Genomic DNA, 69,888 nt, shown 5'->3' on the forward strand with positions numbered 1-69,888 from the left:
GGAACTGGAGAGGAAAGGGAAGTTTCAGACAGCAGGGAGGCCACAGAATCGCTCAGAGAGGACTGGGGAATTTGTAAGTAGACACCATCTGGGGAAGAATAGATGGTACAGCCAAGTTTACATAACAGATCCCGACCCAAAAGGTTTACCGGAGTGGAATCGGAGAGAAGGAAGGCATGATCCGCGGAAAGGGGACCGACCTGGACCGGTAGAGGTTTTGAAAGGGGATAAGGGGTTGGGATTCCCGTAATACCCACAGCGGACATAGTTTTTCCGGAGCGGGGAACCGCAGGCAGATCAGTAGTACGAACTGCAGAGAGCGAAGCTCCCGTATCAACAAGGAAAGGGAGAGAAAGATCATTAATAGTCAAAAGACACTCACCCGTGGGAGTGAGAGGTAGTAAAGGAGCTAAAATTTCCTGAGGTTCCCCTTGTTCCCGTCATTACTGTGGGACAAAGTAAGGCTGGGGATTGTCGGGCTGTGCCGACAGGGGGTCTAATTGGTTATTTACAGAGCTCTCAGGCTGGCACGGACACTCGTTCTTCCAATGTCCGGGCTGCTTACAGTAATTACAAACATCCCCCAAACCCGAAAATCCAGTTCCTCGGCCCCTCCCGCGACCACGGCCCCGTCCCCGGTACTGTTTGCCCTGCCCTGAATAATGCTGTATTTGCAGGGCCATTAACTGTTGGGAGGACTGTTCCTCCTTTCCTTTTAGAGTGCGTTTTTATCCGGTTGCTGTATACCAGAATGTTGCAGAAAAACATCAGTCAGCCGGGTGCGATAGTTGCCCGGGTTTTCTCCCTGTCGCTGTTTACAGCAATGTATGGCTGTCCAGTTGGTTTTTGGAGTCCACACTCGAGGAATGGCCTCATGTAAGTTTTTAGCTCGGTCTTTACACTTTTTCCGGGATTCAGCGTCAGGACCGGTGTCTGGCAAATTAGAGTGGCGCTCACTGGCGGGCCAATTTGCTGCTGTGAGCCATTTTTCATGCTCGCTAGGGGTTACAAGTAGCTTGCACAGCTGCAGGAGGTCTGTCTCAGAGGGTTCATAGGTGTCGCACACTAACAAAAATTCCTCTGCGAATTTGGTAGGATTTTCCAGGGGCTTCAGAAAGCCTTTTACAATTGAAAGGAGCTCTGTGCGAGTCCAGGGTTTATAGCTCCAAGTGGGACCCCCTTCTTGGCCCCCAGTATGCAGGATTCGGAGGGGAGCCTGGACAGTTTTAGAGCCAGAGCGCAAGCGTTGGGCCCAATCAGTATCCAGGCTATCTTCGTATGTATGGGGGAAAGAGGAGGAGTCAGGCAGACTGGAGGGTTTCGGGGGAACGGGGGTTTTTTCTTTATGGGCCTGAGCGGTACCGGAGGAATGGGTCTGGGCGGTATCGGACGATCCGGGCTGGCCTGAACTGGAGACCCCTGGGAGTTGTTCCTGAACTGGGGAGGTTGGTGACCGTCTATTGATCGGACGCAAGGCTGCCAAACCAATTAATGTGTCTTCCTCATCGGCTGCCACGGACATCCTACAAAAACGGTCAGGAATCACACAGCCCCAGCGAAGACGGTTGCCATCTCAGTGGAACCTCCAAATTGTCAAAGTTAGAATCAGGTTGTCAAACCACTCTGTTTATTAGCGCAGCGCTCTGCCAATGCACCCAGATAATGTGAGCACCATGCAAAACTCAAACTATCTTATTTATACAGATAAAAGGGCGCGAACTTAACAAGATAACAAAGGAAGCAGAATTGATAAGTTTACCTGGGGCTAGACACACATATCTTATTTCCTTACTAACTCTTACCGATCTCCTGTTAATGCCCCACCATTAGCTTAAGTGGACTCATTGGTCTATACCTTAATGTTTCTCTTCCTGACACCTGTATTTCAACATTCCTCATTCCTGCTAAAAGGAACATACAGCATTTCTTCAATCCATTCTATTTTTACAATATAATTCTTTCTACTTTCACAGCTCCCACAGATAACTCCCTGAAGGATGTCGTAGTGACGCCTTTGCTGGCTAAGACAATCCTTGAGGATAAGCAGGGGGGTAAGTGACAGCCCAGAGCCCACTGCATGGACAGGTGTGCTGTGGGGAGCAGGGCAGGGAGTTAGTAGGGGGCGCTGTGCTGTGGAGAGCGGAGCGGGGGGTCAGAAGGGTTGCGGGGAGCGGTGGGTCAGCAGAGGGCGCTGTGCTGCAGGGAGCGGGCTGGGACCCAGAAGGGGCGCTCTGTGTGTGGGTGTCCCTGCTGGTTGGGATCAGCCCGGTGCTGTGGGGGGGTGTGTGTGTGTGGGATACAGACTAGCTGCCATGTGGGTCATTGTCGCTCACACATGCACACGGAGGCTTTTATCCTTCATCAGCAATCGTCATCCCGACGCCCGAAGTGGGGCAGGACTCTGGAGTCATGACCACATCTGACCCCAACTTGGATTTGAGAGGTGAATATCAGTGCCTGGCAGCCATCCCTGTGTGGCGTTATGTGCAGCTGTTCCCCAGCTGCTCCGCCCCAGAGGTGGCTGCATCTTAATGCCAGAAAAGCCATCCCTGTGTGGCGTTATGTGCAGCTGTTCCCCAGCTGCTCCGCCCCAGAGGTGGCTGCATCTTAATGCCAGAAAAGCCATCCCTGTGTGGCGTTATGTGCAGCTGTTCCCCGACTGTCCCACCCCAGAGGTGGCTGATCCGTTGTTTCTAATCTCAGTTCTTTCTTTGCATGACATGGCCAGATGGAGACCAAGATGCAGAGTGGGAAAACACATCTAGTGCAGGTAGTAGGCATCATGTGGAAGATGGGATGACCAAGGGTGGGAGCTCCCCACTCCAGGCCAAGCCAGATCCCCTCCACATAGCCCCAGTCATAGAATCATAGAAGATCAGTGTTGGAAGAGGCCTCAGGAGGTCACCTAGTCCAACCCCCTGCTAAAAGCAGGACCAACACCCAGTAAATCATCCCAGCCAGGGCTTTGTCCACCCCCCCAATCATACAGCAGGTAACTGCTCTGCCCCACAATGTGCCCCCCAGTCCCTCCAGTGGCAACACCCCAGTTAGGTGTGACTTGGCTGGGAAAAGCTCCCTACATAAGAGCTCAGCCTGAAAAGAGTGACAAGGACATTAAAAATGGAAGAAGGACCAGCTGGGAGAGCAGGGGGCTGCGGGTCAGGAGTGAGGGGCACCGGCCGAGCTGTTGTGGGGAACTCCAGGGCTGGGATAACCAGGGCTGCAGGTCAGGAGTGAGGGGCACCGGCCGAGCTGTTGTGGGGAACCCCAGGGCTGGGATAACCAGGGCTGCAGGTCAGGAGTGAGGGGCACCGGCCGAGCTGTTGTGGGGAACCCCAGGGCTGGGATAACCAGGGCTGCAGGTCAGGAGTGAGGGGCACCGGCCGAGCTGTTGTGGGGAACCCCAGGGCTGGGATAACCAGGGCTGCGGGACGAGAGTGAGGGGCACCGGCCGAGCTGTTGAGGGGAACCCCAGGGCTGGGATAACCAGGGCTGCGGGACGAGAGTGAGGGGCACCGGCCGAGCTGTTGAGGGGAACCCCAGGGCTGGGATAACCAGGGCTGCGGGACGAGAGTGAGGGGCACCGGCCGAGCTGTTGAGGGGAACCCCAGGGCTGGGATAACCAGGGCTGCGGGTCAGGAGTGAGGGGCACCGGCCGAGCTGTTGTGGGGAACTCCAGGGCTGGGATAACCAGGGCTGCGGGTCAGGAGTGAGGGGCACCGGCCGAGCTGTTGTGGGGAACCCCAGGGCTGGGATAACCAGGGCTGCAGGTCAGGAGTGAGGGGCACCGGCCGAGCTGTTGTGGGGAACCCCAGGGCTGGGATAACCAGGGCTGCGGGACGAGAGTGAGGGGCACCGGCCGAGCTGTTGAGGGGAACCCCAGGGCTGGGATAACCAGGGCTGCGGGACGAGAGTGAGGGGCACCGGCCGAGCTGTTGAGGGGAACCCCAGGGCTGGGATAGCCAGGGCTGCAGGTCAGGAGTGAGGGGCACCGGCAGAGCTGTTGTGGGGAACCCCAGGGCTGGGATAACCAGGGCTGCAGGTCAGGAGTGAGGGGCACCGGCCGAGCTGTTGAGGGGAACCCCAGGGCTGGGATAACCAGGGCTGCAGGTCAGGAGTGAGGGGCACCGGCCGAGCTGTTGAGGGGAACCCCAGGGCTGGGATAACCAGGGCTGCAGGTCAGGAGTGAGGGGCACCGGCAGAGCTGTTGTGGGGAACTCCAGGGCTGGGATAACCAGGGCTGCAGGTTGGGAGTGAGGGGCACCGGCCGAGCTGTTGTGGGGAACCCCAGGGCTGGGATAACCAGGGCTGCAGGTCAGGAGTGAGGGGCACCGGCAGAGCTGGCGGGGGGGGGGGGGCAGAAGGGTCCAAGATCTGAGTCCCACCCTCCTTTGATCTCCCTGCAGCCACCACAGGGTCTGGAGGGTCCAGTTCCAGCAGCACGAGCACAACCGCTTCAGGTAGGAGAAACAACCAGCCCCCGCTCCCCCCCACGTTCCACCCCAGAGGCAGCCGCATCTCGGTGCTAGGCAAGGGCTCCCTGGATAACCAGCCCCAGAAGTGGCTGCATCTCATGGTCGTGCAAGGGCTCCCTGGATAACCAGCCCCCCACGTCCCACCCCTGTTACCAGATTTGCCTGTTACTTTGGGGTACGCTCATTTATAAGGATTACTCTTCTGGGGGGGAGGGTTCGGTAATTTTATCAATGTACTGCTTGTGTCACTTGTGTGTTCTCATACGGAGCTCTACTTCCCCCTTCTGCAAGTCCCCTCCCAGTGGAGCTCTCCTGCAGGACCTCGGTTCCCCAGGGCTGGGTTCCTCGAGCCCCAGAATCACACACTCACACTCACACACTAACAGAGCAAGTCTGAGCGGACCGGGTCAATCAGCACTTTCAAACGGATCTCCTATATGTCCCTGGACTCAGCAGGCTGGGTCGAGCAGCACCTCCAAGCTGCCAGGTTCAGCACGTCCCTATCCCCACTGTCACATTACAATCGTTCTGGGAGTAACCCACTTGATGAGCAAACCCCACAGGATTTTTGGGCGCTGCAGGGATCTATAGCTTAGGTCAGAGGGGCGTTGCTGCAGAGCGAATGGGGAAGCCAAAAACACGAGAGAGAGAGAGAGGGAGGGAAGCAACCAGCTTAACCATAAAAGTTATTTATTGCCAGGTGGTAACAATACAAGGGGAGCCAAACAAAGAAAACAGTGACATTATTGAATCTAGCTTAAATTTGATGACAAAAGTCCGGTTTAGAAAACTATAAGTGATCACACAAGTCAGGGTCAGAAGGCTACACCTAGAGAGAGAGCTGGGTTCTCGCCGTGAAGCTTGAACCGGTCGGGGGTCCCAGGTGGTGGTGGTAGGGGAGGGTCCGGAGTGCTGGAGACAGGCAGAGCCCCCAGCACGATCAGTCAGGAGAAGATGAAGTCCCAATGGAACTGATGCAGATGTTGGATCCAGGCATCAGAACACTGACTGGAGCGTGGGTAGGAGTTTTTGTAGGGAAAGAGCAATGGTTCAAGGGAGAACACTAGATTTGTTTGTGGGTAAACTGATGGCTCAAGGGAGAATACCAAAGTTGTTTCGTTCAGGCTAGACAATAGGAACTGCTCATTCCTGGCTATGGGAGGTGTTTTTTCGAGGGAGCTCACAATGCAACTAGGCAGCTGCAGTATTTTGGATACCAATCAAGGATTGATTACTAGAATTGCTCTGATAACTGCTGAGCTGGGTGTGGGCAGGCGGGTTCATTGACATCTGGAGCAGAGATCCCCCAGCATGCAGTGCTTCCCTGCTTTTCTGGTCCCAGAGTTCAGTGCGGTTCTTGCCTTGGAATCTCTGTTCTCCATTCTGTATGCTAATGGGGATGCCTCCCTGTCCCATCTTTGATGCAAATGAGGCTAGGGGAGTTTCCTTAATCCGTCACCCTTGTCCCAGGGGTTTAGGTGTGTCTCCCCCCGCCCTTCACTGCTCTCTGCAAGTCTTTCTTCTGATCAGCTTTGGTTCAAGCAGAGGCTGGGGGGGGGGGGTGTCCTTCGTGAATCAAACAGACTGGATACTGCACCCTGGTTCCCCAAGAACATAGAGCTGACAGGTAACAGCCCAGAGGCGGCCGCATCTCAGTACCAAGCGAGGGGTCACTGGATAACCAGGCCCCCCACATCCCACCCCAGAGGCAGCCTCATCTCAGGACCGGGAGAGGGCTCCCTGGATAACCAGCCCCCCCATGTCCCACCCCAGAAGCAGCCGCATCTCAGTGCCAAGCAAGGAGTCCCTGGATAACCAGCCCCTCACATCCCACCCCAGAGGTGGCTGCATCTCGGGGCCGGGAGAGGGCTCCCTGGATAACCAGCTGCCCTGTGCCCCATCCCAGAGGCGGGGGGGGGGGAGAGCAGATCTTAGCTGGGGTCCCTGGATCCTTTTCACCCCAGAACTTGTTCTTTCTAGGCTCCACGAGGCCTGTTACCCACAGAGAGCCCGGGAGCTCGGCCAGATCAGGTGAGTGCCCTGGGGCCGGATCGGAGCCGGAGCCCCCCAGAGGGGAAAGGTCCCTGACTCATTCCTCCCGTCCCCTCCCCCCGAGCTGGGCATTTGGGGTAATTCTCTCTCTGCCCCCACAGGAGCCGGCCAAAGCCAACAGGAAATCTTCATTTACGGTGGGTAGCAGTTGTTCCTGCCTCGAGCAGCAGGGGGTGCTGCTGCTCACCTCACTCGACTCACAGTCACCCCCTTCCCTCCTCCCTTCCAGATTACCACTCCCTGCGCAAGTGGGGCCTGATAGCCGCCGCCATCCTCTTCGTCCTGGGCATCCTCATCCTCACCTGTGAGTAGGGCCTGGAGCCAGGACTCCTGGGTTCTCTCCCCGGCTCTGGGATGGGAGTGGGGTCTGATGGATAGAGCAGGGCTGGGAGCCAGGATGCCTGGGTTCTCTCCCCGGCTCTGGGAGGGGAGTGGGGTCTGATGGGTAGAGCGGGGCTGGGAGCCAGGATTCACACTCGTTTTCTCTCCATCCCCAGGTGGTAAATACGGGAAGCTCCCCGGATGTGGGGGCCGGAAGCGGAGGAGGTGAGAGCCACCCCCGTCCCCTCTTGGGCCCCGCAGGGTCCCTCCAGCCCAGCCCCCCTCACCCTCTCTCCCTTTTCCTTGCAGCGCCTATGATATCTCACGGCTCTGAGGCACCCCCTGCTGGGGGATCCGTTTGGGGACCGGACACTGCTTGGAGGGGCCGGCTCGGAGCCCCACAGCGATGCTGCATACCTGGGGGCTGGGGCAGAACCAGCAGCACAGACCTGAGGGCTGCCAAGTGCCCCCCGCTCCCCCCTCTGTGATCCGCCTGTCAGCAGCAGCCCGGCTCTGATCACCCCGGCCTGGCCCCTCTAGCCCCCGGCCGACTCCCCAGCCTGTCCCCCGGGCCTGGATCCTCCATCCCTCTCCTTTCCCCCTCCCAGCCTTGTCCCCCCATCCCTGTCCCCTCCCCCTTCCTGGCCTGGATTCCCCATCCTTGTCCCCTCTTCAGGCCTTATCCCCCCCAAATCCGAGTCCCCAGCCTGCGCCTGGCCTGTCTTCCCCATCCCTGTCCACCCTCCCCGTCTCTGAGCGCCGGTCGCCCCTGTGTTGTATTTTGATGACATTAAACGACCCCCCCTGGGGAAGCAAAGTATCTGTGAGCCTCTCACACAACATGGAGGTGGGGGGGGGGTAGGAGTCAGGACTCCTGGGTTCTATTCCCAGCTCTGGGAGGGAAGTGGGGTCTAGTGGTGTGAAGGCTCCTTCCCCACTCTGAACTTTAGGGTACAGATGTGGGGGCCTGCATGAAAACTTCTAAGCTTAACTACCAGCTTAGATCTGGTCCGCTGCCACCACTCCCAATGGGCTAACTCCCTTCCCTGGGTAGCCTTGAGAGACTCTTCCACCAACTCCCTGGTGAACACAGATCCAACCCCTTGGATCTTAAAACAAGGAGAAATTAACCATCCCCCCTCCTTTCTCCCACCAACTCCTGGTGGATCCAGATCCAATCCCCTTGGATCTAAAAACAAGGAAAAATCAATCAGGTTATTAAAAAAGGCTTTTAATTAAAGAAAAAGGTCAAAATCATCTCTGTAAAATCAGGATGAAAATAACTTTACAGGGTAATCAAACTTAAAGAGCCCAGAGGACCTCCCTCTAGCCTTAGGTTCAAAGTTACAGCAAACAGAGGTAAACACCCTAGTAAAAGATACATTTACAAGTTGAGAAAACAAAGATAAACCTAACACGCCTTGCCTGGCTGTTTACTTACAAGTTTGAAATATGAGAGACTTGTTCAGAAAGATTTGGAGAGCCTGGATTGATGTCTGGTCCCTCTTAGTCCCAAGAGCGAACTCTCACCAAAACAAAGAGCACAAACAAAAGCCTTTCCCCCCCCCAAGATTTGAAAGTATCTTGTCCCCTTATTGGTCCTTTGGGTCAGGTGTCAGCCAGGTTACCTGAGCTTCTTAACCCTTTACAGGTAAAAGGATTTTGGAGTCTCTGGCCAGGAGGGATTTTATAGTATTGTACACTGGAGGGCTGTTACCCTTCCCTTTATAGTTATGACAAGTGGGTTAGAGCAGGGGGGCTGGGGGCCGGGACTCCTGGGTTCCATCTGTGGCTCTGGGAGGGGAGCACTGCAGCAGGGCTCTATTAGCACTTCATTGAGCTCAGGCCGGTTCCCCAGCCTGGTTCAAGGGGCTCAGAGAGTTGGCAGCCATGGGCTTTAGTGAATGAAAACAACCAAGTGCAGGGGGAAAGCCTGGGTGGGGCCAGCTCTGTGCTGGTTGCTCAGGGCCTGAACTGTGGTCAGATAATGAGCCACAGGAGGCTGCAGCTCAGCACGGGGTGAGCTGTCCCCATGCGGCGTTATGTGTGGCTGTTCCCCAGCTGCTCCACTCCAGAGGTGGGGGCTGTTGTTCAGGGTCAGGGACTGGAAAGTAGAGGGTTAATATCATGGGGATTTCACTCCCACCCTCACTCCTGCAACAGAAGTGGACTCATCTGCACAAATTATCTCAGACCCATATTCCTGGGATTGTGTATACAGAGCACTGAGATGCAGTTGCTTCTGGGGTGGGGCATAACGCTGCACAGCGATGGCTTACCCAGACCTGCGATGCAGCCGCCTCTGGGGTGGGGCAGCCAGGGAACAGCTGCACATAACAGCAGACGAGGACAGCTCACCTGGCACTGAGATGCAGCTGCCTCAGGGTGGGGCAGCTGGGGAACAGCCGCACATAACGGCACACAAGGATGGTTCACCTGGCACTGGGATGCAGCTGCCTCAGGGTGGGGCAGCTGGGGAACAGCCGCACATAACGGCACATGAGGACGGCTCGCCTGGGACTGGGATGCAGCCGCCTCTGGAGTGGGGCAGCCGAGGAACAGCTGCACGTAACGGCACACGAGGACGGCTCGCCTGGCACTGGGATGCAGCTGCCTCGGGAGCGTGATCCCACAAATGCAACTGTTGTTTGTCAGCCCTGAAGACACTTAGTGGCCGCCAAAAGAACAGCCGGGACTACCCCCGAACAGGTTACCCAGGGAACCGTGTCACTGGAGGGTTTTAAGACCAGGCTGGACACACCCTGTCAGGGCCGCTCGGGGGGTCCCTCGGCTCTGACTTGGCGCTGGGCACCGGCCCTGAGGCCCCCTTGAGGTCCCCTCCAGCCCCTCGTCTAGGAAACCTCCACACAGAACATGGCTCAAAGGGCAGAGCCTCCCCGGGAGCTCGGGGGCCTGGCCTGCCATCAAACCACGTTGCCAGCAAGCTTGAGGCAGCGGCCGGACAGTTCCTCTCAGTAGCTCACCTGTGGCACCAGCTCGTCCCCAGCTGGCCTAGAGGTACCAGGGTCAAATCCACCTCTGCCCCATCCTAGTGCCAGAGGCCACCGGCTCCCCCCCGCATGGGCCTCTCCCGCTTCCTCTCCCTCCCCTGGCTGGGCGCCAGGCCCAGCCACTTCCTGCCCAGGCAGACAGTCCAAGCTGCGAGGCCCGCAGGAGCGTCCGGGTGTGCTAGGAGCCCAGGGCAAGTACAGCTGATCATAGCTGGGACGCAGGGCATGGGGGGGGGGACACGCTCTCTGAGGTGCATCAGCCACACGGGCTGGGGGGCTGCGAGCTTGGGGCTGGGGCAGACGGAGGCTGGGAGGGTCACCATGTCTGATGCCCTCCTGCCACAGACCTGGGAGAGATCCGCTAGCAAGGGGGGGGGGGGGCAGAGATGGGAGGGGAAAGGTTTCCCGTGAAAAACTGGCTCTGTGCATATCCCTCCCCCTCGCTCTAACCATAAACCCCCACTCCCCTCCCAGAGCCAGGGAGAGAACCCAGGAGTCCTGGCTCCCAGCATCCTTCTCCTCTAACCACTAGACCCCACTCCCCTCCCAGAGCCAGGGAGAGAACCCAGGAGTCCTGGCTCCCAGCATCCTTCTCCTCTAACCACTAGACCCCACTCCCCTCCCAGAGCTAGGGAGAGAACCCAGGAGTCCTGGCTCCCAGCATCCTTCTCCTCTAACCACTAGACCCCACTCCCCTCTCAGAGCCAGGGAGAGAACCCAGGAGTCCTGGCTCCCAGCAGCCTTCTCCTCTAACCACTAGACCCCACTCCCCTCCCAGAGCCAGGGAGAGAACCCAGGAGTCCTGAATCACAGCTGTTCTCATCCTAAATGTGAGACTCTTTGTTCTTTTCCTCTCTCTTTTCCTCTCCCTTAGTTGCTGTGACGGCTCCTGTCCGCACTGCGCAGGCCGGGAATAGGCACCCTCTGCCCTGATGGAGGCAGGGCCCTCCGGAGTCGTCCTGCTGACGCAGATCATACCCCAGCCCCACTCGTCAGACTCCTCTGCCCCACCGCGGCCCCTACGGAAGTTCTACCAGGGGGAGCCGCTGGCTCTGGGCGTGAGTCCAGTGCGGCCGGGGGCTGGCCTGCGAAGGGGACCCAGGGGGACACAATGAGCCTTTCCAGCTCCCTCTGCTGTCTGGGCCATTAACAGGAGGCAGCTGCTGCCCTTGCTGGGTGTAGTCGCCTGATTAGCTTGGATGGAAGATGCTCAGGCTTTTAGGTGCAGGGGGTCCTGTCCTTGGCCACAGGCTGTCATGTGTGGCCTTGGTATAGTGCTGTGGCACTGAGGATCCCAAAGTGCCTTAGAAATGTGGTTGGGGATGATTGTCTCTGTAATACAGAGAGGGAAACTGAGGCACAGAGCTAGGCAGGTGCCTGAGTGGAGACTTACAGCGAGTCAGGGTCAGGATGCATAAGACCTGACCCTCTGATCACCCTCCTCCCCTATGAGTTGGAAATAGAAGCCAGGACTCCTAGCCCCTCTGTTGTAACCCACTAGACCCCCACTCCCCTCCCAGAGCTGGGGCTAGAACCCAGAAGTCCTAATTCCCAGCTGTTTTCATTAGGAATGTTCCACTTGGGAGCACGATGCAATTACGTTATTTTAATCCATTACTTCCATACTAAGGTGATGGGAAATATAGATGAAAACAAAGGTAGCTGTAAGTTGATTAGTTAGGTAGAGAGATTTACTAAATGCTTAATTCAGTAGTTTAATTGTATAAGTACTAAATAACTGTAAAAAGAACTTCATAACCCTGTAGTAATGACTGAGTAACCATCTAGTGGGGAATGAATAACAATGTAGTAAGAACAGAGCATCTATGCAATAAGGATTGAGTACTAATATAGTAAGAACTACGTAACAATTTAGTAAAGACTGAGTGACCATCTAGCAGGGAATGAATAACTATGTAATAAGGATGGAGTAGTCATCTAGTATGGAATGAATAACCCTGTAGTAAGTACAGAGCATCCATGCAATAAAGAGTGAGTAAGGATATAGTAAGAACGGAGTAACAATGTATTAAAGACTGAATAGCCATCTAGTAGGAAATGAATAACCATGTAATAAGGATCAGGGGGTAGCCGTGTTAGTCTGTATCCACAAAAACAGCAAGGAGTCCGGTGGCACCTTAAAGACTAACAGATTTATTTAGTCATATATAACACTTCTTGAGGTTTTTTACCCATGAAAGCTTATGCCCAAATAAATCTGTTAGTCTTTAAGGTGCCACCGGACTCCTTGATGTAATAAGGACTGAGGGTATGTCTTCACGACCTGCTGGATTGGGGGGTGGGGAGGGGGAGCAGCGATCAATCCAGTGGGGATTGATTTATCGCGTCTAGTGTAGACGCGATAAATCGACCCCCGAGTGCTCTCCTGTCGACTCCTGTACTCCTGCACCGCAAGAGGCGCAGTCAGAGTCAATGGGGGAGTGGCAGCAGTCAACTCACCGTGGTGAAGACACCGAGGTAAGTCGATCTAAGTACGTCGACTTCAGCTATGTTATTCACGTAGCTGAAGTTGTGTAACTTAGATCGATCCCCCCCCCCCCCCCCCAGTGTAGACCAGGGCTAAGTAACCATCTAGTAGGGAATGAATAACCATGTAGTAAGCACAGAACATCTATGCAATAAGGACTGAGTAAGGATGTAGTAAGAATTGAGTAACAATGTAGGAAGGACTGAGTATTCATCTGGTAGGGAGTGATTAACCTTGTAGTAAGTACAGAGCATTCATGTAGAAAGGACTAAGTAACACTGTAGTAAGGATTGAGAAGCCATCTAGTAAAGAATGATTAACCATGTAATAAGGACTGAGTAACCAAGTAGTAAGGACTGAATAGCCACATAGTAGGGACTGAGGCCCAGCTTTACAAAGGTATTTAGGTGGCCAAAGTTGCAGAGAGGCGCAAGTGGGACTTACCAAGTCTTACACAGGTTAGGTGCCTGCAGCTCATGGAAGGTCAATGGGAGTTAGGCACCTAGCTCTGGCACTTTTGTCAAGCCCAAGAGGTCACCAGCAGGCCAGTGGCAGAGTTGGGAATAGAACACAAGTCTATGAGGATCCATCTAGAGGCTTTATCCTCTCGTGAATGACTAGCCATTTAGAAAATACAGAGACTCCGTGTAGTAGGGACTGTGTCACTGTGTGGTAGGGATGGAGTAACCATGTAGTAGGAACGGAGTAACTGTGTAGTAGGGACAGAGTAACTGTGTAGTAAGTTCCCCAGAATGCAGCTCCTGGCCAGTAACATGTTATGCTCCACGGTGTCTCTGCAGATCACACAGATACTCATGGGCATTGTGCAGGTAGCTTTCGGCATCATCCTGATTCTGGCGAATGGCTACCAGATAATGGCGATACACGTGGGGACCCCCTTTTGGACGGGGATCCTGGTAAGTCCTAGTGGTGGGGGCTTCGGGGGTGTGTGTGTGAAAACAAGGAGGACATCGTCTCCGAATCCTCACTGTAGGGCGGTTTAGCCAGCCATCCCCGTGCCCTGAACCCGGCTTCCTGGAGCATGGCCAATGGACTTTGGAAGCCCAGCTGGCACTGCCAAGGGTGGCGGAGTGGTGACTGGGGCACTGGCCGTGGGGCTAGGAGACCTGGGGGTTGCCCCCTAACCTGCCGCTGGCCTGCTGGGCAAGCTCGCATGTCCCCTCTCTGAGTCCTCGGGGTGGCCACTGGCTGTGTGTCTGTGCAAAGCCCCGACCTATCACAGGGGCTTCTTTGGCCCCTATCCCTGCAGCACCTCCCCCATCTTCAACTGAGTCCCTGTGGGACATACAGAGCCTCTGGCATGGGGGGAAAGGGAAGAATGGGGGGATCCAGAACCCCCTGGCATGGAAGTGGGGGGCACATAAGGCCCTTGGCATGGTGGGGAGGGAGCCTCTGGGATGTGTAATGAGCTTGAGAAATGTGTGACCTCTCCTCCCCCGCCCCCGGTGTATTGACCCTCACCCTGCCTGTGAGGGAGTGCCATTATCCCTAATGCATGGAGGGGAAACTGAGGCACCAAGCGAGTAGGGGGCACTGGGATGGTCTCACCTGTTGGGCGAAGAGTGGGCAGCAGCCTTGACCCATCTCTGCTTCCCCCCCAGTACATCCTTTCGGGGTTCATTTGTGTGGCGGCTGCCAAGAACCCCAAGATCTCACTGGTAAGGAACGAGGCTTTTGTTCCCTGTTTTTTGAGCCAGATGTAATATATTGGGGTTTCCCCCCCAGGGAGAGTTAAATGAAACATGAAAAATGTGGGGGGGAATTCACTGCAAATTCCAAAGGAAAATTTTGACTTTTTTCCCAACACTGAAAATTCCCATCCAAAAACCGCCCAAACGGCTGAAAATTTAAACATTTTACCCCAAAAGAGTCATGAAAGGAAGAATTTCCAGGGGGAAACAGCCACCAAAAAATTCTCCCCGCACAGTTTTTTCAGACAAAAACAGCAGCGCACCCCAAACAGCTGAAAACGGCCAATTGGCTGCCCAATTTTGCCCAAAAAAGAGCAAATTTGTAGCTGGAAGCTGGTAAAAGGTGCAGGGAAAATGAAAAATATCTACTCAGAATTGCCCCAAAGCCCAAAACGTCGCCACTGAAAACGGCAGCGAATGGCTGAAAATCACCCGTTTCAGGCTGAAGATTGTAACAAGGAACCGGAGAAGAGCTCTGGAGCTCTTGCCTCTTTCCCCAGCAGACGCTGGGACCCCACCCGCCTTGTCTCGCTAGACACTAAAATCTCCACCGACCTGCTGTACCATGGAGGCTGGGCACAGGCTGAGGGCGTCTGGAGGGGTGCAGGATTCAAGGGCAGGAGAGTGCCTGGGGGGATGCAGGGGTGGGAGGTGTGGGGTGTGTGGATGACATAGCTGGGCGTCCTGGCCCCGCGTCTCTGACGCCTCCTCTCCCAGGTGAAGGCCATGCTGGCTATGAATACCCTCAGCGCCGTAGTGGCCGGAGCGGGCATCATCTTCTATTCGCTCTCGCTTACCTTCCGCTTCCCGCAACAAACCTGCTACTGGATCGAGGAGTCCAAGTCCTGCGCGCCGACCTCCCGAGTGCCCGCGGTGAGTCCAGACGCCCCCCGGGCCTGCCCAGCTCTGCCCCGCGAAGCTGGGGGCACTGGTGCTATCTGTAACCCTGCTCATCAGGGCTGTGGCCCAGGAGTTGGGCCTGATGCCCTGAACGCCATTAGGGGACGCCATGCTGCAGAGAGGGAGCAGGGGCTCAATGGAGGGCGCAGCGCTGCAGGGAGTAGGGTGAGAGGTCAATAGCGGGCGCCATGCTGAAGGGAGCGGGGCAGGGGGCTCAGCAGGGGGCGCCGTGCTGTGGGGAGTGGGAGGATCAGCAGGGGGCGCTGTGCTGCGGGGAGCGGGAGGCTCAGCAGGCGGCGCTGTGTGTATTGTCAGTCAGTCCCTTGTGGATCTCCCCTGGCCAGGATACCATGTTCGGGGTAACCATGATTCTCCTGGTCTTCACCATCCTGGAGTTCTGCGTCTCCATCTCCAGTGCCGCCTTCGGGTGCAAAACCCTCTGCCGGGACAGCTACAGCGACACGGTGACAGCCTCTGTGTGAGGGGACGGGGGTCTAGGGTTTAGAGGTGGGTGGGGGACTGGGAGCCAGGACTCCTGGGTTCTATCCCAGGCTCAGAGAAGGGAGTGGAGTCTAGAGGTTAAAGCCAGGGGTGAGGACTCCTGGGTTCTATCCCTGAGTATGTGAAAAATTTGTCCAACCCATCTCTTTCTAGATCAGTTGACAGATGTGGGACCCCCCCACCCCCCGAGCCCCCGTACTTCCCTAGGGAGGGAGCTGGGGAGTTATTCCATGAACAATTTGTGGGGGGAAGGAGGGAGGAGTACGGGCTACAGGGGAATGTGGGGGGCAGGGGAGTGGCTGGCCCTAGGGCTGCCCCTCATGCTCTCCTCCTGTCTCTCCCTCCAGTCCATGGTGATTTATCAGAACATGGGGCCCCCAGCTGCCCTCACCAACGACCCCCCCAAAGCCCCACCCCCTTACCAGGACACCCAGACCCCCTGAGCCGTGCCCCACGCCAGCCACCGGCCGACCCCAACCATTGTGAGCTGCTGCCGGCCCTTCAGTGGCCCCCAGAGGGCAGCGAAGCATCTGGGCCAGCACCGTGGATGGTGACAACCGGGACTCGCTCCTGATGGTGCCATCTACACTAATGGTGTGACACCTTCCTGCTGCGGATTTAAAGGGACAGTGCGAGATTACAGCGTGGCAAATTACAGCTTCTTTCTTTCTTTCTTCTCCCCTGCCGACAGGATCTGATTCCTCTCTGCTGCGCATTCACCCCTGATCTCCCCACACCCAATAAACGTGTTTCATACGAACGACCAGCCCCAGTTTCTGCCTCTCTTATTCATCAGGATCCCCTGACTTGGCAAAGGGACAGGGGCAGCCCAGGCATGGTCCTGGTATTGTAGGCGCTGCCAAAATGCTGGACCTGGGGTGGGCACCTGAGAACAGGCATGGCACAGACCCGCGGCGCTGAGATAAAGGTAGTGCGCTACGTGCTCTAAAATGCACATGGGAACTTGGGTTGCCTTGAGAGCTGGCGTTCCTCTTGGGGCTACAGGGGATTTTGAGCGAGGGGTTCCCGAGAGGCACCCCTCCCCCAAGAAAACAGCTTTTCTTAAGGTTAACAGATTCTCCCCATTCTCTTTGCACACAGACGGGGTCAAACCAGGGGTTGGTTCCTGCCCTGAGCAGGCTCAGTCGCTCACCATTTATCCTGGCTAGTACGTGGCACCAACCTGCCCCTCAAGGGAGCAACGCTGAGCCCGGGGTTCACCTGAGAGCCTGCCCCTGGAGACGGGGGTGTGGCTACCGGGCACGTGCCAAGGGAATGATGCGGAGCCGGCGGAGCCAGCACGCCCAGTTGGGCTGCCAGCCGGGCCGAGCTCCCCGATCTGGTGGAGGTTAAAGGAGCATGTTATGGGCATGAAACCTGAGCCAGCCCCAGGCACTCAAATACAGGCATGGACTGAAATCGGGGGGTGGGGGAGTAAACCTGTTGCTAAACTGTACCTGTGTTAAAGGCAGGCAGGGGGGATTTGGGCACAGCGACAACGTGGGAAGGGCTCAAATGAACTCAGACGTGCAAAGGCCGGTGGAGAAGGGAGTGAACATTAGGTGGTGGAAGGGGGGGGGAGCGGAGATTAGAGTGGAGGTGGTTATGGGGAGGGGGCTGGGTGGTAGGGGACAGGAGTTAGGGGGATCCGAGGATGGGGTGGGGATTATGGTGACACTCCTCTGTGCTGGTTCTGAAAAAGTGTGTGAGTGGGGGGTCTCTAGTGGTTAGAGCAAGGGAGCCAGGACTCCTGGGTTCTCTTCCAGCTCTGGGAGTGGAGTGGGGTTGAATGGTTAGAGCAGGAGGGAAGGAGATAGAAGTTAATTGCAGGGAAAATCTTCCCCTCCCCCACAGTCCGGCTGTCCCTGCAGGGGACTGTTGAGAACAAGCTGTTCTCTCCCTGGGGCGGGAAGTGCCTGGCCTGGAGCCCGGCCTGGGGAGGAAGAGGAACTAAGGAGAGTGGGGAATGGGGGGAGCCGAGGAACTAGCCCTCGGGTGGCGCAGACCGGGATCCGGGCCCTGAAGGGTTAATATTGAGCAATGGTTTAGCAATGACTCCCTCTGCCAGTAACTGTGACCCTGGAGCTGTGCTGAGCCCCCCCCCGCAGCACAATGCCCCACTCCCCGCAGCATGGTGCCCCCTGCTGAGCCCCCTGCCCCACTCCCCACAGCGCGATGTCCCCCGCCCCACTCCCCGCAGCCCGGCGCCCCCCGCCCCACTCCCTGCAGCACGATGTCCCCTGCCCCACTCCCCGCAGCATGGTGCCCCCTGCTGAGCCCCCTGCCCCACTCCCCACAGCGCGATGTCCCCCGCCCCACTCCCCGCAGCCCGGCGCCCCCCGCCCCACTCCCTGCAGCACGGTGCCCCCTGCTGAGCCCCCCGCCCCACTCCCCGCAGCACGATGTCCCCTGCCCCACTCCCTGCAGCACGGTGCCCCCTGCTGAGCCCCCCACCCCACTCCCCACAGTGCGATGTCCCCCGCCCCACTCCCCGCAGCCCGGCGCCCCCCGCCCCACTCCCTGCAGCACGGTGCCCCCTGCTGAGCCCCCCGCCCCACTCCCCGCAGCACGATGTCCCCTGCCCCACTCCCTGCAGCACGGTACCCCCTGCCCCACTCCCTGCAGCACGGTACCCCCTGCCCCACTCCCCGCAGAACGGTGCCCCCTGCTGAGCCCCCTGCCCCACTCCCCGCAGCACGGTGCCCCCTGCTGAGCCCCCTGCCCCACTCCCCGCAGCACAGTGTCCCCCCGCCCCACTCCCCGCAGCACGATGTCCCCTGCCCCACTCCCCGCAGCACAATGTCCCCTGCCCCACTCCCTGCAGCACGGTGCCCCCCTGCCCCACTCCCCGCAGCACAGTGCCCCCCTGCCCCACTCCCCGCAGCACGGTGCCCCCTAGCTCTGCCCTCCTTCATCGTCACAGTTACTGGCAGAGGGAGTCATTGCTAAATCATTGCTCAATATTAACACTTCAGGGGCCAGACCCCGGTCTGTGTCTGTCACACCTTAGGGCCAGTTCCTCGGCTCCCCACATCCCCCACCCTTCTTACTTCCTCTTCCTCCCCAGCCAGGCTCCTGGCCCACATGCTTCCTGCCCCAGGCTGAGAACAGCTCGTGCTGCGCAGGCCCCTCCAGAGCAGCGGGGGCTCCGGGAGCCAGGGTCCATCTCTGTGGGGACGGGTCGGGGGAGCCGGGCATCGGGCGATGCAGCCTCGTTCACCTCCGAGGACAGGACAAGAAGCAATGGGCTTAAATTGCAGCAAGGGAGGTTTAGGTTGGACATTAGGGAAAATTTCCTAACTCTCAGGGTGGTTAAGCCCTGGATCCAATTGCCTAGGGAGGCTGTGGAAAACCCAGCATTGGAGGTTTTAAAGAGCAAATTAGACAAAGCCCCGTCAGGCATGGTTGGGCTGTTACAGTCCTGCTGTGAGTGCAGGGGACTGGACCAGATGGCGCATCGAGGTCCCTTCCAGTCCTACACTTTTAGAATCGCTGAACAAAGCAACAAACCCTCAGGAGAGTCTAATCAGCTCCTCCCTTGACCATTGCAGAGAGAGGATCGGATCGGATCGGAGAGCTGGGCTACACTACAGAGTTAGGTCGACGTCGCCTTAACTCTGTTCATGTCTACACTCCAGCAGGGCTCCGCCGATGTGAGTCGCCAGCTCCGCCGACCCAATAACGCCGCCTCTGTGAGAGGCGTAGCGCTTAGGTGGGTGTAGCTAGGGTGACGCAGTGGCTGTGTAGATACTGTTACTTACATCGCCTGCATGGGGCTCACAGCCAGAGCCTGGCCAGGCTGAGGGATGGGGGCTAGGAGACCTGGGGGTTGCCCCCAGAGCTGCCGCTGGCCTGCTGGGCAAGCTCACACGTCCACTCTGTGAGACCTCGGGTGTCTGTGCAGGGCCCCGACCTATGGCAGGGGCTTCTCTGGCCCCCATCCCCGCAGCACCTGGGTCCCTTCCCATTGTCAGTAGGTCTGGTGAAGTGAGGCCTGACACGCCGCTCAGTGGCTTGTCTTTGTCCGCCCATCTGTGTGGGTGTTACAGGATCGTGTTTGAACGCTGCATCTGATCAGCGCCAAACTGTCAGGGAACGGACCAGGCAGAACCCTGTCCATTTGGGGGGCACTAGAAAAACAGAAGGGAAAAATGGTGAGGGACACTAGAGCCACTGGCATGGGGAAAGAATGGGGGTACCCAGTACATGGGGGCACACAGAGGCCCTGCCATGGGGCAGATTCCCTTGCTAACCTGTTCCAGTGCTCAGCTCCCCTTCGAGTTAGAAAGTTGGACCTAAAATCCACCCTCAGTCTCACCTGCTGGGAATTAACCATCACTTCTCATCCTTCGCTGGACAAGGAGAATAGCTGAGCCCCGGGCGCATTAGAACAGCCCTGGCCCATTTAAGGGCTGTCATCAGGGCCCCGCTGTGTCGCCTTTTTGCTTTGCGTTCAGCGCATTCCCACGGGGAATTTGGGGGTTGAGAAATCTGCACATTCCAACAGCAAAACATCCCTCTAGAAAACCTCCCATCAGCTCTGCATAGAAGCTCAAGGCTCAGCCTGCACCACAGCTCGGTGCCTCCAGCCCTCCGCTGCTCACCCTTCTTTTGGGCAGGGGGAAGGAGATGATTAGTCTGGAGAAGTCCTGCTGGTGAGCAGCGGATTGCCTGCAGCCTGCTGACAGGAACCATTGTGCACCAGGCAAAGAGGCGCAGGGGAACTGGGACACTGTCCAGCCCCCGATCTGCCTTATTCTTACTTCGGCTCCAATCAAGGCGGAGATCGTTTCTGGAGCTTCCCAGGAGGGGCCCCTTGTTTACGGGACGGGGTCCAAGCTCAGCTCTTTCCTGCCGGAGTGAGAGCCAGCTGCAGAGCCGGATGGAGGGTGAGCCGGAGGCAGGATGGGATTGGGGAAGGGGATTTGCCCTGGCTGGGTCTCTCCGGGGGGCGTGGCGGGGTGCTGGGGTGGGGGCTGTCGGTTAGTGGAGGGGTCAAGTATCAGAGGGGTAGCCGTGTTAGTCTGAATCTGTAAAAAGCAACAGAGGGTCCTGTGGCACCTTTAAGTGTCTTTCTGTTAGTCCACAGGACCCTCTGGAGGGGTCAAGGATTCTGTCCCCATGTTGCTGGGACGGGGCAGACGGAGCTGGGAGTTCAGGGGCACGAGGGACCTGGGTACAGCACACACGCTGATACACACTCACGCTCACACACGCACTCACCTACCCCATAAACAGACACACACGTTGCCCCTTCTGACCTCAGCGGCTAGTCAAAGTAGGGGGCTCGGGGGATGCTCCAGCTGGAGGCAGAAATCGGGGCTAGCCAGGGATTGGCTTTGACAGAGTTTTGTTTATTTGCAAGCAGCGTACGAAGTCCCGTGTCTCTGCACCCAAATCAAACAGTCGCTCAGCTTGTAGCCCCCGCACACCCCCCCCCCCCCAGGCTCCACAGCCAGCCCCAGCCCTGGAAGGTCTCTCTCTAGCTTTTTCCAGGGTCACATTGTGCAGACAGGGACCCGCTTCGCTTTTCTAGCCTCTTTGCCTTTGCCTCTCTCTGGTCTTGGCTTGCTCTGCACTTCAACATTAGGCTGACCTAGCTCCAGCACTCCGGGCTGTGGAAAATTCCAGGCCGTGAGCTCTGGAGTTTGGTTGACCTCACCCCCGGTGTGGACCCCAGGCCCATGTTCGGATTCTCCCGTCGACCTAGCTACCACATCTCACAGAGGTGGATTCAATACAGCGATGGAACCCCACCCCCACCCCCACACCGACGTTGGAAGGGTCTGCACAGTGATGAGCTGCCAGACTGTTAACAACCGGTTCCCTACCGGGTCTTCGGCGGCACTTTGGCGGCGGGTCCTTCAGTGCCGCCGAAGACCCGGAGCGAGTGTACGACCCGCCGCCGAAGTGCTGCCACCAACCCGGTAGGGAACCGATTATTAAGTGCCGCCCGGTGAGTACAAGCCCAAGACCCCCCACCCTAACTGCCCCCCAGGGCACCACCCCCTACCCAACTCGCCCTGCTCCCTGTCCCCTGACTGTCCCGACCCCAGGGGTGAAAGTAGAAATAGGGACTTACCGGTATGGGGCTGGGTTGGGGCCAGCTCTGGCCCCTGGAAGGGGCAGGGCCTCAGGCGGATGGGGCAGGGATGGGGGGTCAGAGCCAGCCCCGGCCTGCCCTGTACTGGTAAGTGCCCCCACCGGGGTAGCAGCGGCAGCCGGGGGCTCCGGCAGCAATTTAAAGGGCCCAGGGCTCGGCCGCCGCTACCGCCTCGGGCCCTTTAAACCGCTGCCGGAGTCCCCGGCTGCCGCTGCTACCCCAGGGCTCCAGCAGCGGGGCTCTGGCAGCAATTTAAAGAGCCTGGGGCTCCAGCCGCTGCTGGGAGCCCCAGGCCCTTTAAATTGCCGCCTGGGGAAGCCAGGCCGCCCCAACCCCCTCCTGTTCCCCGTCCCCTGACCGCCCCCCCCTCAGAACCTCCGCCCCCTCCAACCGCTCCTTGCCCCTTATCCAACCCCTCCTCCCAGCCTCGGCCCGACCCCCTTACCATGCCCAGCCCTTTAACAGCCGGTTCTAAACCGTGCAGCTGTAGCGTAGACACCGCTTGTGTGGGAGCTCAGTGTCTGGGTATTCTCGCACACAGCCCTGCCCAAAACAATACTCAGCCCAAAAACTCTGTGTGTGTGTGTGTGTGTGTGTGTGTGATGCGCACTTTTTGTCTATACTGGGGATTATGTTTACAGCTATGTTAATGGGAGGGTGAGTTCACACCTGTCAACCTGACCAGGGTTTTAATCCAAATTATAGAGGTTTAACCCAGCTCATACCACACACACACACACACACACATACACACTCAGAGACTCACAACAACAATGGACACAAACACACAGTCACCCTTCCAGCACTGGAATGGGTTACCTAGGGAGGTGGTAGAATCTCCTTCCTTAGAGGTTTTTAAGGCCCGGCTTGACAAAGCCCTGGCTGGGATGATTTAGTTGGTGTTGGTCCTGCTTTGAGCAGGGGGTTGGACTAGATGACCTCCTGAGGTCCCTTCCAATCCTGATATTCTATGATTCTATGATTCCCGCCACACTCACATATACACGCACGTTCACACAAATACACTCAGAGAGAGACAGACATACACAACAGAAACACACATTCACACTGTCTCTCTCACACACAACCTCTCTCACACACACCCACTGAAGCACACTTACAGACACATCAAGCTGGCAACCACAGAGATGCAACATGGACACATGGACAGTCCCACACACACAGTCAGACACACAGAGAGTCACGTGCACATATGGACAGTCCCACCCACAGACAGACACACACAACCACACACATCTTAGTCCATTGTGGAAGCTCAATGGCTCAGAATCTGGGCTCCTTACCGGGGCTCTGGCTCTGGGTATAACCACAGTGTTTTGGGGGATACCTCCCCACACATCCTGTATCACCCCTGGCCTGTGCATCTCTCCTGACTCCCAGGTCCTCTCCCCTTTCTAGACCAGCTCCCCTTCCTGCCATAGCCATCTCCGCTGGGGCCCCCTACTGAGCCCCCTGCAGCACGGCCTACTGGGGGTCTATCTCCTGCCCACTCCGGCTCCAGGTGGGGCTGCTAGTCAGGGCATCTCTCTGGCTCTGTTTTAGCTCCTCTCCGCTCAGTTCTTGAGACCCCTCCGCGGGGGCTTTGCTCTTTACTAGGCAAGAAAAATGGCACAACACTCCATGCTCAGCCAGAACCAAGCTCAGCCCTGCCTCTCACACCCTCTCTATACCCAGCCCAGCGGGTTCTTCACCACCATGGAGGTTTCCAGTGGAACCCAACCTGGGCCATGGGGGAAGTTGGGAGACATACTGGACTCCACAGCGTCCCTTGCTGCTCACTGAAGTGATGCCGATGTGGAAGGGTAGAGCTAGGGTGATGATAACATGACCTGGGCGGAAGTGGAGTGGGTGGGAAATCATCCACCTGAGTTATAAATGGATCATCACCCCATTTCTAATCATCACCTGGCAGAAAAAGAAGACCTTGAATTTTCCCCACACTTTGATTAGATTGAGACTCTTCCCAGACTGCGCCTCACTGAATCCTCCTTCACTGAGAAGCTGTACGGCTCTAGAATTCTGCTGTGATGCTGGTGTGAGCGGTGGGAAACCGGTGTGAGCAGTGGGATACTGGTGTTAGCCAGGGGATATTGGTGTTAGCAGTGGGATATTGGTAATCAAGGTGAGATATTGGTGTGAGAGATGGGAAAATGGTGTGAATGATGGGAAACTGGCATCAGTCATGGGATATTGGTGTTAGCAGTGGGATATTGGTATTTGAGGGGAGATACTGCTGTGAGAGGTGGGAAATTATTGTGAAAGGTGGGATACTGGGGTCAGTCATGGGATATTGGTGTCAGTGGTGGGATACCGAGGTTAGCTGTGGGATACTGGTTTGAGAGCTGTGAAACAGATCTGATATGTGGGACACTGGGGTCAGTGGTGTGAAAGGAGGGACACTGGTGTTAATACAGGTGCCAGTGGTAGGATACTGGTGTTAATACAGGTGTCAGTGGTGGGATACTGGTGGCAGAGAAGTGGGATACTGGTATGAATGGTGAGAAACTGGTGATAGCAGTGGGATCTTGGTGTCAGTGGTGGGATACTGGGGTGAGCAGTGGGAAACTGCTTTTAGAAATGGGATATCAGTGTCAGCCAATTGAACAACTATCCCATCGCTTCACTGCCACGTAGGGGGAAGGGGCAGGTTCATGGGGCACAGACCGTGGAAGCCATGTTTGGCTCAGTAGCGCCCCCTGCTGCAGGTGAAAGTGATGGCGATATTAAAGGGGTGAATTAAGGTGATATTAACATGGGGGTGATTGGGCACCGCAAGGAAAACCCTGACCTGTATCTCCCCCAGATAGGGCAAGAGGTGATGGAGATGAGCTGGGGGCGGGGGTTATCTGTTATCCTGGGGGAGGGGGGTGTCTTTTACCTCCCCAGTGCCCTGCCGGCACAAAGAAAGCCCAGCTGTTATCTCAGCAGGATTCTGCTATGGCCACCACCGTGACAGCCGGCTCAGCCGGCCCCATCACCATCATCAACAGGTTCATCACCCAGCCCCACACGGCCAGTGCTGCCATCCCGGCCAAACCGCAGCCCCTGGAGAAGTTCCACAAGGGGGAGCCGCTGGCCCTCGGGGTGAGTATCCTGCGGACTAAAAGGGATAACTGCTTTCGGGAGGCTTCCCCACCCACCTGGGACAATCAGCCAATGAGAGCTTGTTCTGATGATGTCATGGTTTGAAGGTGGTGTCCCATTGGCCAGATACTGGGGGATGGAATTCCAGAGGACGATTCCCTCCAGTGCTTAGGATACACTGGGTGGGTGTTTACGTGACCCAGCCCTGTCTTCTTGCTGCCCCCATGTTTGCCCGGACGTGAGCGTCGTGCCAGGGAGGAGCCTGGCCCAGTTACCCCAGAAACGCCAGCATGGTTCTTGCAGAGAAGGCAGCCAGCTGGGGCCACCGTAATCCCCTGACAGTGGGCGCCTATTCCTCCTGTACCTGCCAGACCATGGGTCGCTGTCCCTGATCTCAGGCAGTGCTGGTGCGTCCCCCTGACCGTTGCTTTCCAAGCCCAGATCCCCCATGCCAAGCACCTGCATTCAGCCTGTCTGTATTTCAGCATGTCTGACTTCCCTGGTGGGAGCCATGGGCTGGTTCACAGGGACTGTGGCTTCTGCTGGGATTATAATTCCCAAAATTTTGTGATGATAAACCCCATAGAAACATTAAATTTGCCTCCCTCATGTCCCGGATCAGACCCACGGGCCCATCTAGCCTGGTAACCCGTCCACTCCCTGCTGACCCGGATCAGACCCATGGGCACTTCTAGCCCAGTATCCTTCCCAACTCTCCCTGCTGTGTCAGATCTGACCCATGGGCCTACTTACCCCTTCCCTACCATAAACTCATAGTGTGGCCCTTGGGCAACTCCCTCAATCTTGCTCCGTGTCTCAGTTTCCCTACCTGTACAATAGCGATAACAGCACATTTCTGCCTCCCAGGGGAGTGGGGATGGGGAGGATCAATGCATTAAAGACTGAGACTATGAGAGGCTATGACGATGGCAGGGCTGTCCCTAGGGGGGTGCGGGGCCCGGGACATCGGTTCCAAATTTCTAATCTGCCGGGGGGTGCTGCCCCCTGGCCCCACCCAGGCCCCGCTCCCACTCCACCCCTTCCCCCCAAGGCCCTAACCCGCCTCTGCTCCTTCCCAGCCCAGTTCTGCCCCCTCCCACAAGCACGCTGCGCCCTCCGTCCTCTCCCCTCCCTCCCAGCACCTCCTGATGCCGCAAAAAATATCTGATACATGGTAGGCGATAGGCGCAGGTTGGCAGGGCCCACCGGTGGGCAGGAGGCGCTAGGGGAAGGGAGAGGTTCTCGTAAGGGGGGCTCCTCCTCGCCCCCCCCGCCAGCTTGCCGCTCGCCTCCCCATTTGCCTCCTCACCCCGCTTGCCCACCCGCCTCCCGCCTCACCTCCCCGCCTGCGCGGGGCCCCGATTTGCCGTACCCAAGGGATGGCTCTGGATGATGGGCACCAGATAAATACCCAAGACAGAGGGACCTGTTAAGAGCACCAAGGGGAAAGCGACCCCTAGCGAGCTCGGGGTGCAGTGATGAAATTCTTGGCTTTGCTTCCTGGTAGATCACCCAGATCCTAGTTGGAGCCGTGCAGTTTGCTGTCGGGGTGGTGATGGCTATGGTCAGCTCCTATTTGTGGATATGGGTGTTGAGTGTGCACGTCCCGATATGGAGTGGGTTGCTGGTAAGTCTCCACCCCACCCTGCCCTCTGCCATCGGGTCACATGTAGGAGCAGGGAAGGATTGGAGCATGCTCAGTGCAGACAGACCCTTTGGAGAATCTAGCTGCCAAATTCTAACACATCTCCACGGAGCATGTGCAAATGGAAATTTTTCAAATGCTTATAATTTGGCCAAATTTGAGTGGACTTTTTATGGAACAGCAAAAGGCACATCCTTGTCCCTAGGGTGACCTCCCCCGCCACATTTCCAGGCCCTGCTCCAAAGCATGCAGGCACTAGAGCTGCTCAATGAAATGGTTGTAAGAATTATTTTTACCATGGGCAAAACAACATACTTTCCCCAGCCTCATTCTCAGCAATGGCTGAACAATTTGGACTGAAATTTATCCCCCAAATTGAGCCTGCAGCAGGCTGAGAATGGGAAATTTCAACCCTAATAGTTAATGCTTGGCAAAGTTATCAGCACCTGAAAGTAGGGTCTTATAATGGGATGTGTTGGGCAACCTTACCTCTAGGTGGCGCTAGCAGCAGACCCTACAATAGAATACGTGGGGCTCTAATCCCACCAGGCAGTTTGCCAGAACTATACAGACGTGCAGGGTCAGGCTGTGGGTGGATCAGCACAGACGTTGGTTCCCATGTGGCCACCGGCCTTTACCCTATCTCCTGCTGGACTACCTCTCCCAAGCTCACCCTTGTCTAGTATATCCCAGCATGCATAGCACCTATCCACCCCGCTGTGCTCCGTGAGCGTTAGACACAGGCACAGCCCTGCTTCTAACCCTTTCTCTCTTCCCCTCACAGTACATCATCTCGGGGGCCCTCTCAGTGGCGGCTGCAAAGAATCCCAAGATACAACTGGTACGAATTGATGCCTCAGTTTCCTTCCTTCCTATCTATCCCTGTACACCCCCTCTATCTATCTATCCCACACCCCCCTCTATCTATCTATCTTATACCCACAATCACTCGTTCTTTCCAAAGTGGTTGAATTATTTGAACCGTACCTCAATCCAGTTTTGCGATTTAGCCCCTAAATGTTCCGTCTGAGTGAGGGTTTGGCCATTAGGCTGTACTGCTACAGCAATGGAAGTGAACATCATGATCACAATAATGGGATGTCATCGTGTGGGCTCTCCCCACAGCCAGAGTGGGGCTGGGCTCTGTGCCATGTTGTCCGCGTGTGTCCAGCTGGGCTCTCAGCGCACGCCTCTCTCCACCCCCGTCTCCCATCCAGGTGAAAGGCAGCCTGGGAATGAACATCATCAGCTCGGTGCTGGCCGGATGTGCCATGATCCTGTACCTGGTCAACTTGATGGAATCCAGGCATCGGTACGGGTGTAACTGGTACCCGGAGGAATGCATGGCTCATGTGAGTACTTGGTACCGCAGCACAAGGGCAGGGCTGTCAGCGCATCCACCCCTGCTCCCACAGGGACCCACCTGCCTCCCATGGCCACCCCAGGGACTGCCTTACCCAGCTGGCAGGGGCCTTTCCCCTCCGAGGGTGCTGGCTCTGATCCAGCCCCAGGGCAGGGGGTGGGGAATGGGACATGGGGCCTTTGCCCTTTAGGGAATTCAACAGTTTCCCGTTGGCAGAAGGTAACCATGGCCTGCATCATGGTTCTGTTCCTGTTCACCTTCCTGGAATTCGTTGTCTCCATCTCCACTGCGGCCTTTGGGTGCAAAGCCGTCTGCCGGAACAGCTACAGCGAAGTGGTAATGATGCGTCACCATGGGGCCTGTATTAATGACAGGGACGGTGGAGGGGTCTAGTGGCTTACAGGAGGAGTGGTGGGAGCCAGGACACCTGGGTTCAATTTCCATCTTGGGATGGGAGTGGGAATCATAGAAGAGAATCTCAGGGTTGGAAGGGACCTCAGGAGGTCATCTAGTCCAACCCCCTGCTCAAAGCAGGACAAATCCCCAGACAGTTTTTTGTTTTGTTTTTTACCCCAGTTCCCTAAATGGCCCCCTCAAGGATTGAACTCACAACCCTGGGTTTAGCAGGCCAATACTCAAACCACTGAGCTATCCTTCCCCCCTCCCCATCTAGTGGGCTAAAGTAAGTGTGTGGGGGTGGGGGGAGAGATTGGGAGCTAGGACTCCAGGGTTCTATACTGGGAGCACATCACTGGGGTGTTGCTGGGCTGAGAGGCACGCTTGAGTCCTGTCCTGATAGGTTTACCTTTTCCTGCAGTCTGTGGTCATTTACCAGAACATGGTGCCTCCAGGTGATCCAACTACTGCCACCAACCCCCACACTGACGCTGTTGCCTGCACTCCTCCCCCTTACACGGACATCGCCACCCCATGAGCTGCTCCCTAGGGCAGTCACTGCCTGGATCACCAACTCCCTACATACCGTGGAGACCAAAGCAGCAGAATGGGAACTGGTCATAGCTCCTCACTCCCGACACTGAGCCTGCTGACCCCCATGCACTGATCACACTGCCCATGGCGAAAGAGATGCCTGACCCACAGCATCACATAATCGATCTGCCGGTCTCCTGGCCCTTTCCGTTCCACCCCTGTGGATGGGATTTCAGCCCCAGGTCCCACACTCTATAACATGTCCAGGCTGTCTCCAATAAAACCTTTTTCTCTAATCATCCAGCCCTGATTTCCTTCGCTCCTGCATTCAGTGGGATCCCCTGATCCTAAGCCCCAGTCCCAAGTTGTTGGGGGGATTATCTGGACTGTCCCTGATGCCCCCCACTAACAGGGCCAGTGTGCGCTGGGGCCCAGGATGAGGTGCCTGGAGCGTGATGGGGAGCACGGCAGGAGGTTGGGTGGCAGGGGTGACTGTGAGAGCAGCTTTGGTGGGGGCTGTCGGAGAGAGACAGAACATGCAACAGAAAGAGAAAGAAATGACCAGAGCTGGGGATAGAACCCTGGAATCCTGGCTCCCAGCCTCCCTGCTCTAACCCGCTATGGTTCTTCCCCATTCCCCTCCCAGCTCCCCCCACCCTTCAGTGACCTGGGACCTCCCCCGCAAGAGAACTCGGCAGGATGATTCCCAGAGCACCTACAGATTGTGGGACCCCAGTCCCTGAGCCCACCCTCCCCCCAGCTCGCTTGGCCTCATCCGGCTCTGGGGTAGGAGACAGCTGAGCTGGGAGCCCAGCCAGGAGCCACAGGGCCCATTCTCTGAAGCCTCGGAACTTTTCACCCCAATGACCATCACTGATCTTTGACCGTATCCCCAGCCTGGCGCCTCTGGGCCTGCGTCTGTGCTCCAAAATCTGGGAGCCTGCCCTGCCTTCATTTAGCATCAAGCTTTTAGGTTTGGTCTCATTCTCCACAAGGGACTCAATGCTTTGGAATGGGGCGGGGCCTCGGGTGGAGAGGGGGTGGACTACCCGCGGGGAAAAATAAGAGCCAGTGTCTATGGCTCTGGGCTGAGGTGGACATGCACCAGTATGCGATGCATTGAGGCAGCCCATGGAGGGACCTCATGTCCGGTGTCCCAAAGTTGTGTACAAAAAACCACCAGGCAGACTTACCCTGTGTTAAACAACCCTGTACTGGGACGAAAAATGGGATGGGCAGGGGTGGGGTTACAATTGCTAGGAGGGATATGAAGCCGTAGTTAATAGTAAGAGCTGTGAGGTGCTCATTGGTCACTGGAAATTCTCCTGGTTTCCAGCCTAGTGCACCTTCCCCAAAGCTAGAGAGGGTTTTCTGTGGGAGGGCCTGTCTGTTTTGCACTCAGCGGTCTGGGATCTGTGCAGAAAAAAGTCTGAGAGCTGGTTAAGTATTGGGTTTGGGTGCTGGTTCTGTGCACTAAACCCACCTCCTGACTGGGGCTCTCCAGTGCGAAAAGACTGAAGTGGACCATGCCTATGGATTTTTCCCTAGCTCTGTGCAAAGAAGTGTGATCAGGAAGCTGATTATTTTTTAAAAATTGTCATTTTGGGAGGGCTGTATGTCGAAAAACCTGTTAAAAACGGACTCCGAATTTGCATCACAAACCTTGCCAAGGCCTTTGAACCAACATGTTAAATTTCAAGGTAATCTGACTAAGCATCTGGTCTTCAGAGAGGATTGAAAACCTCTGTCTCTCTGCAAAAAAGTACGATAAGCACGTTGAAATTTTTTAAAAGGGTCATTTTGGGGGGTTGTATCTCAGGAACCCCTTTATAAAATGACTCTAGATCTGTAACAAAAACTTCCCCCCAGCCCCTGAATTGGTGTGCCAATTTTCAAGGTGCTCAGACAATGCTCATGGATTTTAGAACAGTTTGGATATCCCCGTCTCTGCTAAAATGTGTCAGAAAGCTGAAATATTAAAAATGGGCTGTTTAGAGGGGCTGTATCTCAGGAACTCCTTCATCTAATGACTCTAAATTTGCATCACAAACTCTGCCATGGACCCTGAACCAGCATATCAAATTTCAAGATAATCTGACTAAGCATGTAGGTTTCAAGAAGGATTAAAAGTCTCTGTCTCGGTGCAAAAAAAGCATGATAAGCAAGTTGAAATATTAAATATGTGTTCTTTTGGGAGGGCTGTGTCTCAGGAACCCCTTTATTAAATTGCCTCAAATTTGCACTGCAAAGTATATCCCAGGCTCTGAATTGGTGTGCCAATTTTCTAGGTGCTTGGACCATGCATATGGATTTTAGAACAGTTTGGATGTCCCCATCCCTGCTAAAATGCCTAAGAAAGTTGACATAAAATAAAGGGTCCTTTTGAGGGGCTGAATCCTGAGCATCCCTTTATCAGAGGACCCCCAATTTGCTCCACAGACTGTGCCCCAGGCTGCCAACCCACACGGCAGCTTTCGAGCTTATCGGCCTGCATGTGGAATTTTTTTGAGCGGTTTTGGCACAAGCCCCGTGAGAAGGAAACGCCCACTTCTGAGCAGCTCGAGCACTCTGCTGCTGCATGGGATCCTCCATCTCCTTCCAGGGTCCTGGTCCAGACTGAGCAGCGGGCCGGGTCAGAGCCCAGGGTGGTTACGGGGAGGAGCCGGGGGGTATTGGCGGGGTTGGAGGAGATGGTTTGTGTGTGTTGCTAGCTATGAACTGTGTGGGTGTGTATGTGAATTGCGTGTGTGGGTTTGTGTGAACTGGGTGTTGATATGAGACGTGTGTGTGTGAACGTGAATTGTCGGGGGGGGTTGTGTGAACTGTGTGTTGATGTGAATTGTGTGTGTTTGGTAGGGTTGCAAACATGGCAATTCTAAAATCAGGGACTGTTTCTTAGCCCCCCTGCCCTCCTCCTTCCGATATTATCATTAATAATAACCAGCAGGACTCACCTACATTCGCCAGGGGTATTTCTTGCTGCTGGGGACATTGGCAGAGACTCTGTCAGTGGGGAGGCTGCAGCCCGGGAGGTCTGACCCCCCTGCCAGGCACAGGCCCTTCCTGCCCCTGGGCCTGGAGCACAGCCCTGTCTGATTTCCCCATGCAGCGCTGAAGGGCCGGGCTGGGCGGGAAGTGCAAAGATGCCCTGGTGAGTACTGGCCCCTGCTGGACAGGGCCCCCACTGACTCCAACCCCCGAGCATGGCTCCGTCCGCTTTCCCCGTGCAGTTGCTGATGGGCAGGGCCAGTGTACGGGGCCGTGTGCCCTGGGGCTGCACTGAAGGCCAGGGTGGTAGCTAGGGTGACCAGACAGCAAGCGTGAAAAATCGGGACGGGGGTAGGGGGTAAGAAAAAGACCCCAAAATCAGGACTGTCCCTAAAATTGGGACATCTGGTTACCCTAGTGGGAGGGGAATGGAGAGATGCTCCCGTGAGTACTGGCCCTGCTGTTGAAATATGGGATAAAAGGCATCCTGCACTGACTGCGTCTGGGACAGGCAATTTTCTATTTAAATAAGATACGTCCTTTGTCATACGGGACTATTGGCAGCCCTAGTTTGTATGAACTGTGCCTATGTTTATAGGAATTTTGTGTTTATATGAATTGTGTGTGTGTGTGTGTGTGTTTATACGAACTGTGTGTAAGTGTGACCTGTATGTTTATGTAAGCAGAGTCAGGATGAGCTCTAACCTGACATCTGGTGGTGAATTGTGGCGAGTTGTGAAAAAGAACTTCAGGGCTGATCTTGTTTGCATAGGCACACCCATGCTGCCCAGCATGAGCCCACAGCCGCCCAAATGGTCACTTTGGCTGCTGTGGGATCCCCGGTTTCTCTGTTATTGAGGCGGGGAGAATAAAGGGTTGTTACCCTGATTATGTGAATCAAGGACAATGAAACTGTTTTATGACAGAGGAACTCACCATCGACTAAGTAGCACTTGCTAGACAAGGGACATGGGTTTCAAAACCCAGTGAATTGAGAGAGGTGGGGGATAGGCATTTGTATTGGATCATATGTGCCCCCTTGAGGGGCTGAGATACCCATTACACTTTTTCCCTTCTGTAAATGGGGGAGTTTGTGGGGGAAACTAAGAGAGGTAGGCAGAGGACTAGACAGGCTAGTGAAGGGAGTGGGTGGTGTTCTGCCAGTGTTCTGGTGCCTGTTGGGGTTTGTTTTGCTGTGGGTGGTGGTGGTTTGGTTTGGTTTGTGTTTCCTGGGCTAACAGGTTTTAGGTGGGAAGGCTGTGACTGATACAGAGGCAGCAGTGGAAGACACAGTGAGGATGACTGGATGTGGAAGCTGCGGCATGTACACGATCCTGGAGGGGTTACCTGAAAAGGGTTTTGTCTGCATGAAGTGCCGCCTGATAGAACTGATGGAAGAAAAGATCCGAAGATTGGAGATGCAGGTGGAAACTCTGGTTGAGTTTAGAAGGGGGTTTGAGCAGATGATGGAGCAAAGACATGAGGAGGCTGAAGGGAAAAGCTCAGACTTGCAGATGGAAGCAGGACCAAAGATTTCTGAGGGGAGACTGCTCGGTGAGGAAAGTGGACAGTGGAAGCATGTGACTAAGAGAACCAGGCAGAGGAAAAGACGGGCTAGTGAAGGAGAAATAGAGCTCAAGAACAGGTTTGCGGAGTTGGAAAATGAAGAAGGGGCACAGCAGGTGGTCGCTGAAGGTGAGAGGGCAAGGAAGAAGAGAAGAGCAGCTGGTCCTATAGGAAGAGAGGAAGAGTCAATGGAGATAACACCAAATATGAGCCCCAGGAGGATACGGGATGGGTTGCGGAGGATTGCAAGGGAGAATAGGAATCGAGAGGACTTGCAGCCAGAGGGAACAGGGGATAGACCAGAGACTCGCACCGTCACCAGGAAAAGGCAGGTCTACGTGATTGGGGACTCCTTACTGAGAAGAATAGACAGACCTGTAACTAGAGCTGATCCAGAGAACAGAAGGCTGTGCTGTCTGCTGAGTGCTAAGATACGGGATGTGGACTTGAGGCTGAAGAGGATCCTAACGGGAGCGGGAAAGAATCTGGTAACAAAATGGAGGAACTAGAGCTACTGGTGCAGGAAGTGAAACCAGATATTATAGGGATAACAGAAACATGGTGGAATAGAAGTCATGACTGGAGTACAGGTATTGAAGGCTATGTGCTGTTTAGGAAAGACAGAAATAAAGGCAAAGGTGGCGGAGTAGCATTGTATATCAATGATGAGGTAGACTGTAAAGAAATAAGTGATGGAATGGATAAGACAGAGTCTGTCTGGGCAAAAATCACATTGGGAAAGAAAGCTACTAGAGCCTCCCCTGGGATAGTGCTTGGGGTGTGCTACAGACTGCCAGGATCTGATCTGGATATGGATAGAGACCTCTTTAATGTTTTTAATGAAGTAAACACTAATGGGAATTGTGTGATCATGGGAGACTTTAACTTCCCAGATATAGACAGGAGGACAAGTGCTAATAATAATAATAGGGCTCAGATTTTCCTGGATGCGATAGCTGATGGATTCCTTCACCAAGTAGTTGAAGAACCAACAAGAGGGGATGCCATTTTAGATTTGGTTTTGGTGAGTAGTGAGGACCTCATAGAAGAAATGGTTGTAGGGGACAACCTTGGTTCGAGTGATTATGAGCTAATTCAGTTCAAACTAGATGGAAGGATAAACAAAAATAGATGTGGGATTTTGATTTCAAAAGGGCTAACTTTAAAGAATTAAGGAAATTAGTTAGGAAAGTGGATTGGACTGAAGAACTTGTGTATCTAAAGGTGGAGGAGGCCTGGAATTACTTCAAGTCAAAGTTGCAGAAACTATCAGAAATCTGCATCCCAAGAAAGGGGAAAAAATTCATAGGCAGGAGTTGTAGACCAAGCTGGTTGAGCAAGCATCTCAGAGAGGTGATTAAGGAAAAGCAGAAAGCCTACAAGGAGTGGAAGATGGGAGGGATTAGCAAGGAAAGTTGAGGTCAGAACATGTAGGGATAAAGTGAGAAAGGCCAAAAGCCATGTAGAGTTGGACCTTGCAAAGGGAATTAAAACCAGTAGTAAAAGGTTCTATAGCCGTATAAATAAGAAGAAAACAAAGAAAGAAGAAGTGGGACCGCTAAACACTGAGGATGGAGTGGAGGTTAAGGATAATCTAGGCATGGCCCAATATCTAAACAAATACCTTGCCTCAGTCTTTAATGAAGCTAATGAGGCTAAGCTTAGGGATAATGGTAGGATGACAAATGGGAATGAGGATATGGAGGTAGATATTACCACATCCGAGGTAGAAGCCAAACTCGAACAGCTTAATGGGACTAAATCAGGGGGCCCAGATAATCTTCATCCAAAAATATTAAAGGAACTGGCACATGGAATTGCAAGCCCATTAGCAAGAATTTTTAATAAATCAGTTGTACCGTATGACTGGAGAACTGCTAACATAGTTCTATTTTTAAGAAAGGAAAAAAAATTGATCCGAGTAACTATAGGCCTGTTAGTTTGATATCTGTAGTATGCAAGGTCTTGTAAAAAATTTTGAAGGAGAAAGTAGTTAGGACATTGAGGTCAATGGTAATTGGGTCAAAATACAACATGGTTTTACAAAAGGTAAATCATGCCAAACCAACCTGATCTCCTTCTTTGAGAAGGTAACAGATCTTTTAGACAAAGGAAACGCAGTGGATCTAATTTATCTCGATTTCATTAAGGCATTTGATACGGTTCCACATGGGGAATTATTAGCTAAATTGGAAAAGATGGGGATCAATATGAAAATTGAAAGGTGGATAAGGAACTGGTTAAAGGGGAGACTACAACGGGTCATAGTGAAAGGTGAACTGTCAGGCTGGAAGGAGGTTACTAGTGGAGTTCCTCAGGGATCGGTTTTGGGACCAAACTTGTTTAATCTTTTTATTACTGACCTTGGCACAAAAAGTGGGAATGTGCTAATAAAGTTTGCGGATGACACAAAGCTGGGAGGTATTGCTAATACAGAGAAGGACCGGGATATCATACAGGAAGATCTGGATGACCTTGTAAACTGGAGTAATAGTAATAGGATGAAATTTAATAGTGAAAAGTGCAATGTCATGCATTTAGGGATTAATAACAAGAATTTTGGTTATAAATTGGGGATGCATCAGTTGGAAGTAACAGAGGAGGAAAAGGACCTCGGAGCATTGGTTGATCACAAGATGACTATGAGCCGCCAATGTGATATGCGGTCTTGGGATGCATCAGGCAAGGTATTTCCAGTAGAGATAAGGAGGTGTTAGTACCATTATACAAGGCACTGGTGAGACCTCATCTGGAATATTGTGTGCAGTTCTGGTCTCCCATGTTTAAGAAGGATGAATTCAAACTGGAACAGGTACAGAGAAGGGCTACTGGGATCATCCGAGGAATGGAAAACCTGTCTTCTGAAAGGAGACTCAAAGAGCTTGGCTTGTTTAGCCTAACCAAAAGAAGGCTGAGGGGAGATATGATTGCTCTCTACAAATATATCAGAGGGATAAATATCAGGGAGGGAGAGGAATTATTTAAGCTTAGTACCAATGTGGACACAAGAACAAATGGATATAAACTGGACATTAGGATGTTTAGACTTGAAATTAGATGAAGGTTTCTAACCATTAGAGAAGTGAAGTTCTGGAACAGCCTTCCAAGGGGAGTAGTGGGATCAAAAGACATATCTGGCTTCAAGACTAAGCTTGATAAGTTTATGGAGGGGATGGTATGATGGGATAGCCTAATTTTGGAAATTAATTGATCTTTGAATATTAGCAGTAAATATGCCCAATGGCCTGTGATGGGACACTAGATAGGGTGGGATCTGAGTTACTACAGAGAATTCTTTCCTGGGTGCTAGCTGGTGAGTCTTGCCCACATGCTCAGGGTTTAGCTGATCGCCATATTTAGGGTCAGGAAGGAATTTTTCTCCAGGATAGATTGGCAGAGGCCCTGGGGGGGTTTCGCCTTCCTCTGCAGCGTGGGGCACGGGTCCCTTGCTGGAGGATTCTCTGCACCTTGAGGTCTTTAAACCATCATTTGAGGACGTCAATAACTCAGACATAGGTTTGGGGTTTGTTACAGGAGTGGGTGGGTGAGATTCTGTGACCTGCATTGTGCAAGAGGTCAGACTAGATGATCATAATGGTCCCTTCTGACCTTAAAGTCTATGAGTCTATGAATATCAGAGCTAATTTTAATTCCATTAGGAGTCTAGTTACAGGCTGCTGAGCTGAATTCACTTTGGGCCAATGGTGCACCAGCACTGGGGCTCCCCTACTACAAGCTGAAATCACTAAAGAGCTAAAATTACTAAGAGCTGAAATCACTGAGAGCTGTGTTAAGTAGTTGTGGGGTGGGGGGGCTGAAGATATATTGTTGAGTGGCTGGCGGAGCGGAGCAGTTCGTGGGACGGCTGGTGGAGCGGCTGGCGGAGTGGAGCAGTTCGCAGGACGGCTGGAGAGGCTCACGGGATGGCTGGTGGAGTGGAGCGGCTGGCGGAGAGGAGCAGTTCACGGGACGGCTGGAGAGGCTCACGGGATGGCTGGTGGAGTGGAGCGGCTGGCGGAGAGGAGCAGTTCACGGGACGGCTGGAGTGGCTCACGGGACGGCTGGTGGAGTGGAGCGGCTGGTGGAGTGGAGCGGCTGGCGGAGTGGATCAGTTCGCGGGACGGCTGGAGCGGCTCACGGGACGGCTGGTGGAGTGGAGCGGCTGGTGGAGTGGAGCGGCTGGCGGAGTGGATCAGTTTGCGGGACGGCTGGAGCGGCTCACGGGACGGCTGGTGGAGTGGAGCGGCTGGTGGAGTGGAGCAGTTCGCGGGACGGCTGGAGTGGCTCATGGGACAGCTGGTGGTCCGGAGCGGCTCGTGGTGAAGGCTGCAGCAGAACTCCACGGAGAGGCGGGGCAGTCGGCCTCGGACCACGTAAGGTGCCCCTTAATACCCCTGCCCCCTCCCCATTTCCACCCAGGCTGGGAGGTAAAACTCTGCAGGTAAACTTTTGAACTCTATGGCTGCACTGACCAGGGACAGACTTTTGGGTTGTTGGACTTTTGGGACTTTGGGTGATTTTTTGGGTTGCTGGACTTAAGACCCTGAGGGGAAAAAGACACTGCCAAACTTACTTGGGGGTGGGACTTTTGCTCTTGGTTTGTGTTATAATTCCTGTTTGTGGTGTTTCCCCACATAATGCCGCATTGTTTCCCTCCTTTATTAAACGGATTTTGCTACACTCAAACTCCGTGCTTGCGAGAGGGGAAGTATTGCCTCTTAGAGGCTCCCGAGGGGTGGTATGTAATTGTCCCAGGTCACTGGGTGGGGGCTCAAGCCGGTTTTGCATTGTGTTATTGAAACGCAACCCCTAGATACTGAACCTGGCCAACTCAGATGGGCAGAAGGGTTACATTTATATGAACTGTGTGTGTGTTATGTGAATTGTATGTGTGTTAATATGAACGCTGTGTGTGTGGATTTTGTATATTTACGAGATCTGTGTGTGTGTGTCCTATGCGTGTGTTTATGTGAATGATGTGTGTTTATAAGAACTGTGTGTGTGTGCGGATCTGAATTGTGTTTCTATGAACTGTGTCTGTTTCTCTGTATACTTGTGTGGTGGTGTGAACAGTGTGTTTGAGTATCAAGGTCGGGGTGTCTCTCTGGACAGAAATTCACTTTCACTCTCTCTCCTTTTTTTCATTTTCTTCTTCTCTTCCTTGTTTTCCTGAAATTCTGTCTTTCTTGCACAGACAGTGTTAGGCAGGGATTTCCCTACACCCCCTGGGGGGGAGGGTGTACGCCCCCCCTGAATTTCCCCAACACTGCCCCCACCAGTTTTGTGAACTAGTTACATGCAGTGTTGCCAATTTACTGATTGCAAATTTGAATTGAAATTGAAACATTAATACACATTTTAAAAGCATATACAGTGTATGATAAAATACGTGTATCTGAAAAAATATAATAGATTTGAAAAGTATGAACATAGACTAGCTTCCTTATACAGCTGTTGTTTTTTATGACAATGTCAGGGCATTCATTCCGGTGATGTTGGCCAACCTAATAATTTCAAATGATGATCTGTAAGCAAAGTCTAAATGAGCTCTCCCTGACAGCTAGTGATGAGCTGGGGGTTGGGGGGGAAAGGCTTCAGGACCAGATTGTATTTACATTCACACCTAATCTAGCTAGGTATCCAGCAAACAGAGCTGTGTTGCTCAAGTGTTAGATTTTGGCTGGGGTTGGGTTATAAATCACTTGAATGCGGGCGGGTGGGGGGAATGAAATGTTGTTATTCGTATTGTATGAGTAAAGGGCAGTAGAACTGTACGTAGCCTGTGCTGATTGAGGGCATCAGGAGAGAGGGTGGGAACGGGTGTTTTGCTTGAGGGTCTGCCTGAGTCACAAGTACTATTTGACCTGCCCCTCTCCACTGTTTAAAGACAGAGCTGATTAGGCCCCATAGATAGTCTTTTGTTCTGTTAAGTGACCACTGCAGCTGAACTCACTGATAATCAGGTCTAAGTGCTTAGTCCTGCTGTGGGGACTGTGTTTCTTTGGAAGAGACGGCCCAGACTGCACTAGCAGCGAGGTTCCCCCAGTGAGAGCGCAGCTGAAATCACTGAGAGCTGGGTGGAACCTCAAGAGACCAACTCACAGAGGTCACAGTGGCAGCAGAAGGTGACGGTGCAGGGCCATTGGCAACAGAGCGATGGAGTGAACGGTGGCACAATGAATAGCAGTGGCCAGAGTGAACAGTGAGCTGGAGGAACGAGCAAGGTGCCTTCTTGCCCCCCACCTGAGAGGTGAACTCACGTGAAAGCACCTCTGAACTCTGAGTCTCCACTGATGAAGGACAACACCGGTGAGTGGGGTGCGGTGGAGGGAAAAGTGAGGGGCACATTAAATAAACATTTGTTTGTTGGACTATATTTTGGTGACTTTGCTCCAGAATGCTAGATTTGTGACTGGGAATGGAAACGTATATAAATATGTTTCCTAGTAGGCCAAGATTTTTAAAATGCATTATTTGCCAAGGTTGTTATCGCACATTGTTGCTATCTTGAGGGGTCATTATGTTGGGGAGTTTCTGTACTAAACATTTTTGTTATTATAATTAATTTTTACATAAGAATGGCCATACTGGGTCAGACCAATGGTCCATATAGCCCAGTATCCTGTCTTCCGACAGTGGTCAAGGCCAGGTGCTTCAGAGGGAATGAACAGAACAGGGAATCATCAAGTGATCCATTCCCAGCCTCTGGCAAACAGGTTAGGAACACTCAGAGCATGGTGTTGCATCCCTCCCCATCCTGGCTAATAGCCACTGATGGATCTATTCTCCAGGAATTTATCTAGTTCTCTTTTTAATCCTGTTATAGGTTTGGTCTTCACAGCATCCCCTGGCAAAGAGTTCCACGGGTTGACTTTATGTTGTGTGAAGAAGTACTTCCTTTGGTTTGTTTTTTTAAACCTGTTGCCTATTAATTTCATTGGGTGACTGCTAGTTCTTGTGTTATGTGAAGGATTAAATAACATTTCCTTATTCACTTTCTTCACACCAGTCAAGATTTCATAGACCTCTATCATATCCCCCCTTAGTTGTCTCTTTTCTAAGCTGAAAATTCCCAGTCATTTTAATCTCCTCCTGTTTCAGACCCCTAATCATTTTAGTTGCCCATCTCTGTACCTTTTCCAATTCCAATACATCTTTTTTGGGATGGGGTGACCAGATCTGCATGCAGTATTCAAGGTATGCACGTACCATGGATTTATATAGAGGCAATATGATATTTTCTGTCTTATTATCTGTCCCTTTCTTAACGATGCCCAACATTCTGTTAGCTTTTTTGACTGCTGCTGCACATTGAGTGGATGTTTTCAGAGAACCATCCACAATGACTCCAACATCTCTTTCTTGAGTGTTAACAGCTAATTTAGACCCCATCATTTTGTATGTATAGTTGAGATTATCTTTTCCAATGTGCATTACTTTGCATTTAACAACACTGAATTTCATCTGCCATTTTGTTGCCCAGTCACCCTTTGTAACTCTTTGCAGTCTGCTTTGGCCTTAACTATCTTGAATAGTTTTGTATCATCTGAAAATGTTGCTACCTCACTGTTTACCCATTTTTCCAGATCATTTATGAATATGTTGAACAGTAATGTCCCAGTACCGACCCCTCAGGGATACCACTATTTACCTCTCTCCATTCTGAAAACTGATCATTTATTCCTACCCTTTGTTTCCCATCTTTTAACCAGTTACTGATCCATGAGAGGACTTCCCTCTTATCCCATGATGGCTTACTTTTCAAAAGTCAATTAAAATTAAATAATTTTTTTTAAATTTATATTTGTTTTGGAAATCTAGAACTGTTATGTGTTTTGGTGTAATTTGCATTATCCTTATGTTAAATTTGCATTATCCTAACAAAACATTTAATTTATTCATATCTCTTTTATATGTTGCAGGTCAAAGTGAAAATGAAAAGACAAAAAACAATGCAACAATTTTTCAACTCAAAGGCCTCAAAAACTAACCAAGGTGAAGAACACATCAAGAACCAAGACTATATCAACTTGTCATCTGAAGGTTCAAGTGGTGTATCTACATCCGACTAGCCCGAAGCACAAATACAGCAACCTACTGAAGAAACAGTGTCTCCCAAACCTGAAGGCAGTTCCCAATGTTTGTTGGTCAATGTGTTCCCATTTATTGAAGTTACAAAAGATGGCTACTGGTGCACCTCTTGCAAAATAGCTTGCGAAGAAGGGAAGCTTCCCAATGATATAATTGGTAAAAGTGGAGGAGCTTGGTTTGTCAGACCGATCAGCAAAGCCAATGCTGACAAACTACGTGAAAAGGCAGCAAAACACCAGGCCTCTGGAGTGCATCAACATGCAGAAAGCCTTATAAGCCCACTTTCAAAGCCAATTTTAGAAGTACTTAATGAGGCTGTTAAGAATGCTGGAGACACAACACAGTTCATGACTGTGGCATCATACTTTCTATTTAAGAAGAGATACCACACACTACAAACTGGAGGCCAATGTTAAGTGCATTGTCACTTGTTCATCCTGAAGTTGAACACTGGTTCCGAACAAGACCAGCAAATGCTCACTATCTTTCTGCAAGAAACTCAACTGACTAGCTAGAAGCATGCGGTGTAACGGTGAAAGACTCAACAGTTGAAAAAGTGAAGAACTCTCTCATCACATTCAAAAAATGTGCATACATGTCTGATGAATGCACCAATGCAAATGGGCATCCAGTATTAAGTCATTGTGTCAGGGGTAGGCCAGTAGATGCATTTCTAGATGTTCAAGTTATAGAAGACACATCGGCTGCATCTGTGACAACCCACATCTTAGAAGAGTTAAATGCTTGTCAATTGGACCCCAAACAGATGGCTGCTTTTGCATTTGATGGAGCTACAAACTTCTCTGGAAGACATAGTGGAGTCAAAGCTTTGCTCAGAGAAAAGTGTAACCCTAATCTCTCCTATAGACACTGCAGAGGCCATCTACTCCAACTAACGCTAGTATGAGCTGCAGACTCTTCAAAAGACATTTAAAAAGCTATAAATTTAATGTCTTCATTATATTCTTTTTTCAGCAAGAGTCCAATAAGACTGAATATCTTGGAAAATATAGAAGATACACTGGGACTGAAGTTCAAATTAGTCCAACCTGGGAAAACCCGTTGGCTTTCTCATGAGCGATCCTTAGCTGTTGTCTTAAAATTACTCCAGCCGTTATTACTGGCTTTGGAAAGTATCTACCAAGATGGGATGGATCTAAGTAGTGAGGCTGGTGGATTACTTTTGCTACTACGTTCAGAGAAGACTATTGCTATTCTCTCTCTTGTAAGTCTACTGTTGAAACCTCTTGGAACATTAAACAATGCCATCCAGGCATCTGCTACAACAGTAGTAGATCTTTGTCCAGCAATAGAAGCTACATTTGGATCAATCAGAGAGCGATCCATTGAAAAAGTATTGGAAGAAGCAAAGACTTCAGTCCAGAAGTTGACTAATGAAGGCATTTATATTGAATCCTTAAGTGAAGAGGACAAGCAGTGTTTGTTAAGACAAATGAAAAAGTACACAGACTTGATTCTTAAAAATCTACAACAGCGATTTCTAGATTCTACTCAACCTCTACGTAGCTTTTACAGATCCCTGTCCTATAAAACACCGAGAGTTGAGTGGAGTGAGGCACTGCCGGCAATGGGGCTGCCATGTGATTGAACACAGAGTGGAATATCATCCGACAAATGAATGAAGATTTGACTTCAACTTCTTTTTTATCACTAGGGGCTTGACCCGATCTTTGTGCTTTGTTTCCTGGGATGAAAGAAGTAGGAATTCATCTCTTGCTACTCCCAGTCACAACAGCTACAGTTGAGCGTTCTTTTTCATCATTAAATAGAATTTTGTGTTCTGAAAGAAGTCACCTTCTGCCTGATCATGTGAATGAACTAGTGAGCATATCAATTGAAGGAATAGAAGTACCGGACACATGAGAAGCCACCAAAGATGAACGCATTGCATTCAAGAACTTCATTAACAGAGTTGTGCAAAATTATAACAAGAAACCAAGAAGGATGTAGATGTCGTGCTTCATAAAAGGCTTGAGTAACCAATTTTAATTTGTGTGATGATTTAAAAACATGAGTTAAAGCTAATAAAATGGTCATGAAACATTTTCAGTTTTTACTATGGTGCCATACAGCCCATCTTCACTCTCATGGTCTCATCCCTCATCGGCCCTGACCCCCCCACCCCCAAATTCGAACACCACCCCTAATTTCAATTCCTGGGGAAAACACTGGTGTTAGGAATCAGAGTGTGGATCATGTTGTTGTACTGAAAGTACTGCACAGGATCTTTTCAGGGAGGATAAGGCAAAGTGCCACATTTATTGGCAATACATGTATCAATCAACACTGTATCATATGCAAATGATATAACTTAGAGAATTTTTTCACTTGACCAGAGCTCAAAGAGCCGGGAAGCTCATGCACTTGCACACACATACAAGCACACTCTGTCTTGTTGTTGTTACCAACTAGTTGCTCCCCTTAACTTCACTGGCCAGGTGAGTTAGATGGGGGAGGGGTGGAGCCGGGCTTCTGTCGATCCGGATTGATGCTGCCATGTTGACAAGATGAAACCCAGGATCCTCTGCAAGACACCTCACATTTATAGCAGCTTCCCTCTCATGCAAATCTATACCAGATGCAAAATCTGTGTCTGTGTCCCTTGGTCCTTTGTGGCACCTCCTTCTGGGTGTTGTTTTAATGTGGCCACATTTATTTTCAAAGAGGGTGTTTTCAAAAGAAGGTGCTCGCTTCTAACTCCCAAGGCTGTCAATATGTCTGATCTTCTTTAATGAGCCCACTTGACAAGTTTTATTGTTCTTGGGTCTGGCTTCCATCCCCTTTCCAACTGTTGCAGGTGTCTGGAGGTGCTTGCCTTCCACGCCTTATCCATTCACACCTCATTCATTCAACAGGGCAATTGATTAAAAGGGGGGGAGATCTTATTCTACTCCTAGCGAAAAGACATTTTTCTTCTACCTTAACTTACCTTAGGGGCTATAACATTATACCAAGGCTCAAAACAAAGTTTCTATATAAGGATTTGATACAAAGTTCCCATATCAAAGGACTGGACACAAAATTGCATGAAAACAGAGGTCACACATGCATAGACCCAATACAAGGTTATATGAAGAGGCATAATACAAAGTCATATGAAAGTTACGCGAAGATGCTTAATGCAGAGATTTATCTACATTGTCCCCCTTTTGACCTCTCAAGAACAGTTCTTGAGTGGTCACCATTTAAATCTTCTGTATCTGTTTTAAAGCTATGTATTGGGTCATGATTTCAGCCTGTGGTTTCAATTTAGAATACATCTGTTTTATCCAGCAGCACATGCAGAGCATTAGAACCCACATAACAGTCAGGATTACTACTAGCACAATGATGGGATGAAAAACTATACTTAGAACTGCTGACCAGGTGGGTGACCAACCCGTAAACACATCATACCAGTGGTAAATACTTAATTGCCTTGCCTGGTCAGCCACCCTAAGTATTTCTTCTCCCTCATGGAGGATAGCCAAACTTCTGGTTTGGATTTTCTCTCGAGTAGCTTTTGTTAATTTACTAATTTGTTTGTTATTGTACAGCCACCCATATAGGCCTGTCCAATTAATGCCCAGGGAGAAATCAGGGTCAAGGTCCACCAGATCCAAGGATTCCATATCCATTTCTTTTTCCTTGTGCATTGGGAAATAGAATACTAGTTTAGGGGTATGTAGTATGGAGACATTAAACATACATTTTTGGACTGAGGGATCTGAATTACATTTGTTTTGCCATATTACAGATTCCAAACCCACAACACAGACACAATTCTTTCCATTAAAATATACCTTGGTGGTGGAATTATCCATTTCGTCCCAGAAACATGTAGCTAGTTCCCTGTTTTGGAAGGAGCATGGTTCCTCCAAGACAGGGAGTGTGGGGCACACCCACTGTTGTGGGGACCACTCCTCACACCCTCTATGGTCTATTATATCCCTGTGACGTTGTGCAGTCTATATGGTTTTATAAAAACATGATAAAGTGAATATAATGTAACTGGAATTTGCTTCATGCAAAAGGTCTCTTGTAAGGTATCATTACAAAGCTTATAATCTACTGAGTGTGATCATCCTATTTGTATAAATGTATCACTCTTGTATCTAAAACTAGAAATATGAAATATAACTCTGAGGGCCTATTGTAATTATGCAAAGTGTGGGCCATTAATGATGGTTTGGAATCTTGATGACTCCCATTGTCTGCAGATGGCTGGGTTTACCTGTGAGTCTTCCTGTATATGTGTGTGCTGGCAAGTGGGCAATGAAGTCTTGCAGTGACATGTGATCATGTCACCTGAACTGGATTCATCTTTAACCTGGTGCTTTTCCAGTGAGGGGGGGTGGAAACCCAGAGGGACAAAGGGTTCCCGCCTTATGCAAAAGATATATAAAGGGGTGGAAGAGAACAGAGGAGGGGAGGAGCCATCATGAAGAAACCCCTAGCTATCACCTGAGCTGGAACAAGAGCTGTACCAGGGGAAAGAATTGTGCCCAGGCCTGGAAGGTGTCCAGTCTGAGAAAAAACGTACTGAAGCATCTCTGAGGGTGAGATTATCTGTATTCAGTTTGATTAGACATAGATTTGCACATTTTATTTTATTTTGCTTGGTGACTTACTTTGTTCTGTCTGTTACTACTTGGAACCACTTAAATCCTACTTTCTGTATTTAATAAAATCACTTTTCCTACTTAGTAATTAACTTAGAGTATGTATTAATACCTGGGGGAGCAAATAACTGTGCATATCTCTCTATCAGTGTTAAAGAGGGCGAGCAATTTATGAGTTTACTCTGCATAAGCTTTATACAGGGTAAAACAGATTCATTCGGGTTTAGACCCCATTGGGAGTTGGGCATCTGAGTGCTAAAGACAAGCACACTTCTGTGAGCTGTTTTCAGGTAAACTGCAGCTTTGGGGCAAGTAATTCAGACCTTGGGTCTGTGTTGGAGTAAAATGAATCCGTTTTTACCCTGTATAAAGCTTATGCAGAGTAAACCCATAAATTGCTCGCCCTCTATAACACTGAAAGAGAGATATGCACAGTTATTTGCTCCCCCAGGTATTAATACATACTCTGAGTTAATTACTAAGTAGAAAAAATGATTTTATTAAATACAGAAAGTAGGATTTAAGTGGTTCCAAGTAGTAACAGACAGAACAAAGTAAGTCACCAAACAAAATAAAATAAAATGCGCAAATCTATGTCTAATCAAATTGAATACAGATAATCTCACCCTCAGAGATGCTTCAGTAAGTTTTTCTCAGACTGGACACCTTCCAGGCCTGGGCACAATTCTTTCCCCTGGTACAGCTCTTGTTCCAGCTCAGGTGATAGCTAGGGGTTTCTTCATGATGGCTCCTCCCCTCCTCTGTTCTCTTCCACCCCTTTATATATCTTTTGCATAAGGCGGGAACCCTTTGTCCCTCTGGGTTTCCACCCCCCCTCACTGGAAAAGCACCAGGTTAAAGATGGATTCCAGTTCAGGTGACATGATCACATGTCACTGCAAGACTTCATTGCCCACTTGCCAGCACACACATATACAGGAAGACTCACAGGTAAACCCAGCCATCTGCAAACAATGGGAGTCATCAAGATTCCAAACCATTAATGGCCCACACTTTGCATAATTACAATAGGCCCTCTGAGTTATATTTCATATTTCTAGTTTCAGATACAAGAGTGATAGAGTTATACAAATAGGATGATCTCACTCAGTAGATTATAAGCTTTGTAATGAGACCATACAAGAGACCTTTTGCATGAAGCAAATTCCAGTTACATTATATTCACTTATCATGTTTTTATAAAACCATATAGACTGCACAACGTCACAATCCCTTTTAACATTCATGTATGTTCCAGCTAGCTGGAGAACCCAAATATGTTGTCCTTGGATTACTGGCAGTGCTGAAAATGGCCAAATACCCATAGTTTTCTGTACATCCCGGGCTCTTAGCACTTGGACAGAAATACTTCCGCTCAGTTGTTGTACATTAAGGTAAGAATGTAATGGTTTGTACCATACAGCAATCATAGAATATCAGGGTTTGAAGGGACCTCAGGAGGTCATCTAGTCCAACCCCCTGCTCAAAGCAGGACCAATCCCCTGACAGATTTTTGTCCCAGATCCCTTAATGGCCCCCTTAAGGATTGAACTCACAACCCCGGGTTTAACAGGCCAATGCTCAAACCACTGAGCTATCCCAAAGTAAATAGATTGCTTTGATGTTGTGTCAATAAAGGGGCTAGGACCATCATATCCTTGGCCCGCACCCAGTCCATTTCCCTCTCCATCAACATTATGGAAAGGATTTGTTGTTCCGAGCACCACAGAGCCATGGCAGTTTTATCTGTGATGTCTCTCATGGTAGCATATTCTGCCCAGAAAGTATGATTTATATGCTGCCATGTATGCCATTGTAAATCTACAGTGTCTATATCGGTTTGAACTCACTGAGCAATTTGATGTTCCTGCCCTTTAGTTATTGAGTAGTGCAGGCTTTCAATGGCATTAACTTTATTTCTTAGTGCTTCAAGGTCTATGGAGTTCAGGACACCGGTCCCTGTTTCTATCCCCCCAGTATGGCGTCTGCTACACTTTGAACCCTTCTTCCTGGAATATGTTCTCGCAATAATGCCCGGTACCATGCGTCAAATATGGGGGAACTGTATGGAGCACACTCGGGCTTAACTCCAGCCAGGTTGTTTTTATCCCAGCTCATTACGACATGTAGAGTAGAAACATGGGGGCCACTTGCACCTGAATACCAGGTTGTCTCCGTAGTAAGTGGGGGAATTTTACAGTTTCTGGATCTGGGCCATTCATAATTAAAAAGGTTCCATTTCCAACAGAAATCATTTCATTTACCCAGATCGTGATTGTTCTAGTTTCTGTTGGCTCCGGTTAAAAGGGGGTATGGTTTAGGTTCCAGGCTGACCAGGTTTGCAGGAGGGGTTGGAGCCCCACCTAGAGTCTTCTGGAGCTGACATGGCAGAGATGCATCCATGATCAGCAGGAGTAATGTTTACCCAGACTTGAGTTTACCCACTGTGAGTCCAGTTGTTGTTTTGTCTCCAGCACATGAATCACCACCAAAGTTACTGGAATCCAAATGCTCCGTGCCTTGGGCGCCATCTTCTGGTTTTTGTTAGTAACGTTGGTACCTGTAGCTTAGGAAAACAATTTTAGTTGCAAGGCATGAGCCCATTTTAACTTCCCATCTTTATCTATTCACTACACCAAAGGGCTAAGCCGGTCCACAATGCAATATGGACCTATCCATTTAGATTCCAAATTATGCTCCCTTCTACCCAATTTTAAATACATGACCAGATCTCTGGGCTCCCACAGCTGGGAGTTACCAGCTTTCTGTTTATGGAGCTTATTATTCATTTTATCAATGGCCTCGTTAATCCGGTATTCCAAGGTCAATTTGTCCTCTTGTAATTGTTTGAGCCACTGAAAATAATCATGCTGCTGTGTTACCGCATCCATTTCCCCTGATCCTAAACCCATCTGTGTGGGATCAATCATCAGTCTCATCGGCTGTCCAAATAAAATTTGAAACGGCTGTATTTTTGTTTTCAGGCGGTTGCTACTACAGATAGCCGCCAGAATTAAAGGCAGCTTATCGGGCCAATTTTTCCCAGTATCACTTACAACTTTCCTTAGGGCTTCTTTAATAGTGTGATTCATGCGCTCTACTTGCCCCGACGATTGAGGGCAATAGGGGATGTGAAATTTTTGTTTAATGCCTAAGGCTTGTAACAAGCTGGTAAACATTTCTCCTACAAATGCCCCTCCATTGTCTGAATCTATTATCTCAGGAGTTCCATAACAACAGACTGCCTCAGTAAATAACTTTTTTGCAGCTTCTGTGGTGGTGTTTCTTCTAGTGGGGAATGCCTCAACCCAACCAGACAAGGCATCTATGATTACCAGTAAATACCGGAATCCCTCTTGGCTCCGTGGCAATTTATCTATGTAGTCAATTTATATTCTATGCCAGGGACCTACTCATCTCTGGTGCATAAGGGGCTGGTAATGTGGTGGCCGGGCTTTATCCTGAGCACACCGAATGCAATTTTGAACCCAAGTTTTAACATCATCTTCCATACCTCTTCACTGTGCTACCTCTCTTAGTCCCCTTAATGTCCCTTCCACTCCCTCATGCATGAATTGATGTGCAACATTAACCAGTTCCTGCTTTTCTATCTTTCCTGGGGTTCTGTTTGGGGAGTCTGGACAGTTATTATCATTAATAAGTTCATCAATTGACTGCGGATCCCCCATTACCTTCCCCACCTGGCTTCTGGTTACTACTGCAGCTATATCATACTGCCGTGCTATACCATCTACTTTATTATTCCAAAAAGCCTCCAGAGTGTCCCGTCTGTTATGTGCCTTTACATGCCTGACCTTTAAACAGCCAGGATGTTGAATTACCCATTTGTAAAGCCATTTCCATTCCTCTACATACGCAATACTTTTCCCGTCTGCTGCCTTCCACCTATTCCTTCCCCAGTCATGCATCCACTATTGTATTCCCTTGACACAGAAATCGCTATCTGCACAGATAAACATGGGTCTGGGGCAGTGGCATAGCCAGGTTCTAAGAGCAGGGGGAGCAAACATAAAAAAGGCGCCCCCCCTGGCTCCTCCTCTGGCCACGCCCCCTGGCTCCTCCGGCCACACCGTGGCCTCCCCCCCTTGGCTGGTTCCTCCGGCCATGCTGCGCCCCTCCTCGCTCCTCTGGCCGCGCCGCCCCCCCCATGGCTGTAGAGGGAGGCTGGCAGAGGACAGGGGGTTTGAGGGGAGGTGAAGGGGAGGATGTGGAGGGAGAGGGACGGGGTTTGACTTGAGGGGAGGTGGAGGGGAGGATGTAGGGAGGGTGGCAGAGGACGGGGTACGAGGGGAAGTGAAGGGGAGGGAAAGGGGTACATGGGAGGGGTACACGGGGTATGGAGCTTGGGGAGGGGTTACCGGGGATGGGAGTGGGCTGGGGTCCCCGGGGCTCTCTGTGCAGAGGGGGCTGGAGCTGCCCCCGGGACCGGGAGAGCCTGGGAGTCCCAGCCAGCAGCAGAGAGCAAACCCCGCTGTCACTGCCTCGGAGGGGCTCGCTGCGTGCAGCACCAGCCCAGGCTCAGCGCTGGCCCTACCCCTCGGGGGGTGGGGGCAGAAGGCAGCGAGCCCCGCCAGCCGCGGTCCGAGCGAGCTGCAGCCTGGCTCGCCTGCTCAGCCCGGGGGCACTGCCCTGCCCGGGGCTGCTGGCGGAGCCTGGCTGTGGGCGGGTCGCGCTGAGAGGCCGCGGCGGGAGGGGGGAAGCGCTCTCCCCTCCTCGGGGGAGTTTTATTCCGGTGAGCCAAGGGCGGCACCGAGGCTCCTGCTGGGCGTGACTGGCCGCGGGTCCGCCCGGTGTGGCTGCCGCGAGGAGGCGGGGGAGACCCTCCCTGCCCCAGTCAGTGCAGGAGGCGGGGCGGGCACCGAGCTGCCCTCGCAGCGGGCTGTGCGCGGAGCTTGCCATGAACAGCGCAGCGCCGCGGCGTCCGCTCCTCCACCCTGCACGGGCACTGCCGCTGCCTCTGCTTTGCGGCCACGCTGGCGGGGCTCTCCTGGGCCAGCAGGAACTGCTGCCTCTGCACCGCGGAGCGCTCCAAGGGGCCCGGCCGCCAAACCGTCCACATCAAAGTTGTCTGCGGAGGGGGAGGGGGAGTTGCGGCCGCCATGCTGCGCCCCCCCCTTGCTCCTCCGGCTGTGCCGCCCCCTCCCCATGGCTCCTCCAGGCGTGCTTCCCTCCCTTGCCTGCAGGAGCCCAGCGCCGCCGGGCAGACCAAGCTTCAGAGCGGAGCGTGGGCCCCGCTTTTGGAAAATGTGCTGAGGGGAAGCGGCCGCTTCTCCTGCACCCCACTAGCTACACTACTGGTCTGGGGTTGTTCTTATATTGCTGTAGTACCTGGTATATGGCATGGAGTTCAGCATGCTGGGCTGACCCATGACCCAAATATCCCTGGAGTATTTCCTCTTCTAAGTTAACTGCTGCATATTTAATTTTCCTTATAGCTTTTATTACCCCTGAGCTCCCATCTGTGAAGCACACGTGTCCCTCTGTCCCGATGGTATCTAGTTCCTCTAAGGGGGGTGCCTGTATCAGGGTTATTCTTTGCTCTAAAGTAACCTCGGGGCAGTCATGTTTGTTCCCTTTTGCAATTAGAGCATGGGTCAGCATGTCAGGTCTAGACACGGTCCCCGGGGTGACTCCTCTGTTTATCAATGTGAGGGTCCACTGAGCCATTCGAGTGTTTGAGACCTTGCCCCCAACCAGTTTCCCGGACAGAGTGTACTTTAAAGGGGGGTGGGTGCTTTGGATTGTTAGGGGGGCTGTGCCTGTCAGAGGTTCAAAGGATTGTACTGTCCATACCGCTGCCAAACATTCCCTTTCACACAGATCAACATTTATTTCTGGTCCCTGTAACTTCCTAGGCTTTGTCTTCACTACCCGCCGATCCGGCGGGTAGCAATCGGTCTATCAGGGATCGACTTACCGCGTCTAGTGAAGACGCGATAAAATCGATCCCTGATCGCTCTGCCGTCGACTCCGGAAATCCACCACGGCAAGAGGCGGCAGCGGAGTCGGCGGCAGCGCGGCAGCGGTCGACTTTCCCCCGTCCTCACAGCCAGGTAAGCCGACCTAAAATATGCAACTTCAGCTACGGTATTCACGTAGCTGAAGTTGCGTATCTTAGGTCGGACCCCCGCTGTAGTGTAGACCTAGCCTTAGACTCGTAAGCTCCTGGCACCAGTTTATCTTCCTCATTCTCTTGCAGTAGAGTCGCTGCTAAGGCCAGGTTGTTCGCTGCTAGTCTCATTAGGAATGGCTGGGAATCGCAGAGTAGGTGCTGCCAGAGCTTTTTGTTTAAGCACCCTTAGCGCCTCCTCTTGCTCTGACCCCCAGCCCCATTTTACCTTTTTCTTAAGCAGTTTCCATAAGGGCAATGTCATTTCAGCAGATTTGTAAATATGAGGTCTTAGAAAATGAAACCCTCCCAACAAGACCCGTAGGAAATGTTGATCTGTAGGAGCCAGCGTTTCTAGCAGGGCTCTTACTTTTCCTTGGTCTACCCGCCTCCCTTCCTTTCCTAGAACAATCCCCACTTGAGACCGGACCAACTGGGCTTTGTCTAAGCTAACCTTAAAACCAGTCTCTTGAATCAGAGCCAAAACATTTTCAGTTAACTGTTGCACCTGTGCCTCAGTTTCCCCCCAAATTAAAATATCATCTAGATAGGAAAAAAACAAAGGACCAGGCTTGTGGGCTAAGACGGTCTAGTATATCTATAACATGTTTATGAGCTATCGCTGGGCTATTATGAAATCCTTGGGGTAAACGCTGGAATGCCCATTGTTACCCATTTACCGTGAAGGCAAATCTATCCTGTGAGTCTGGGTGCAATGGGATGGCAAAGAAACAATTAGCCAGATCAATGACTGAGAAGTATTTGGAAGTAGCCTGCACCTTTTGAATTACTTACATCATATCAGCTACTATAGGGGCCATAGGGATTGTGCCTTTGTTAACACTCCAAGATTTACCATCTGCCTTGAGAACTGGCCATACGGGACAGTTAAAAGGGTAGTTAGTTTTTCGAATGACCCCCCTGTGTTCTAAGTCCTGGATTATTTGTTGTAACTGTGTTTCAGCCTCCTTAGGACAGGGGTATTGTTTTTGAGGAGGTACCAAATCCCCAACAATTTTTACACACACCTGTATTTTCCCACAGTCGGTTTTCTTTTGAGTCCAGACAGTGGGGAATTTTGAGCGCCATACCTCAGCTTGCTGAATTATTGTGGTGGCAGCTATCGGTCCCCCTTTCGTTAGAGGGATCCTCTGCTCCACTTTTCCCAATTTTTAAATAACCAGTCTGTGCCTAGAATCATTTCATCTGTCATGGCAGGGGTCTGAATCAGCTCTCCGTGGGTTCTAAACCCTTGCCCGGAGAGAGGCACTTGTGCCCATTCCCAGCCTGTACTGGGCTTCCCTTGAAAGGACTGCAGTGTGACTTGTTTGAGTTTAGTGCCGGCTTATGGCTGAGTTCGGATTAGTGAGATTGCAGCTCCTGTGTCAATTAAAGCCAAGGTAGGAGCACATGTGCCCTGCTGGATATAAATACATGGTCGGCCCTCTGGGTCCCAAGCGATTTCACTGAAGAACCTCCGGCGTGGTGCTCCTACATGTGGAGGAGGTTCAATATCCCGAGGGTCTCCCTATACCGCATCTCCTGGGAATGGGAGGGGGTCCATAAATACCGGAGGAGTAGGAGGAGGGAGAGGAGCGGTCAGGGTGATTATGCTCGCTACTCGCTCCTCCTTAGAAAGTGTCTGAAGTTTAAAAGCTTCTGCCAATAAGTCCTGTGTGGGTGCCCCATGCCATTCTTCTCTATCTGCCCCATGTTGTATTAACACCTTCCAGGCTATGGGGCGAGTGTCTCTTTCAGTTAACTCTTCCTTGCCTGGACCTGAGGGGTCTGTTTTAAATTTCTGGAGGTCTGGGTACAAATGATCCCTTTGTCTTCCTCCATGATATCCTCTACCCCGAGATCTACCTCTAGTGTCCTCCCCGTGCCCCAGTTATGCCCTTATTGCCACTTTCATTAGAATAAGTAACTGATGGCTCTAATGCTGCAATATAGGCCACTCTGTCCCTTTTTATGGGAGGTGGTAACTATTTGCTGGCCCAGGTCTCTTAGGTCTTGTAATGTGGCAGGCTGGCCGGATCGCCACACTCCCAGTCTTGCTGCATAAAATGGTTGTAAGGAGGCAGTGCATTCTCTTAAAGAGTCTACACTAAATGGCACCAGGTCCAGTTTGGTGGCACTATCACGTGCCACTAAGCCAGCCATCATCTGCATGAGACCCCATCGAGTTAGAAAAATTTCGGGGTCCTCATCAGTTTCCTGTGAGATCACAATGGCTTGGGCCAGGAAATTACACCTGCTCATTAGTTCTGCGATTTTTGTCAAGACATCCATTAGCTGGTAATCCCCCTCAATCCTAAACCCGTCTATAAATCCCCACATATCTGGGGCTGCACAAATGCTCATTAAGCGGTGCATTTCTTGTGAGTTTAAACCCTCCCTTTCTCCCAGTAAAAGGGCATTAACACTCCATCTAGAAAAAAATTCCCATTTTAAAATCCCCAGCCACTTTACCGTGGCCTCAGGGCCGGCTTTAGGCCGATTCGGCCTATTCCCCTGAATGGGGCCCCGCGCCTAGAGGGCCCCGTGCAGCTGTCCACCCCGCCCCCGGCCCACTTCCCCCTCCTCCCCTGAACGCTCCGCCCCCCTTCTCCTCCCCCTCCCCTGCTTCCCGCGAATCAGATGTTCGCGGGAAGCCTGAAACAAGCAGCAGGCAGGAGGTAAGCGGGGGGGTGGGAGGGGGCGTGAGGAGGGTTCCAGGGAGGCGCGGCGCGGCGCAGCCCAGTCCGGCCCTGGCCAAGCGCGCGGCTCCCTCCGGCCTGGCCCCAGCTGAACACCCCCAGCCCCAGCCCGGTCCCGGCCGAGCAGCTCCGGCCTGGCCCGGCTCAGGCCCCGTGGCGCTGGTCTCGGCCTCGCGGCGCCGGTCTCGGCCCCGGCCTGGTCCCGGCCCCAGCCGAGCGGCTCCAGCCCGGTCCCAGCCCGGCCCCAGCCCCAGCTGAGCGGCTCCGGCCTGGCCCCAGCCTGGACCGAGCAGCTCCAGCCCGGCCCCGGCCCCTGACCCAGCCCTGGCTGAGCGGCTCTGGCCTGGACCCGGCCCCGACTGAGCGGCTCCGGCCCGGACCCGGCCCTGGCCGAGCGGCTCCAGGCAGCGCGGTGAGGGGGTGTTGGAAGAGGGCAGGGGAGTTCGGAGGGTTGTGGGGGGATGGATAGGGGTTGGGGCAGTCAGAGGGCAGGGAACAGGGGGATTGAATGGGGCAACGGTCCCAGGGGGGGCAGTCAGGAAGGAGCAGGGGTTGGATGGGGCGGTGGGGGGCAGTCAGGGGCAGGGGTTCCAGGGGCAGTCGGGGACAGAGAGAAGGGGTGGTTGGATGGGGCAGGTCCCAGTCGGCCATCAGGAATGAGAGGAAGGGTTGGATGGGGCGGCAGGGGGCAGTCAGGGGATAGGGAACGGGGGTGGATGGGGCAGGGGTCCCGGGGGAGGGGGGACGTCAAGAACTTTAGGTAGGTTTAGCATGCATCCGCATACATTACGCAATGTATGTAATATATACTTTTGTTATTATTTATATAGTTATGGAAAGTAAATAATACATGGAAGAAATGAAAGGTGTTTTTTACGTTTTTTTTTTTTTAAAGTCATCCCTGTCCGGGCCCCGCCAAAAATGTTCGAATTGGGCCCCGCACTTCCTAAAGCCGGCCCTGAATGGCCTAGAGATCTTGGTTAAATAACCATGTTACAATGTGTCAGAATTGGTTAGTTAAATTTCAGTAAAATAGTTGGTTAAGGTATAGCTAAGCAGAACTTAAGTTTTACTATATAGTTTGCAGTTAATCAGGAAGAAAGGGGGGGAATGGAAACAGGGAATGGGGGTGGGGAAACTGAAATCATGTTTTGCTAAGGGGGGGGGGGGGGGAAATGGGAACAGGGAATGGGAACCGGAAAACAGGCAAGTCTCTGTGGTGTCAGAGCTGGAAAGGGGGACACTGAGAAAGAAAACTAAAATTATGCTTGCTAAAAGTTCACCCCAATAAACATCAAATTGTTTGCGCCTTTGAACTTCGGGTACTGTTGCTCTCTGTTCATGCAAGAAGGACCAGGGAAGTAAAAGGGTAAAAAAATAAGCCCCCTAACATCTTGGTGCCATTGACTCGGATTCATCGCATCGAATAGGTGAGTGGCAGCCTGTAAATCCCCCTCCCCAACAGTCCACACAGTTTCTTGGGGGGGGTATAGTGAACTCTCGTGGTGGTAGTTGCGGGTTCTGGCAAGCCAGGGTAAATGATTTTTTGAATAAATAAATGAGAAAAAACCAGGGCCCATACCAGGTGCAGGGGTCAGCCTGGGATGAGATTAAAAAGGAAACGGAGGAAGTGTTAGGGGACCCAGAGGGATGGGGGATGGCTGAGGAGCTCACCCTCCTTTGGTATATGGGTAGCAAAAAAAAGGTCCCTGCCCATTGGGACTGAATGCCTTCCAGAGAAAGGAGGCACTCCAGTCCACTTGTGAGAGGTTTGAAGGAAGGGCAGCATTATGGGAAGCTGCCAGTAACCTTTCAAGTTTGGTGCTGTTCGGCAAGGGCTGCTGAAGGGTTGTAAATTAGTTAGGGGTGGTTAAAGATAATTTGGCTTTTAGAGTTAAAAGCAGAGTTAACAGACCACCTTTAGAGACAGGAGCTGGGACTTGGTCCTGGGGGAGTGGGAGGGGGAAAAAAAGGTTTCAAAGTAAAAAATGGCCGGGTTTGCAGGAGCAGGTAACAACCCTCAGTCTTCTCCCAGAACCAGGCTGAGAACCTGGGGGGAAGGTCCCAACTGGTTCAACCTGGGGAGCCTGCTCTTGGTTCAGAGCTAACGATATCCTTTTCTTCTTTTCCGTCTCCTTTCTCTCAGGGCTTGGCTACACTCGGGACATCAGTGGAGTCGCGCGGCTCTCGCAGCGCTCTCGCAGCGCTGTACGTACTCCACCTCTCCGAGGGGAGGAGCTTGCAGCGCTGCGAGCGAGCGTGCAGCACTGCAGGCACTGATTACACTGGCGCTTTACAGCGCTGCACTCGCTGTGCTCAGGGGGGCGTTTTTTCACACCCCTGAGCGCAGCAAGTTGCAGCGCTGTACAGCGCCAGTGTAGCCAAAGCCTCGGTTTACTTAATTTGCTGCTGGGAGCCTGTACTTTAAACTGACCTAGCAGACTTAATTGGTTTCTTTCCATCTCTTCCCCTTCTCTCCCCCTGGCTTTCCACACTTTTGTTTTTCTGAAGTTTTAATGGAGGGGACTTTGGATACTTATGTGAAATGTTTTTGGTGTTTTGTTTTGTTTTGTTTTGTTTTTTTGGTTGGGACAAAGTATGACGGAGGTCTGCTGTATTCCACTGGAATTTTTGGAGTAACAGATCCATGGGCAACCATGGAGACAAATGTTTTACTGCCTTTTGAACAGTCTCAAGGTAAAGACAGCACAGGTTAAGGCAGCTGTGTGGCAATAATTGTACTTGGTGGCTGAGTTGTTAAAGACAAAGTGCACTACCTTAAAAAAAGCAACAGAGAGTCCTGTGGCACCTTTAAGACTAACAGATGTATTGGAGCATAAGCTTTCCGACGAAGTGGGCATTCACCCACGAAAGCTTATGCTCCAATACATCTGTTAGTCTTAAAGGTGCCACAGGACTCTCTGTTGCTTTTTACAGATCCAGACTAACATGGCTACCCCTCTGATACTTGATACCTTAAAAAACTAACTGTAGGAGTAAGTGATTTAAAGAAGTAAGTGAAAAGTTACAAATACCTTTTGCAAAAATTGATAATACAAGGTTTGGAGGAAAGTAAACATTTGGGAGTTGTGAAAATGGTACAGGTAACAGCTGTGAAGATGTTAAAGGTGGCAGTTGTGGTGTTACAAGAAGCAAGTTTTTGGTTTGATAATAAAACCCAGTTATATAAATGTAACTGTATGTGCAACTCTGTGCAGTCCCATTGGATGGAAGCTTGGTAATTCAATTATACCCGGGGGTCAGGAAGAGCGGCTACTACCACCACGATGCTTCTGCCCCCAGCAGCCTTTACAGCTATTCGGAGGGAGAATGGGCCCTTTCCCCACAGAAATGGTCTATAGGGGACTGCTGCAGGCAGCAGGCGGAGAAATAATCTGATCAAAATTATTTAACTATTGGGTAATGTGATCAAAATCACTAAAGGAATGACAGGGGTTTCTATTGGAACTTAACTTGACTGCCCCTGGCTGTCTCTGGTTGTACAAGATGGGAGTGTAATCGGGGTACAGTTGTGTAACAAAAAGTAATCACAGTGCAAGGGATGTTAGGCAAAAGATAGTTGTGTGTGTGCACAGGAAAAAGAAAAGGAAAAGGGGAGCAGTGATGGGAAAACACTGAGCCTTGGGGTGGCTCTGGGGGATTGGACTGTCACTTTGGGGGTGCATGAAAACTCTGTGGGCATGGGGGAGGCAGTTACACCTTGTGTAAAATTAATATGGGTAATATAATGTTATGGAGGTTAAACTATTTCCCAGGACGTGTGCAGTGTATATTGGAAAGGGGGTAAAAGAAATGCAAACAAAACATGGTACTTAATTAAAATCCTGTTAGGGCTCCAAAAGGAGCCACAATACGTTGTGTTTTCTTTATCAGATCTCTGTGTGTTTTGGAGCAGGAGATGAAAGTGAAAAGTAATCAGATCTCTGGTGGAAGTGAAATGTGTCCCTTTTAAGACACTCTCTGAGCTGCTAATAACTTTGGATCCAAAAGCAAGCCAAAAAAGTCTCTGTGTGAATGCAAATTACCTAGTTGATGGGGGAAGGAGGAAACTGCCCATATGTAGCAGCACAAAGAACCTGCAAATAATAAATAGCTGGTCAGCAAATATGCTACTAGAAGACTCAGATTATGGCCCTCCAGGAAAGGGAGGTAAAAAAACAAGTCAAGCCTAAAAATAAGGGGGACAGGTTAACCCCTAAGAGGGAGGGGTGTGTGTGTGTGTGTGTGTGTGTGTGTGTGTGTGCGCGCACAAATCTGAAGCTGTCTCTCAGCTATTACCTGAAAATAAACTTAAAGCTTGGTACAGCAGAGAAACTATTGCAAACCTGGTCTGTTGTACAAGAGGGGAAACTGAGGCACACCACCTCATGAATTTCATAAATGACCAGTGAGTGGGGCAATTCACTAGCCTGACTATAAAACAAAATAAGGACAGCCTGGAGGTAATTCTTCTATTTTTCCTGCAATTAGCAAGGAAATTTGTAAAAGGAATTGGTATTTTTATTAAGCAATAATCTATCCCCACCAGAGGGGGTGGAAGTTATTTCTTTTGTTTTTCAGATACTGTACAAGCATGCTGGCGCCAGCGGAAAAATAACCCAGAATACCATGGATCTATGTTTTGTGTTGTTTGTCTGTGGTGTTTGTCTTGTTGCTAGCATGCGTGGGTGGGGGATGGCTTCAAAAGGCTGACTGGGGTGGGAAATGTGTATGGAAATGCAAAATGCTCAACTACGAGGCCAGCACCTGTGTAATAGCTACCATGGTGCCTGGAAATAGAACGGCAACTAAGGTGGGCCCCACAAGCCCTATGGAAATAATAAGAAGGGGAGGGGCTCACTGGGAATCAACGGAGGGGTGTGTAAAATGGTGTAACTCAAAGAAGATGTTTGGATGTGCCCGTCTCCTATGACTATGGAGGAGCAGGATCAATGGCCTATGGCAAGGGGTGGACAATTGGGTGTACTGTGTATAAGGTGTTTTGCTGGAAATGTACATATTACTGGGGACACAATTACACCAGCCCCTAACCAAACTACACACATCTACACGCTGCTATCTGGACTTTGGAGCACAAATGGATCTGTAAATCTTATTGCTGTGAATATTCAAACCGGGGCATACTGCCTGATTCCATACCAAGTGGTTAAGTTGGTTTGGACAATAACCCATTTCTCTGTGGACATTCAATGGACTTATGCACGTAAAACCTGCAGGGGCAGCTTGTTGCAACTGCCAGCAACTGGACACATGAAGATGTTAACCCTGTCGAAGGAGGAGAGGCGTGCTTTGGTGGTGGCTCGGATGTTGGACCATACTGCAGTGGTCAGGACTCGGTGTTGCTGTAAATTATCACAGCAGCTGGTGTTTTATTAACTGTATTTGTGTTACGCTGCATATGGAAACAATCAAGGGGGGCACAACCCCTAGAAAACAGCCACTAATTATAACCTATAAGTAATGTACTAAGCCCTCCTCCCGCCGCAGTGTACTAAACAACCCGGACCCAACCTTCTCGGGCCCACTCTAATGGGAAGTCTGGAACACTAATTGCAATAGGTGTGGTATGTCCGCACGAGAGAAGGTGCAGGGCACGGTACTACACAAGGGGCAGTGGGACAAATGAAATATCAACACCTTCCACCTTGATGCCTGGCCCTATCAGGAAATGTGTCGCCATATGTCCTATGCTTTTCCAGGGATACCTGGGCAGGAGGATCCCAAAAGAAAAAGAAAAAAAAAAGGGGGTGGAGTTTTAGGATATAGATATTCAAGCCTGTTTGCAAAGGCCTATACTTTAAGAATTTAGGTGTATTCTTATCACGTAGCTAGTTATAGAGGTATAAAAAAAAGAATCAAAATCACTCTCTGTCTGTGTAAGGGACAGTCTGAGGCCTGGTTCTTAAGCTAAGGCCTTTCGCTAAGCAGCGGAGGCAGCCATAAACTGAGAAGTGAACGGTCACATCCTCACATTCCAAACTAGTCACATTGAAATAAGGTGCTATTGGGCTGTTAGGAATACAATCCTGTCCTGGTATTCCTGTCACCTCCAGAGAAAGGGAAGAGCCTAGAAGATGTAAAAGGAAACTTAGAGTGATAGCATCCTGTCTGGCAAGAACTCACTTATCAATAGCTGGGATGTGAAATCCTCATTTCTGTATTGTTCTATCACTGTAGTCTCCACTTCCCTATTGTTTGTCTGTATAATCTCTGTCTGGTTCTGTGATTGTTTCTGTCTGCTGTATAATTAATTTTGTTGGGTGTAAACCAATTAAGGTGGTGGGATATAACTGGTTAAATAACCATGTTACAGTATGTTAGGATTGGTTAGTTAAATTTCAGTAAAATGATTGGTTAAGGTATAGCTAAGCAGAACTCAAGTTTTACTATATAGTCTGCAGTCAATCAGGAAATAAGGGGGGGGAATGGAAACAGGGAAAGGGGGTGGGGAAACTGAAATCATGTTTTGCTAAGGCGGGGGAAATGGGAACAGGGAATGGGAACAGGAAAACAGTCAAGGCTCTGTGGTGTCAGAGCTGGAAAGGGGGACATTGAGAAAGAAAACTAAAATTATGCTTGCTAAAAGTTTACCCCAATAAACATCAAATTGTTTGCGCCTTTGAACTTCGGGTATTGTTGCTCTCTGTTCATGCGAGAAGGACCAGGGAAGTAAGAGGGTAAAAAAATAAGCCCCCGAACAAACCCCCTGGAACATTTCACAAACCCCCAGGGGTTCACGAACCCCAGTTTGGGAACCACTGCCTTAGGGGCTATAACATTATACCAAGGCTCAAAATAAAGTTTCTATATAAGGATTTGATACAAAGTTCCCATATCAAAGGACTTGACACAAAGTTGTATGAAAACAGAGGTCACACATGGCTAGACCCAATACAAGGTTATATGAAAGTTATGCAAAGATGCTTAATGCAGACATTTATCTACACTGTGTGTGGGGGAGGAGATGGTGCATCCTTCTTCCCCTTTCCCGCAGACCCACTGTGGAGTGTGCTGACAAATCCCAGTGCAAAGTGTGTGTGTGTGTGTGTGTGTGTGGTGGTGGTGGATAGAATCCAGGCATCCCACCTCCCAGCACCCCTGTGCTAACCCATCAGACCTCACTCCACTCCCAGAGCAGGGGAGAGAACCCAGGCATCCTGGCTCCCAGCTCCTCCACTCTCACATTTGAACTAGAGCAGTGGTTCCCAAACTGGGGTTCGCAGAACGTTACAAGGAGTTCGCCAGAAAAATTTCACTAATGGCGGACAGAGGACCGTGGGCATTGGAGACAGCAGGTGGGACCCGGTTACAGGGCAGACACCCCGAGCCCCAGGGAGAATGGGGCCGGGCAGTTGGGGCTGGCAGCCCAAGCCCCAGGGAGAGCGGGGCCGGGCAGTTGGGGCCGGCAGCCCAAGCCCTGCCCCCGTCAGCGGGGGAGCCAGCAGCCCAAACCCCAGCGCTCCCCATGCAGCGCTGGAAGCCCAAGCCCCAGGGAGAGCGGGGCTGGGCAGTTGGGGCCGGCAGCCTGAGCCCTGTCCCCGTCAGCGGGGGAGCTGGCAGCCCGAACCCCAGCGCTCCGCGCGGGGCTGGCAGCCCGAGCCCCAGGAAGAGCGGGGCCGGGCAGTTGGGGCATCCATCACACTGAGGAACTTTAAACTTAAATCCCTGAAAATATTCATTTTTAGGAGGGGGTTCACGAGATTTCACAGTTTAGTGAAAGGGGTTTGCGGGCTGTTAAAGTTTGGGAACCACTGAACTAGAGCCAAGTGGTTGAGGGGCACCCTTTACAGATGGGAGCAACTGGCCTTTGGGGTGAATAGCCTGTGACAGAGATAGGGATAGAACCCAAGAGTCCCGGCTCCCAGCCCCCCCTGACCTAAGCACTAGACCCCCCCTCCCCGAGTCAGAACCCAGGAGTCCTAGCTTCAAGTGCCCCCTGCTCTAACCCACTAGACCCCACTCCCCTCTTAGAGCCAGGGATAGAACCCAGGAGTCCTGGCTCTGTTTCAGCTGATCATCTCGAAGGAAGGCATCTCAGTCCCCCATTGTGCCATGGCAGGTTGCCCAGATTGGGATGGGGATGGTGCAGACAGGTCTCTGGGAAGTGCTGGTGCCTTTCCTGACCTACTGGAGTCTGAATTTTGAGATTTATCTGCAGTGGATTGGTATGCGGGTATGTACCATGGGCAAACTCTGAGGTCTCTGGCACCCCTAGAGGGGAAAGGTCCCATGCCCCATTCCCCACCCCTCTGAGCCAGGGAGTCCCTGACCTGGGGCTGGATCAGCGCAGACGCCCCCTAGTGGGTGTAATCTGTCTCTTGTTCCCTACAGTACATTGCTTCCGGATCCCTCCCCGTGGTACTGTCAGGAGTCCTGTCTCTTGCTGGTGAGGCGGGCTGGAGTTTGGGGGGGCTGGTGTGGGGTGGCCGGGAGCTGGGGAGGGAGCTGAGCGGTGTGCAAGAGGAGTTGTTGCTGAGTTTTGCACAGCTGCCTAGGGGTGTTTTTCTGCAAATTATTTTATGGCTGTTTACACATAACCATAAACTTGATCTTAAACAAATAGTTGCCTGGCTTTCATGCTGATGAACGTCCTGGCAGGTCTAAAGGGCCCCTGAGGTGGCTAGAAGTGTTGCCAAGTGTCACAATGTTTAGTTTAGTTTATTTCTTATGTAGACATGTGGCTCTAACTACCAGCCCCCACTTCCTTCCCAGATCTGGAGCTAGAACCAGGTGTTCTGACTCCCAGACCTTTTGCACTAACCCACTAGACCCCACTCCCCTGCCAGAGCCTCTGCTCAGCTTAGAAAAGAGACGACGAAGTGGGGATCTGATGGAGGTCTATGCACTCATGTATGGTGTGGAGAAAGTGGAATAGGGAAGTGTTATTTATCCATTCACATAACGCAAGAACTAGGGGTCACCCAATGAAATGAATAGGCAGCAGGTTTCAAGCAAACAAACGGAAGTATTTCTTCACACAATGCGCAGTCAACCTGTGGAACTCACTGCCAGGGGATGTTGTGAAGATCAAGTGTAAAAAAAAGAGCTAGATAAGTCCATGGAGGATAGGTCTATCAGTGGCCATTAGCCAAGAGGGTCAGGGATGCAACCCCCTGCTCTGGGTGTCCCTAAGCCTCTGACTGCCAGGACTAAGGCTGGGCAACAGGGGATGGAGCACTCAATAATTGCCCTGGTCTGTTCATTCCTTCTGAAGCATCTGGCACCGGCCACTGTCAGAGATGGGACACTGGGCTAGATGGACTATTGGTCTGACCCTGTGGCTGTTTTTATGTTCTCCTGGCTCTGGGAGCAGAGCGTAGGCTAATGCTTAGAGCAGTGGGTAGAGACAGCTTAGGCAAGCACACAGATCTGGCACATTCAGTGGAAAGGCTATGGGGCTGGGATGGGACTGTCATATTAGTGAGTGGGGCAGTGCTGGGTGTAGTAGAAAGAGAAAGCCTAAAGCAGGAACCTGGTGCAAGGCCTGAGGCCTGAACAAAAGTCAGTAAAAGTTAGGGTGACCATATGTCCCAATTTTATAGGGACAGTCCCGATTTTTGGGTCTTTTTCTTATATAGGCTCCTATTACCCCCCCCCCCCCCGTCACGATTTTTCACACTTGCTATCTGGTCACCCTAATAAAAGTTATGCTATGAGCAAGAGTCAGGCCCTGTCAAAAGTCAGTGTCCGGTACACAAACTCGGCACCGCTATTGCTAGCATTGCTAAACCACACTGAACATGTGAACACATTCCAGCAGGCTAGCACAAGAACACCCCAGCCTAGCACACTTAACAAAAGTGGTGAATAGTGATACCTTATCTGAAACCTCAGGCGTAAAAGTACAAAGACAGGTGGTGAGTAGGGATGTTTTGTCTGAAACACCAGGAGAAAGTACAAGGGGAGGTATCAAACATGTCATGAAACACGTAAGGTGGTAAGTAGGTTGTTTATCCCAGATTGTTTGTCTCAGTCTATAAATGTTGGGCTACCTCGCTTTAACCCTTCAGCTGGCCTAGGGAGCAGTGGAAAGTCCCACCACTGAATGAGCTGGTACATTTTGTCATGGGCATACCCGTGCTAGTGTAACTGTAGACATTGATCTGGGGATCTAGGACCCTGCTTCGTCGATGTGACGGGGTGAACTCACTCCGCACTGGATGGGGAAGGGTTAACTCCTCACTGTGGGTGGAGGAAGCCAGGTCCCTAATGGACATGCTCCAGGTGTAACAGCAGCATAAGAGGGAACAGCCCAGCTCAGTCTGGGCTGACCACCGGAGAGGAAGGATATTCCTTGCCGGCTCCCACCCGAGAACAGCTGGAGTCCCGGACCGCGGAAGCCAGAGCTGCTGAGACCCAAGCAGAGGTCTGAGCTACAGGGAGCTGCACCGGCCGAGGAACCCAGAGACCCTGAAGATGCACAGACCGCCACGATGAGTAGCACAATAGGAAGTAGCCATTGCCTGACGATAATCAGCGTGTTGCAGATGGATCCCTGCTGACTCAGTGGCAGACACACTTGCCACTGAAAGGGCCTTGGGCTGGGACCCGGTGGAGCAGGGAGAGCCCAGGTCCCCCTACCCTGGCCGCCACCCCCCGGATGGCAGCCCACACACCCCAACCGGCCAGTAGGCCATACAGCTCCACCCTGGAGGGCAACTGTAACCCTTCTGCCAGGTGGAGCCGGCAGCAACCAGGGCCGGGTTCAATATCTAGGGGTTCCTTTTCAACAATACAACACAGAACTGGCTCGAGCCCCCATCCTGTAACCTGGGGAAAATTAGACACCATCCCTGGGCGCCTCTGAGAGGCATTACTTCCCCACTCGCAAGCACAGTCTGAGTGTAGAAAAGAAATTTTTAATGCCAGGAGAGAAGTCACCCGACATTAATTAGGGAAAACGCCACAAGCAGGATTCATAATCATAAAACTGTGCCCACCCCAGAGTGCGTGGGGCAGAGCCTTCTGCCTCATGTCCTTGAGTTCTACAACCAACAGTTCCTTCTCTGTGCCCCCCTCTGCTCCCTCACCAGACCCCACTCACAGGGGTTGTCCTTGGTCAGTGAGGAGCCAGGGGTCAGAGGTGCATCTGGGTGAGTTCAGCTCCCACCCAGTGAAGAAGGCACCTGGTTTGCTCCACCATCTGAGCACTTGCTGTGGCTGGCTGCCCCCGAGTCGCGGTTTCTCTCCACTGGCGGCCCCACCAGCTGACTGCTCGCTGCTCCCGCCGCCCTTCTGCTGCCACCTGCCTCTCTGCTGTGACCGCTGCAGGTCAGTCGCTTAGTGATTTTCAGCTTTTAGCAAGCTGGGCAGAAACGCTGTCCCCCCACAAGTGATTTCAGCTCAGACACCCCTTTATCCATCTGTCCCCACACACCCTCTGTTCCCATACACACCTCTCTATGTATCTATCTGCCCCTCTGTCTATCTATCCCCATACACCCTATCTATCTATCTATCTATCTATCTATCTATCTATCTATCTATCTATCTATCTATCTATCTATCTATCTATCTAGCCATCTAGCCATCTATCTATCTATCCCCATCCACCCCCTCTATCTATCTATCTATCTATCTATCTATCTATCTATCTATCTATCTAGCCATCTATCTATCTATCCCCATCCACCCCCTCTATCTATCTATCTATCTATCTATCTATCTATCTATCTATCTATCTATCTATCTATCTATCTATCTATCTATCTATCTATCTATCCCCACACCCTGCATCTATCTATCTATCTATCTATCTATCTATCTATCTATCTATCTATCCCCATCCACCCCCTCCATCTATCTATCTATCTATCTATCTATCTATCTATCTATCTATCTATCTATCTATCTATCTATCTATCTATCTATCCCCACACCCTGCATCTATCTATCTATCTATCTATCTATCTATCTATCTATCTATCTATCTATCTAGCCATCTAGCCATCTATCTATCTATCCCCATCCACCCCCTCTATCTATCTATCTATCTATCTATCTATCTATCTATCTATCTATCTATCTATCTATCTATCTATCCCCATCCACCCCCTCTATCTATCTATCTATCTATCTATCTATCTATCTATCTATCTATCTATCTATCTATCTATCTATCTATCCCTATCCACCCCCTCTATCTATCTATCTATCTATCTATCTATCTATCTATCTATCTATCTATCTATCTATCTATCTATCTATCCCCATCCACCCCCTCTATCTATCTATCTATCTATCTATCTATCTATCTATCTATCTATCTATCTATCTATCTATCTATCTAATAAGATCTTGCTTTCACATTTAGACATCTGGACACTGAACAGGTTTAATTCTTTCCACTAGGAGGCAGTGCGCACACACATACACACACACACACGCACACACACACACATACTCCCTTCCCCAGGCGTCCCCCGTCCCGCAGGTGACAGACACCCCAAGCCACAGTTCACAGATGATCCTTTATTGCTACACTACACTCAGGGCTGGCTGCAGGGGGCGCCCTGCCAGTCGGGGCAGCAGCCTGGATCCTTCCAGCAGCTGGGACAGGTCAGACGGCGTGCAGAAGGGTCGAGGAAGGGCCCCTCTGAGCCAGGCCTGGAGTCATCTGGAGAAAGTAGGGTTGGCGTGAGGAGGGAGACTGGCTGCAGCGTCCCAGCGGTGATGGGCCTGGAAAGGGGGCTCAGGCAGGGCTGGGGGCAGAGATCTGAGGTTTGCAAACTGGGCGCGTGACTCTAGAGCTGGTGCCACTTATAGCCAGCAGTCGCTGCTCTCGGTGGGGACTCCTGTCACCTTGAAATCATTCACCTGGAAGACCCAGCGGCCCTGAACCCCGACATTGCTTGTCTGCCCAATGTGGAGGATGGCGTCTGTGCGGGAGCCCGGGATGTTGTAGAAGTTTTTGTCGTCGCCGCTGTTGAAGCCAGCCTGAGGGCAGACATGGGGAGCAAATGTTAATGCAATAGCCCGTTGCAGCGCCTCCTACTGCCATGCTGGGGTAGTAGGACGGCGCTGACAATGAGAGGAGAGCGCCCCCTAGTGAGCCCCCGCCCTACTCCCTGCAGCACAGCGCCACCTACTGAGCCCCCACCCCATCCCTGCAGCCCAGTGCATCCTGCTGAGCCCCCGCCACGCTCCCCGCAGCACAGCGCCCCCTGCTGAGCCCCAGCCACGCTCCCCACAGCACAGCGCCCCCTAGTGAGCCCCCGCCCTGCTCCCTGCAGCACAGCGCCACCTACTGAGCCCCCACCCCATCCCTGCAGCCCAGCGCATCCTGCTGAGTCCCCGCCACGCTCCCCGCAGCACAGCGCCCCCTGCTGAGCCCCTGCCACGCTCCCCGCAGCACAGCGCCCCCTGCTGAGCCCCCTGCCCCGCTCCCCGCAGCACAGCGCCCCCTGCTGAGCCGCTGCCACGCTCCCCACAGCACAGCGCCCCCTGCTGAGCCCCGCCCCGCTCCCCGCAGCACAGCGCCCCCCGTGAGCTCCCTGCCACGCTCCCCGCAGCACAGCGCCCCCTGCTGAGCCCCTGCCCTGGCTCACGCCACCACCTCGTGCCGCATTCCTGTGTGTGCTGTATAAGGGGACCTACCTGGGCGGGAGTGCCCCCTAGGCCGGTGTTGGCGTCTCCTCTACTCGCTGTGCCCGTGGTCCACTGGATCGTGCCATAGTTCAGCATGATGAAGGTGACTTTGCCGTCGTTTGCCAGCACAGCCTGAAATGTGTTCACCTGCAGCGGAGAGGGAAGGGACCTGGGTGAATCAGTCTGGGAGGTGGGGGGGTTGTGGGAGGGCAAGGCCAGGTGCCTGGGGGAGGCTGGCCCACGGGGTATTCCATCCAGGCTGTGCTACGTATCGCTGCCAATGAAACCCACTGGTCAGGAGGTGGGATAGCTTCATCTATGGGGTGACCCCTAGTGGTGACCAGAGGAGCTGCGCAGGTGCAGGAACCATAGGGTACTGTCTGGGTCCAGCAGCCCCACTAGCCAGTCTCCCTTCCTGTCTCTCCCCTGCCCCTAGGGGCTCGGCGGGGGCCTTGGGGAATGAGGCGCCACATACCTTCTGGGAGGTGGAGCCGTAGTAGGCCACACGGTCCCAGGTGGCCACGAAGGCCCACGTGGCAGTGAAGGGGATCTCCGGGAAGTACTGGTTGATGTCTCTGGTGAGGCGGCGCAGCAGCTCGGGGTTCTGGGTCTCCCGGTAGTAGACGTCCCCACTCAGGTTGTTGTTCACATCGCCCCAGTAGGGGGCCACAAAGGGTCGGCCATCAGCCAAGGGGAAGGGGTCGGGGGTGTACTGGGAGACGGACACGCCGAAGGACACCACGCCATTGTTGTTCACCTGTGGGGGTGGGGAGCAGAGTGGTGGATGTAGGAACACAGCAGAGCATGGCTAACCCCCTCCTTGCAGCACAGCACCCCCTACTGAGCTCCCCGTCCTGCTCCCCACAGCACAGTGTCCTCTGATGAGCCCCCTGTCCCATTCCCCACAACATGGTGCCCCCTGCTGAGGCTCGCGCCCACCCCCAATGCCCAGTGGGATGTGAGGCACCTCGGCTGGTGATGTGGGGCACAGACACAGAAATCCATAGAGTCTAAGGCTAGGTCGGTCCATTCTGCCCACCTGCTTTGCCCTCCTGCCTAACTTCGGTCTCAGAACCAAACTGGGGACCCCAGCCTCCAGCCCAGATCTGTGGGTCGAGCTAGAGCGCAGCTTTCAGAGGAAGATGCCCCAACTCCATGGAAAGACTCTGAAAGATGGAGATCCCGCCCCGCCACCGGGGCAAGGGTTGGTTCCCTTCCCTAGTGCAAAGTCACCCCTCATTTCCAGCCTGGATTTGTCCAGCTTCATCTCCCAGCCATCGGCTCTCACTCTGCCGCGTCTGCTGGGTTCAGGAGCTCTCTGCACTGAGCAAGCTCCTCCCCAGGGAGGGGCTGATAGACCGGGATCAAATCCCCTCTTGGCCTTCTGCGGAGAAACTCAGCAGAGCCAGCAACTTATGTCTAAATACTGTTGGTACAATAGTTGGGGATAGATAGATAAGGCAGAAAATTACGCCCTGAGCCTTAGGAATTGCGTATGGGTGGGTACTTACATTGACAGGGTTATGCCTAAGCCAGTGGTTCTCAAACGTTCATACTGGTGACCCCTTTCACACAGCA

At 52.0% G+C, this 69,888-nt stretch overlaps 4 protein-coding genes across 4 annotated transcripts in view; 3 read left to right on the top strand and 1 right to left on the bottom strand.

Moving 5' to 3' along the window:
- The window catches only part of FXYD5 (FXYD domain containing ion transport regulator 5), a 17,993-nt gene extending 10,811 nt beyond the window's left edge, over positions 1–7,182 (top strand). Inside the window, 9 exon segments of the mRNA XM_065420577.1 lie at positions 1,974–2,051; positions 2,366–2,443; positions 2,729–2,773; positions 4,341–4,460; positions 6,456–6,506; positions 6,629–6,664; positions 6,757–6,831; positions 7,025–7,073; positions 7,158–7,182. Of these exon segments, the coding sequence (XP_065276649.1) occupies positions 1,974–2,051; positions 2,366–2,443; positions 2,729–2,773; positions 4,341–4,460; positions 6,456–6,506; positions 6,629–6,664; positions 6,757–6,831; positions 7,025–7,073; positions 7,158–7,182 (557 nt within the window).
- A 3,566-nt stretch (positions 7,183–10,748) lies between these two features.
- On the top strand, positions 10,749–15,903 carry LOC135892200 (membrane-spanning 4-domains subfamily A member 4A-like). Its single transcript, XM_065419912.1, has 6 exons — positions 10,749–10,917; positions 13,148–13,264; positions 13,970–14,026; positions 14,777–14,932; positions 15,304–15,423; positions 15,808–15,903. The coding sequence occupies exons 1-6, from the start codon at positions 10,792–10,794 to the stop codon at positions 15,901–15,903; spliced, it is 672 nt and encodes a 223-aa protein (XP_065275984.1). The 5' UTR covers positions 10,749–10,791.
- Positions 15,904–24,521: 8,618 nt separating this feature from the next.
- Positions 24,522–28,610, top strand: LOC135892777 (membrane-spanning 4-domains subfamily A member 4A-like). Its single transcript, XM_065420571.1, has 6 exons — positions 24,522–24,668; positions 26,176–26,295; positions 27,098–27,154; positions 27,531–27,665; positions 27,893–28,012; positions 28,494–28,610. The coding sequence occupies exons 1-6, from the start codon at positions 24,522–24,524 to the stop codon at positions 28,608–28,610; spliced, it is 696 nt and encodes a 231-aa protein (XP_065276643.1).
- Positions 28,611–67,482: 38,872 nt separating this feature from the next.
- LOC135892202 (sushi, nidogen and EGF-like domain-containing protein 1) overlaps positions 67,483–69,888 on the bottom strand; it is a 24,103-nt gene continuing 21,697 nt past the window's right edge. The window contains exons 5-7 of the mRNA XM_065419914.1: positions 68,786–69,067; positions 68,320–68,457; positions 67,483–67,659 (exon numbers count right to left, since the gene is read on the bottom strand). Of these exons, the coding sequence (XP_065275986.1) occupies positions 67,483–67,659; positions 68,320–68,457; positions 68,786–69,067 (597 nt within the window). The remainder of the gene's footprint in view (positions 67,660–68,319; positions 68,458–68,785; positions 69,068–69,888) is intronic.

The sequence above is a fragment of the Emys orbicularis genome, chromosome 20, assembly GCF_028017835.1.
Source record: "Emys orbicularis isolate rEmyOrb1 chromosome 20, rEmyOrb1.hap1, whole genome shotgun sequence".
NCBI classification, from domain to species: domain Eukaryota; kingdom Metazoa; phylum Chordata; order Testudines; family Emydidae; genus Emys; species Emys orbicularis.

Coding starts and splice junctions, on each gene's coding strand:
- LOC135892200 (XM_065419912.1), top strand. CDS start 10,792: ATGGAGGCAGGGCCCTCCGGAGTCGTCCTGCTGACGCAGATCATACCC. Junction 10,918..13,147: donor GGGAGCCGCTGGCTCTGGGC/GTGAGTCCAGTG, acceptor GTGTCTCTGCAG/ATCACACAGATACTCATGGG. Junction 14,933..15,303: donor CGACCTCCCGAGTGCCCGCG/GTGAGTCCAGAC, acceptor TCCCCTGGCCAG/GATACCATGTTCGGGGTAAC.
- LOC135892777 (XM_065420571.1), top strand. CDS start 24,522: ATGGCCACCACCGTGACAGCCGGCTCAGCCGGCCCCATCACCATCATC. Junction 27,666..27,892: donor CGGAGGAATGCATGGCTCAT/GTGAGTACTTGG, acceptor TCCCGTTGGCAG/AAGGTAACCATGGCCTGCAT. Junction 28,013..28,493: donor GGAACAGCTACAGCGAAGTG/GTAATGATGCGT, acceptor CTTTTCCTGCAG/TCTGTGGTCATTTACCAGAA.